The sequence below is a fragment of the Chiloscyllium plagiosum genome, unplaced genomic scaffold (genome assembly GCF_037043375.1).
Source record: "Chiloscyllium plagiosum isolate Xiang-an unplaced genomic scaffold, Cpla_swu_hap1 HiC_scaffold_10, whole genome shotgun sequence".
In the NCBI taxonomy this organism is placed as follows: Eukaryota; Metazoa; Chordata; class Chondrichthyes; order Orectolobiformes; family Hemiscylliidae; genus Chiloscyllium; species Chiloscyllium plagiosum.
In genome coordinates, this window is record NW_028270148.1 from 51,696,712 (window position 1) to 51,768,800 (window position 72,089).

The window sequence follows — 72,089 nt, forward strand, 5'->3', positions numbered from 1 at the left end:
AGAACACTAACTAATGTCACGACAGGCAGAAAGCATGATTCAAAGTCTTCAGACATAGATACAAGCTAAATGTTTCAGGGCACTCCTCTCTGCTGCACCTTTGCAATGAACTAATTACAACACTTGCTTGAGACACAGTGTGGAAATCTATCGTATGATGGAGGGATTGAGAAGTAAGCAAAGCCTTTCTCATTGACAATGCACCATACTTGCATTTTGTATTCAGACAACTGACAAGGGAAATACATGGAGATCAGATCTTATGGCTTTCATTTGCTCTGTCTTTGAGAGTTAGCACAAATGCCGATTATAAATTAAGGAGCAATACATTTCTAAACTGGTCTTACTAAAGCTGACAATAACATGCATATAAAATTGTTTCCAAAAGTGAAAAGCATAGCATGTTAATGCACTTGTCCAATGTTTATCGTGGTTTCTCTTATCAGGTAATAAGTAATGTAAAACATAGGGTTCCGGACTACAAACCAAGGGATGCAATAAAACATGGGGCAGCTGTAGTGGGGAAAGATCATTGTCTAAGATCTTTCTGCTAAAGCATAATGGGGCTTCGTTCAGCTCTCAGACCCCCTCATTGCCTCAAAATGAATGTAAATAATTTCTTGCAGGAGCAGAAAATGCTTTTGCTTTGCAACCAAAGGGAAACTCTGAAGAATGTCAAATTCCAATCCATCGTTTGTATTTTTTTTCTGAAAAGACAGTACAGAACTGTTTTAGTACTTTTTGTACGTACTTAAAGATAATTATTTATAATTAAGATAAATTTTTGCAGTAATAAAAGTAACACAAAATATGCAAATTCACTTTGAATTTTTTTCATTCCCACTGTTAATTAGGACAGGCATCATATCAGTGGAGGGAATTGGGAATTCCAATGATGTTCGGAGCAGAACAAGCCAGCTTGCAAGGAACAAAACAGCATAAGAGCAACATCCAGGTTTTCAGTGCTCTATATAGTTTTAAGCTGAATGAACACTTGAATACCCTTCCATTATGTGTGGACATGCTTCTGAACTCTGTTCATTGTCTTGCAATGATTCTTTTTTTGCTTCTCATCTCTATCTTTTTGGGATTTAGTCGATACATTGGACTTCTGAATTTGTTGAGGCCATTTTTCCATTTCCCTCCTTCCATGGCTGCTCCTTTTCACAAATCAAATGGTGCTTTGTCAAAGAATATACCATGAAAAGAGACCTGAACTTATTAAATATTTGCTTTAATGACCCAGGTACTCTTCCTCAAGAGCAGGATCATTCCTAAAACCAATCACATGGTCGATGAGAATGGAAACTGTTTTAGTAACAGATACCTGCTTTCTTGGTATCTGATTTATCTAATGGTTTCTGGACTCATTTCAAATTTTATTGGTCTTGTTCTCTAGTTTTTTCAATTAAAAGTAAAATTAGGAATTGGATTGTGATTCCCAAGCTCCTTTCTTTTGGAATCTCTATTCAGAACTGTTCCCATAGTGGTTGAAAGATATACATCAGTGGTTCTGTTTTCTTGAGACCACAAGTGCATTGAAACTGGACAGTTGTTAATTACGAGACTTTCTATTCCTGCTTTCGAAATCAACTTCTGTAAAATGTTCAGATAATTCAGACCAATCCCTAATGGTTACCAGGTATGCTTTGATCCTTTTTTGTTCACTCAGTAAGTTGGATTTAAGTTATGAATCATCACAAAGTTTTACAAGTGGCTTACAAGCATCACCAGGATAGGTACTTGGCCAATATGGATTCCAGACACACCTTTCTTTTACTTTCCTGTAACCCAATTGTCTTACATTTCTGATCCATTATCACCATATGCTGGATTTCTCAAATCTGATTAGGTGCATCATCTGGGGTGACTTTTGCCAATATAATGATTCTAACCATGAGTGGGCTAGAATCAGTTAATTATCACAGGTCTTGCAGTTCTATTTTTAACTCATCCTTGAATTGTAATAAGGCCACTTTTGATCTCTGAGCAATTTTTTTCAGTATGGTATTAAAACCTGCATTCTTGCCACAGTGTGTCCAACTAAATATAAATTACTGGCCAGCCTCAAGGAGGCTGGAATGTCGGTGACATCTCAGCAGGCTAAAGTTCAATCGTGGTGTAATTTATCCAATTAAGGATTATAGGACAGAGTTTCATGGTGCTGGACAGGATCAGCAATATTTCCTGTACAGGGCAATTTACATGCTCCTTGGACTTCCTCTTCAGTTTCAACCTTAAAACACTTCAATCTGAGTAGGATACAATTACAATTAATTTGTGTTTCTTTTCACACCCTAAAGGTGGCTGATCTGGATCATATCATCTTAGGTTTGCCTCCTAGTACTGATTAACACATGATTTCATATTGGTATCTTGTATTGCAAACAACAGGGTGATTTACAATTTTAATGGCAAGTATTCCATTTACATTTTGAAAACCTTTAAGTGAACCCTCAGTTTACTTGTGCTGCAGCAAGCTGTTGCATGCTGTTCTCTCTCTGCCACATGAGACAAGTGTCCCCACTGCCTCTTCAAAGTGTAGGGATGCATGTTTGTGTTAATTAAATACCTCCAAACTGGAATGAAGCTGGGAACACATGTAGTGAGCATTTTGTCAACCATACCTTCCAAGACACCAGTCCTAGAACAGAACCTGGAAACTCATGTCCATGAAAATCAATAGTTGCATGTGTCGTAACCAAGCTGCAGGTACACCTCATATATCTTCACTTGTATTATAGGATAAAATGTCCATAAAAGGTTGAAAAAGAAAATAGTAACAATATTAATTGATTGTACATTTCTTCTAGGTCAGTACAGATAATTCAAATCATTTCCTAAAGATGTCATACTAAAACTGGAACTCATACAATTGATCCACTCTAAATAATCCAATGTACAGAAGACAAAAAAAAGATGAACTTTTAAGAAACCAAAACTACCCTTTGCAAAGCAAATTATGCCATTAGAACCTCCATGCCAAATCAGCGGACTGATCTTACCAAGCCCAAACCATCACCAGATTTACTGAACATCACACATTAACTACACTTGAAATCTATATTGTTTGGGCTACTCTGAAGAGATGTTGCAAAAGGGCTACGGTTAGATATGGAGAGTAGCCCTGCTGTGGCAAAGAAAGGCAGACATTCAGAGTTCAAGGATCATAGAGCAAAACTGATTGCTTACTTTGTTTTTAGTTTGTGGAATGTAAACCAACATTGTGCTGTGAATATGACACACATTCCCACATACGATCTGCATTTCCCTTCCCATCCTGTGCAAAATCTTACAAACTTTATCACAGCTGAAAACAATAACTCTAGTTGCTATACAAGTGAAAATGATAAAGATTACATTTGTTCTATTTGCATTGTGCTAAATGTTTTTATCTGTTCTGACCTTTTGAGCTTACATAATGCCTTACTTTCAGCTTTATGTTGGAGTGAAACACTCCTAGATGAAAGAAGCAAAATTACTGTAAGGTGCTGGAACTCATAATGTGAGGTTTCTGGTTGTGGAAGGCTGTAATATCTCTGCAACAGTCAGAGTCACATCCAACAACACTGTGGCTGAAGTACCTATCTCTGCCTTACATTTATAGGAGTCCTGGGGGGAATGGCTGCTTACCCCAATCCCTCCAAAGGAGATTGTTTATCCAGACATTCTCCGACAACTGAACATCCTAGTTGTACGTTTCCTGATCTGCAGGATAGCTGTCAAGAGGTTGTCTCTGGAGTAGGTGAAGCCTATTTTCACTGCACTTGCTAAATAATTACCTGGTGAGAAATCCAGCAGAGAGAGCCTCCTATAACTGAGCAATAGCTCAGCTTCTGAGAGAACACTATTTGTGCTTTGGCTTTGGAGCTCCCATCTTGCAGATGATCACCAAGATGCCACTTGCTACCCAATGTTAGGAACTCATTGTTTCGGGACTGTCTTATTAATAGGGATACATTGCTGCATATTCACTATAGCTGCACTTTACTCAAAGGAGGCTCCAAATCTACACTTACTCTCAAACTAATCTCCTATTAAAGGAAGACACAACAGAAATCAATCATTGCCCAACGTATGAGCTTGAAGCCTCATCTGATCATTCACCTTTCACTGATATTAGATTGACTTTCTTTTCTTACTTGTGGGTTTCTGCTTTGCCGAGTGACACTTTTACAAACATATTAACTGTACATTCTGCTACACTTGTGCTGGAGCTTGGGCATGTGAAATGCTTGACATTATATGTTGTGAAGTGATTGAGGCCAAGGTACCAATTCTTCTGAGCTCCTCAAAGAGGAAAAAGCATTTAACAATATGTCCCGCAAAAGGTGGGTTTGTAAAGTAACTCAGATCATACAACTTCCATACAGAGAAGCAGATGGAGGGCCTGGTTCCAGGATTTGAACCTGAGGGAAGGATCTTCTGCTCTCACTCGGGGCAAACTTGGCAAGCTTGGAGGTGAGAAGGATATTTCTTAAGGCAGAGTGGTAGTGTACCTGAACCTTGCCACACGTGATTGACCTTCCCATCCTACCACCTACTGAGACTGTTAAGTGGAACACCAAGGTGAATTTGTATAGGCTGCTTGTCATCTCAGTGGCTTTGGGACAGGAGGGCCTTGATCAAAGGCCTAATCAATGGAAAGGATATAGGGAAGGGAGTGACCGCTGACAGCTATCTGTTTGCTTTTTATGCCAATACCTCAACATTCTCCACCCGTACCCTCCCTGTGATCCCATCCCATAAAACCCTTCTCTTCCACACATTACCTACCTGTGGCCTTGATTCTCCACAATCTTGGAACTCTGTGGGTGTGCAGAGACTATATCCCTCTGGGAATAGCAATACCCCTCTCATGGCTGATTAGTTGGCAGCTGTTGATGGGTGGGACTTCTGTCCCTGGATTCCAGGAGAAGGTGGCCTCATCACTGCCTGATTGTTATGTAGTTTAGAGGGTCTTCTCAAGAAGAGTCACCATGGGTCCTCACTGTTCTTGAGCGAGCTACCTAAACAAGCATTTCAACTTTATTCTCAAGTGGATGATACTGGCAAAAAGAGGATACTTGCTGAGTGATGACACTAAAACTTTAAACTCATTCAAGTCAGTGAAACTTTGAATCTCTGTCTCATTAAGACAAGTGCCATGGCCAGAAGGAAAGCACAGTAAAACTTGCAAGTGACACAAACTGGCCTGACGCATCTTGTACACCTAAAATAGATCTCAACTATATGCAGTCTGTTCATTTCCAAGTATTACTGGTTCTTTCCCTCAGGGAGTTCCTCATTCACAGTGTAATGCTTCAGTACAGCAGACCCATATGTATTCTCAATTCTTCCTTAGCCATAAGCATCCTTTGACTGTAAGGCCATGAATGAAAATAACAGCCAGTGACAAAGCAGATAAAACAGCATTGCAAGGTCCTGGCTATTTCTCTCCCTATCTTTGACAGTTCCTATAAATCCATATCATAGTTTGCCAGACACATTGGGTTTGGCCTATCAGAAGGTGTGTGTGGAATTAGTTCACCCCACTGGCAAAGTGTAATTCAACTTCCATAGAATGTTTGTTGCAAAAAGAGCACACTCTAGGTAATCTCTCTGATGATATAGTTAATGGGGCAGTTAAACTGGGTCATGCCTTGTCTGAATGTATAAGAATCTGCTTACAAATTATCTTGCAATTTCCTTTAATGGCATTAGACGTCTCCCTTATTTGCTTCCGGATCTGATGTTTCCAGGTAACTTGTACCTCAGTTGAAAAAGGTGATTCCAACACAACCTGCAAGACATCGTGAGGAAAAGTTTTCCCTGTTCACCTTTGCACACCCCTGAACCCTTCACCTTCATCCATCTGCGGCACTCCTCTGATTCCTCAGAAGGGGGACTACTACTCCAAGCCTTCTGAAAGCAAATTCCCAAATCTGCCAGCCAACCAGCAGCATCCTGGCTTCATTTCCTGTATGACTTTTCCACCTCCAATCATTAACAAGTGGATACAAAATCTGATCCTTGGTCCCAGACAGTTTCTCTCTCCCATGGTGGTGACACAGGCATACACAGAACCAGTTCTGATATACCAGTAGTATGTACAAGAGGAAAGATTCACAAACCCATAAACAACATTGTCACACTGGATAACTTCCCACACTGATTCCAATCCACTAATCAAATCTGGAGAGTACATAATGGAGGGTAACCACTGTGCAAGCTCATAATGTTCTGAAAATTACTACATTATTATATTGTTGACCTGCTTTAAATAGACAGGAATTTACTTTTTAAGATATCACAGTTCATACATCAAACCCCTTTATCATTATTACTCCCATCTGTCATATATTTCTACCCAGAAATGGAAGACAATCACAGGAGTATACCTATGGAAATTCTTTTTATTCATTCATGGAACGTGGGCTTCACTAGATGGTCAGTATTTATTGTCCACCCCGAATTGCCCAGGGGTTAATTGCCCTAAGAATCTATCATATTGCTGTGGGTTTGGAATCATATGGAGGCTAAACCAGCAAGGACACCAGTTTCCATTCCTAAAGGACACTAGTGAACCAAAACAATAGGCAATTGGTTCATGGCCATTGTAAAGCTCTTAATTCCAGACTTTTATTGAATTTAAATTCCATCATCTGCCAGGATATGATTCCAACCCTGGGTCCCCAGAACATTACCTGGATCTTTGAAGTAGTGATCCAGTAGTAATACCACTAGGCCACCATTTCCCCACTTACATAGCAAAGTTTCAGCATGTCAGAATCATGGATACCTTATGTGTATGCCATTGACTTTGGCAATACATTTCAGAGCAATTTCTTATTTTTAAATGATGCATTTTGCATGTAATATCCAAAATCTACCCTTCAGGTGGTGAGAGTGACAGGAGTCACAAATCAACGAGCAACACTGATAGTTGGAAGAAAAAAGGTCTTAATAGGAAACTAGCCTGGGGCAAATGACACTGAAGCAGCACAATTATTTAACATCCACCTTCAAAGATTTACCATTTCTCATTGCTGTGTGGTTGCTTAAAACACGCTGGTTAAAGAATAAAATCAAAGAACTGCTTCTCCTCTACTTTTTGGCAAAGTAGGAACAGGAGGTGACGAGCTAAGGAGTGATTAACTTTTGTAAGATTCATAAACATCTCTGAATTTAAGAAATAGTACAATGTTTTCTGCTGACTCTGAGCATGTTAAATGCTTCTGTAATTCTATGATTATTCTATCATTTTTCCCATCAAATATTTGGAAATAATAAGAGCAATTTGTCAACCTCATGGTACAGACGATAAAAGTTGCTTGCACTGAACATGATTTTGTGACTACTTAAATTAATGGCTCGAAAAGTGTGTTCTGTGCTTGTTCCAATTTCCAATGTGCTTCTACCAAGCAAAGCTCATCATTCATAGTACAAAATCAAGGAAAAAAAAGCCATAGCGTCGATAAATATAATTTCAATGTCACAAAGGAAAACTTTTGTCATGGGCCATAAGACAATGTACTGTGGTCTGTTAATGTGGCCAATAGGCACTGTCACTTCCATTTCTCAATTTACCTCTGCCCCTTAAAGCTGGCATGATGCTTAATGAATAGTCCATTGATTATAAAATTTAGCATGTTATTCCCTAGCTCACAGTGGTTTACCCACAGTCATCCATCCAGTCTTCCTTACTCTTCAAATGGAAGTGGCACTATCCATTACCATCAAATGAATAGCAACTGAAAGATATGGTTTTGAATTTATAGTCAAAGATCAGCAGCACCTTTGTTTATTGGAACTGCCATATGTTGCTGAAAGGAGAGGAATAAATTGGAGTCTTGCACAGCCTCATATCAACCTCATATCAACTGATGAATGCATAGCAGTCTCAACTCTGAATGATAAAATCTGTCTTCAGTGTTCATACTTGGTCATTTATGGAAACATTCTTGTCCCAAGTAGGACATACCAACAGGTTCCACATATAGACAGGTGACTACTAATTCGACAACAGCCTTAAACGTTTATGCCACATGATGGTCAGGCTTTCTCAGACATAGCAATGCTCCCACCCAGAGATGAACAACTTGGGCGGGGGGGTGGGGGGTGGTGATGGTGGTGAGTGCAGGGTGTTTGACAGGGAGGAGTTCATCACACCCGGGCAATGGACTCAATGCTACATTTTACTAGCGACTCTCAATGATGCTATTAAGGACAGTGACCCGTCACCCTAAGTGTTTCCAACTAAATCGGAGAATTTCAGGAGCACCACCACTAGCAGTAGCCATTGCTAGTCTGCACCTGGTGGAAGATGGAGCTGCAGTAGATGCCACCTCAGAGTAAACTAAGTCAGCTTCAGGAAAGCCATTGTCATGCACCAATGAGGGCATGGGATAGTGTCACTGAGGGCACAAGGCATGGTTATTGTCACTCAAGAGCCCCTTTCTCCAAAACATGAACAAAAACAAGGTTCATCCCTCCTCTTTGGATCCCACTGGCAAGCTAATAGGGCTTTCCTAATATTTATTCCACAAAGAGTCAGAGAGTCATACATCATAGAGACAGATCCTTCCATCGGAGATCCTCCCAGACTGCTGGTTAAACTGCAGCCATTATAACTATTGAGTATTTTCCATTGCACAAACTTCTGAGATCCTTTTCAATTTCCAGCACCTCTATTTGTGATTCTGAACCTGTTTAGAGCTGCATGTTAAAGTTTTTGTAATCACAAAATAAGACATTTTTGGAAGAGGAGGATTGGAAGTAACATGAAGTGAAGGTACATTTATACTTGGGGCAATCATATTGCCCAGTCTTACCCAGCCATCCACCTTAACTGATGAATGCATAGCAGTCTCAACTCTGAATGATAAAATCTGTCTTCAGTGTTCATACTTGGTCATTTATGGAAACATTCTTGTCCCAAGTAGGACATACCAACAGGTTCCACATATAGACAGGTGACTACTAATTCGACAACAGCCTTAAACGTTTATGCCACATGATTCTGTCAAATAATTACTGAATATAAGTGCCAGATAACTCAACAAGCAGTTCAGGAATGCAAAGAATAGATCGATGTCATGCTGGTCACAGCAAACTCCTTCTTTCATTTTCAATGAAAGGAGCTGACAATACCAAAGAATTTGATATGTTTTCAGTTTCCTGCAAGTATAAGATGACACACATCCTACACCCAAATCCATAGCCTTCATAAATAGAAACTTGATTCTCTCCATCAATGTAACCATACGAGCAACTATGGCTACAAATTTACATGAGGTTGACTCTTAACGCCCTCTGAAGTGCCCTAGCAGGCCACGCAAATCAACTAAGAATAAGCAATAAATGTCAGCCTTGGTAGAGACACCCACATCCCAAGAATGTAAGAATAATTACGCACTTGAACACCCACTATGCTTTGAGTAGTCACATCAACTGTAGTTTATGTCAAACTGTCACATTACTGATACACAATTGCATCACACAAGAGCCATTACCATGGAGAGGTAATGAGGGGATAAACCTGCAATCATTGGCAGAGAAGGTTGCAGTATAGGGTCTATGCAAGTGTCGATGTCTGGAAGAGCATGAGTAACACGACCCACTACAATGACATTTAAGGTCATATGTAAAGAAGAGCTTGCATAGACTTCACAGGAGACAGATATATCACTGTGATGTGGTACATAGTTTGCAATTATGCAGTAACCTAGTAAATACAGAAAAGACTCCATAAACTCTCCAAACTAATGATGGATCATGTTCTGTACTATGTCTGTGCTTGGTATCTTGCTGCAAAGGAAAGCTTTGCTAGATCTTCACCTTAAAATTGTATCAAGATTTTACATAGAAAACTGTCACCACTTCCCATTCTAGTACCAATCTAAGGCTTACTAATGTTGAGTGGTAAAGGATGACCATGTGAAAGTCTTGCAGAAGAGACACATTCTTCGGTAACAAGAAAGGTTTTTCTACAATGTATTACAAGTTACACTGGAGTAAGATATCTTCACTAACACTAGGTAAGAAATGTTGTTACCTTCTACAAGATAGTAACTAGGTCAACGTTACATGATTATAGACTACAGATTTCAACTGCAGACTGACTAGTCTCACTTAGAAACACTTGTGGACAAGGTCTCAAAAGAGCAAACACTTAAGCCATTAAACAATTGCTTAAGCAAACACATCAACTTTACCTACTCCCCTTATGCATCTGACTTTACAAATTTAATCTTGGTTTTACTAACGACATGGTCATTTGCTTGAGGATGATTGACTGAGATGTTGCTGTTTGTTATTCTGTGCCACTGGTGAGTCTTTTATTTCTTGAATGTCTTTCACCAAAGACATTTGGTGAAGTACTGTTATCCTATCGGGAAGATTCTTAACCTCCTCAGCATGTGTAAGGGAATACTATTGAGTTGGTAGGTGAAGTAACCTTCCTCATTTGACTTTGTCCTGAGATAGACTTAGCTGAAGATTTTCCACTTTGGGGCCTGTTCTTTTAGCCAATATCATCATTTTATTTTTGGTGTTGCCATTGTCTGTGGCCCTGGCTGTGTAGTATTAGCCATAACTTCTCTGAATAATAATTTCTACCAGAGTTTTCTGGAAGTCAAACTCTGAAGGTTTCCCATTGGTGAGAAAGAAGCAAACAGTTCTTTTTAGCACAGCGAAGTTGATAGATTTTTTTTATGTTGTTAATGTGAAACAATTACTTAATACCAGTGTGTCTGATCTCAATTTGTGGGTTCATCTTTCAGGGGTCAGCCAACAGACCTTTGAGGCCAGTAAAGACAACTTGTTGCTGGCATGTGTCAAGTTGGTCAATGGTATATGTTTTCTTTGATGGTTGGAATTCTTCCCCAAATTTCAAGTTTTTTGGGGCAACACATGCCTTCCCGTTCAGAAATAAAGTCTTCTGGTTCTGGATGGCATAAGCATGTTCTGCAAACTAGATTTTTATGTCTGAAAAATCACTTTAATATCATTTAATATTATGTTTTATTCACCTGCCACTGTTAGCATCAAACCAGTGGATTGTAACATTACCTTTCAATCAAGGAGGTTTATAAGATAATATAGTGATGTCCACCTCTGTATTAAACTTAAATTGAATCAGGTATCCATTGACATAGATGAGCTCTGTCATGTGTGGTTCAGATGTGTCACTTATTTCATGTGGAATTGGCTGTGGTATTTCTTCTACAGCATCATATTAGGATAGATGTTCTAATGGAAATGTATTTTTGGGAATCAGAATTATTTTCTAACGATGTTTGGTATAAGGTAATAGACTTTTTTGCAGATGTAACCGGCATTGTTGTTAAGGATTGTTTCTGGTTTTGCATTTTCCTTTAACATGTCCCTCTTTCTTGGAAAAGTGACATACTTGTGGTGGAGCTGGATGTTGCTTTCATTTGTGTGTGTTTTTCTTTACTCCACATCTTGCACGGCCACTCCTAGCATCGAACAATAGGATTACTGTTTGTTTTGATTTGTCATGTGATTAATTGGAATATTTATACCTCATGAAGTTGATAGGTTCTGTTGATCTGTTTGTGTAAACTTGTGCTTCTATTTCCCAGATTGTGCTGAGTCTTTTTCCTGAATCTCAGCTTCTAAAAAAAATCTGGATAACCTTTTCAGTGTGAGACCTTCCTTCAATTATAAAAGATGTGAATGGAATGTATCAGAAATTCTGATGATAATTGTCTGTAATTGGCTTGGTTCTGAGGCTTCATATTCACAAGACTTAGATAATGCATAAATATTACTGAAGTTTTCAACAGGTTCCCCTGGACACTAATCTTTTATTGAATCTTGCTCTTTACATAACGGAATTACCTCTCAAAGTGAAATAATTGTCAAATGATTTTCAGACATCAAAGTTACCCTGCTTCACGTTTCATCTGTTAATAACATGGCCTGTTAATGATCCCATGGCAATATTTTATTGACTTGGAAAAAGTCAGACAAGTTAAATGAGGAGTTGTTCAAAGTGTGCGTATGATTTCAGTCAGGTGAGGGAAGATGGCATGGAGGGGTCTGTTCAGGGCTCTTTTCAAAGAAGAAGCAGAGAGCTTTCAAATCTTCCTGCTGGGGAATGGGTGTGCTAGAGGGATTGTACATCCACGATTCTGAGGAGGTAGTGAGAGCCGGAAAACTGGGAATTGTGCCACCAATATAAAGTGTCAGAAGAATCACAAACATATCTGAGAAGAGACTGAGCAAGGGGCATGGCATAAAGTAGAACCAAGGTAGCTAGAAATAAATTGCTGAAGTGCTGAAGATAAGGAAACTGGTGAAGTCAATGTTAATGCCATGTGGTTGAAGGTATCCAGGGTGGAAAATGAGACATTCTCCCTCCAGTTGTCAGTGGATTTGATTTAGCAGTCGAGGAGGCACAGGACGTGCATGTCCTTGGGGGAATGTGAGGGGGAGTTGAAGTGGTTGGCCACAGGCTGGTCATGTTGTTTGGTGCGTGTGTCCCAGAGATATTCCCTGAAACGCTCTGCAAGTTGGCGTCCTGTTTCCCATATGTAGAGGAGGCCACATCAAGAGCAATGAACACAGTAGATGATGCATTTGGATGTGCAGGAAAATCTCTGCTGGATGTGGAAAGATCCTTTGGGACCTTAGATGGAGGTGAGGGGGGAGGTGTGTGCGCAGGTTTTACGCCTCTTGCCGTGGCAAGGGTATGTGGGAGGTAGGGGGAGGGGGGATGTGGGGGCGTGGAGCTAATGAGGGAGTCGCAGAGGGAATGGTCTCTGCAGAATGCAGATAGGGGTGGGGAGGGAAATTTATTCTTGGTGGTGGGGTCTCACTGTAGGTGGTGGAAATGACAGAGGATGATATTTTGTATCCGGAGATTGGTGGGGTGGCAGGTGAGGACCAGGGGGATTCTATCTTTATTGTGTCGGGGGGGTGAGGTTTGAATGCAGAAGTGTGGGAAGTGGAGGAGACACCCTGGACAGTAGTGTGTTTAATGTGAGAGGGGAAATTGTGGTCCCTGAAATAAGATGTCCTGGATGGAATTGCTCTTCCTGGGAACAGATATGGCAGAAGCAGAGAAATTAGGAGCAAGGAATCTCATAATATGGGGGAGGGGGGGTGGTGTGATGGGGGAGCGGTGGAAGGAGATGTGTTTGGAATAGATGCCCATTTTGAATCAGTCACCAGATATGGAGACAGAGAACTCCAGGAAGAGGATAGAGCTGTCAGAGATGGTCCAGGTGAATTGATGAAGTTGATGGACTGTTCAACTTCTGTATGGGAACATAATGTGATACCGATATAGTCATTGATGTTGCAGAGGAAAAGATTGGGGATGGTGCCGGTGTAAATCCTGAAGATCGACTGTTCCACTTACCTGACGAAGAGACAGGCATAGCTACCCCTTTGGTCAAAAGGAAGTGGGAGGATTCAAAGGAGAATTTGTTAAGGGTGAGGCCAGTTCCCCCGATCGAATGTGTGTTGGTGGAGGGGTACTGGTTGGGTTGGTCTGAAAGGAAGAAACAGAGGGCTTTTAGGCCTTCACTATGGTGGATGGACATTTATAGGTACTGATGTCCACGGTGAAAATGAGGTGTTGGGAACCAAGTAAACAAAAGTCATGGAGGGGATGGAGGGTGTGGGTGGTGTCCCGAACATATGTGGGGAGTTCCTGGACCAAAGAGGACAGGACTGACCAGAGATATGAGGAGATGAGTTCGGTAGGGCAGGAGCAAGTAGAGGTGATGGGTCGACCGGGGCAGTCAGGTTTGTGAATTCTGGGTAAGGTTTGTTGGGTTTGAGAACTATGAGGTTGGAGGCTGTGGGTGGGAACTCCCCTGAGGTGATGAGATTATAGATGGTCTGGGAAATGATGGTTTGGTGATGAGAGGTGGGGTTGTGGTCAAGGGGACGGTAGGAGGAGGTGTCAGCAAGTTAGCGTCTGGCTTCAGCAAGGTAGAGATCGGTCTGCCAAACTACCACTGTGTGCCCCCTTGTCCACTGGTTTAATGTTAAGATTGGGGTTGGAGTGGAGGGAGATTGGAGGGCTGTGCCTTCCGAGGGTGAGATGTTGGAGTCAGTGAGAGGGGTAGACAGGTTGAGGCAGTCAATGTCATGACAGCAGTTGGAGATAAAGAGGCTGAGAGAGGGTAAGAGGCCAGCATGAAATATCCAAGAGGATGGAGTATATTGAAGGTAAGAGAAGGGGTCATCAAAGGGTGGGTGGGAGCCGCGACTGAAAAGTAGCCACAAGGCTGAGGCGGCAGAAGAAAAGTTAAATGTCACAATGTGTATAGAATCCGTTGATATAGTTGGGGCAATCAGAGTTGGGACAGAATAGACACTGGGGTAGAGAAGTTGTAGTTGGAAGATTGCAGTAATGATCAAGGGGAGTGGAAATTCAATTTCTGGGGAGGGATAATTGGTGATGATAAAAGATGGAAAGGGAAAGGTGGTGGCCAGTAGGATGATGATGATAATGATGATGATGATGGTGGTAATGGTAATAATGATGATGATCAGGGAGGGAAGGAACAGTCGCTGACCAAGCCTTTGTCCTTTGAATATGTAGTCAGATGATCCATCAGGAAATCTAAAAGCTTACAAAGCAGAATTGTACGTACTTAAAAATTGCTTCATTCACTGACAAAGAAGGTAAGACCTGGAATGAAAAGTGCTGTAAGCGTTCAATACATTTGTATTAGAAATTAATCTAAGAATAATAGTGTGCCTTTTCATAATGTTTCTGAGTTCTGAATTATTAAATTCTCAACAAATCAAAAAGCAAAAGGCTTTAGAAAATCTAATAGTAAAAATATTAAATGAATGTAAGATGGAAAATAATGACAAATGTTTTGGCTTTAAAATGATGATGTTTCTTCCCAAAGGCTCTGTCTTTCAGATCTGGCCCCGACTACAACAAGTCTTGTTTCATCTCCTAAAACATCCCTGGAATGGTCTTATATTCCCTTCTTTTCTGTTGGGATTTATTACCAAACAAAGATAGCTTTAGTCCCTATTTCTATTTCAATTTGTGTTGGGAAATTTTGTGATTACTCTGTCAACAGATACCCACGTTCAGCTAGAGGAATAAAGAACATATGACCATAATGCCACTAAAACTGGACTACATATATGTTTCCATTCCTTATGATTATTTTGAAACTCAGGTTTAATTCATGACAAGAATGATCAGGATACACTAGCACTGCTCCTGCACTGGAAGATACAATCACAAAGAGAGATTAAAACATAAGATGAAGTGGATTCCAAAGTTACAATGTTAAGTTTATAGTCTACGCACCTATAAACACCTGTTATTTAGTACCACTTCCATCATATCATATATTCTGAATTATTAGAAAGATATTTTGTATTTTAAATGTAGAATTTCTGTGAAAAATGGATGACCCAAATGTTATTAGTGTGAATCTTTTACAACACGGTCATATTCAAATGTTTTATAATCTATATATATGGAACAAAACTGCTAATTCAGCGAAAAGTTTCAAAAACACAGTTTTAAAGAAGAATTTAGAAAACAAACTGGACTACAAACCAAACAGCATGAAGTTGAAATCTGTAATCCTTCTCAGCCTTGTTTTTTTGGCTCATCCTCAAAAGGTCTAAAGCGTGGATTGCTGGAAAATTTAGTTTATATGTCATCTCTCAAATTGGAATGTTCACTAACGGGCATTGCCATCACCGCTTTCCCAGTGTGCACTTCAATAACTGGAAGACTTTTTGACATTAACAGGAACCCAGGCACTGTTAGATAGTGTCATGAAGATCTTCTGTTGCAAGCTTTGATGTAGATTTTGGTCAAATGTATTCACAGTCGAGAGTGTGTTGCTGGGAAAGCAAGGCAGGTCAGGCAGCATCTGAGGAGCAAGAGAACCAACGTTTCGGGCAAAAGCCCTTCAGCAGGAATCACAAACCTATCATGAAGAGGCCAATCATGGAAGTGATCAGCACTACAGGCAGTCCCTGGGTTACGAGAAGTTACACTTTCAAGTCCATTTGCAAGTTGGTTTGTGCACAAGTTAGAACACACTACATGAACAATATAAAGTAGCCATTGGTAAGTATAGGAAACATTCAGATGCTGGACCTTTGACAGAATCACATTCATAAGTAAAAGCATTCATAAGTCAGACATTCGTAAATTGGGGATTTTTCGATCAGAGCTGGCACTGGAGGGGGTGCAAAGGAGGTTCACTAGCTTGATTCTGGAGTTGAGCAGTTTGGCTTATGAGGAGAGACTGAGTAGACTGAGACAATACTCTTTGGAACTTAGAAGAATTGGGAGGGAATCATATAGAAACATAAAATTATGAAGGGCATAGATATATAGAAGCAGGGAGGTTGATTCTACTGGGTGGGTGAAACTAGAACTAGGGGGCATAGCCTCAAAATAAGGGCAAGCAGATTTAGGACTGAGTTGAGATGGAAATTCATCACCCAAAGGATTGTGAATTTGGAATTTCTTGCCAAGTGAAGCAGTTGAGGCTATCTTGTTGAATATTTTTTAAGGCAAAGATAGAAAGATTTTAGAACAGTAAAGGAATGAAGGGTAAGTGGCGCTGAGTCCATGAAAAGATCGGCCATTATCTTATTGAATGGCAAAGCAGGCTCAAGGGGCCAGATGGCCTACTCCTGCTCCTAGTTCTTATGTTCTTATTCCCTGTACTAAACTTGAGAAAGCAGCATTTATAGCATGTGTTGCAAACCACTTCAAAGCATTTTTGATTCACAGGCACAACCAGTCCCATTGTGTGCTAGATAACACAAATTTTATTGTACTTCAGCCAGACAATTGAATAAAGTCGCTGGGTGGTAAAGACTTAATGGAATAATCCATGGGACTTATTATTTCACATGGGGTTCTTGATTTAAACAGAACAGAAATATTGCTGGCGAAATCATGATGCAAAAGTGAATGATGTTGAATTTCAAGTACTGTATTTTTATCGTGAAAATAAAGCAAGATTTTAAACCATTTTTCCACAATAATAATTGAATTACAATTGCGAGACAGCATGTTGTTTGAATTACAATAAAAGAAAAAATGGGTTTGTGGTATTTGTCCTGCAAAATATATGTGTGGTGTTTTGTAATTAGTTATTGGATTTATAATAGTCACTTTTCTAGTGGTTACAGTATTTATGTATAATTACTTTCATATTCATTGAAATTGCAAAGTAGCTTACTAATTAACTATTTCAAATATATAATTATGCCACATCTTTATACAAGATTTGCTTAATTATGTAGTCATGCCACTCCTTTTGTACACATCTTATTAAACACTCTTGCATTCACTCTTAGGCTTCCTTGTAATTTGCTCTTAAAATACGAGCTCAAATTAAGCAGCTTGTTTCCTGTAAACCTAACGGGAAAATATCAAAAAGTTTGTTTGAAGAAATGATTATGCTGAAATATTGTATCACACCAACTTTACATTTTTAATTAAGGAAGTAGATGATCAATTTTTAAAGGGTGTATTTAAGAAGGAACTACTTCCACTAATGGAGGAATTAGGAGGGAGAGAACATAATAAGAGTGCATCGATTTGGAGGGAAATTAGGACACGGTGTTTCACATAAAGGGTATAGAAATCGAAGATTCTCTCCTCTTGATTCTAGTAGTTCTGGAATGTTTGGAGCTTTCAAAGCAGGCTTTTGTTGGTAGTATTATTAACAGATATGAAGCTGAGAGGTGATTGAATTCGGAATGATGATCTAATCAATAGGGGGAGCAGACTCAAGGCTCCGGGTAGTGCACCATTTCTTTGTTTATAAGAAAAGCCATTCCCCAGTCTAACGCCACAGCAAAGTAACAGAGATGAGGTTGTTTTCACTTGATGTGTCCAAGTTCACATTATGTTCCATTTAGTGGTTCAGAAAACAAAAGGGTCAACGTGACCCAATGCTTTGTGTACTTCAAGTTAGTGAAGCACTCCACCTTAGGAACTGTTAAATCTGCACAAATTCAAGTTCTCAGAATGTCTGAGGGATCCAGCTTAAAGATGTTCCCAAAAGTAACAGATTATAGTATCACTCCAGAGAATATGCTCAAGTGAACCATCTGGCACAGAGTGGCCACAGCTTTCATTCCTCTCCAGCAATCAAATTTGATACGTTTTTACCCACACTCCAATAGCACTCATCACAATATTGAATTGGACCAACTCACTGAACTTCATTTAACTGCTATGTATTTCTTTTCAGATAATGACATTCTCTATTGCTCGTTTGTTCATTTTAAGCTTTTATTTAAGTTATCATTCACATTACAATTCATTTTTCCTATTACAACTTATTACATCTATTGGCCAGTTGAATCTAACAGTAAAGGAGAATTGGCTGCTTTGTTGCACATAGCAAAAAAGGAGAATATGTTTACCTAATCATCAGCATATAATTAAAAGTCTTCCTTAAGGGTTTCTAGACTGAATTTACTGAAGGACTGAAGTAAAAAATTTATATCAAATTAAAGTCAAATTCAGACCTTAAAATGGTATTGTTAATGCTGTAAAGCTCTCAGTTACAGAGAGATACAGAGATCCTGTCAATAAATAAAATGGCCCGTTAACATTAGAGTTTTCAGCTTTGTTTCACCTTTGATAAATGGTGGTCACCACTGCACCAAAAAAAATCAACTTTACTAGAATGCATTTTACCAAATTATGCACCAAATTCATTTTTAGCCCATTCATTAAATTCTGATGCTTGCAAAACTAAGATATCACTGGACTTTGTGTTTGCCCATTACTATAGACACCAGTAGAAATAAAAAATATTGTTAATGTGACAAAAGAAATTTCAGGCATTCAATAACCAAAATCACATTTTTTTTTGTTAGTGGGCTAATTAATGATAGTAACTGACAATGAGTAATATTCATTTATTCACTAACATTACTCTCTATTTAATTTTAGTTAAAGACTGCAATTATTATTTGCTCCTCTTTGGAACAGGGGCTTAAAATAATAGAAGGCAGCAAATTCTCAGCAATTTTCCGCATTAACAGCATTGTTTATGTTTGTTTCTAGCACATAGTTGCAGAAGGCTTAAAGGAAGTACAGAATGCATAGACTCTCATGGTCCGGACATTAGATATCCATGGTAACATAACTATTGCCTCAGGATCAATTACCTGGTGCTAAGTGCCAGGCAATGAATGCAAAGATGGTTACTGAGTTCTGCCATCTTTTAGCATCTGATTTGCAGGGGCGATCTTCAGCAAGCACAGCTCTGTGGCTCTCAACATAATTGCAATCTTACATTTTTATGCTTCTGGATCCTTCCAAGCTGCCATGGGGGATTTGATAGAAATTAGCTGGTCCATTGTGCTCTGATGCATCCACAAGGTCACTGAGGCTGTGCTGCAGTAAAACAAAAACCATTCACTGTGCATTTTGGCACCCATTCACTGCAGCAAAGATCCAGGTCACAAGAATTCTTTGTTGACAGCATCCCAAAGGCATAGAGCGTTATAAATTACACACATTTTTCTATTCGTCAGGCCAAACCATGTTTATGAACATATAATGTAACATTGCTGTATCAAAGTGTGTGCAGCGCAGCTGTTTTTAAGCCAAAATGGCATGCACACTGTCTGTCCACGTTTCCAGGACAGGGCACATCAGATACCATTTTGGTTCGGTCACTAGTGCTGATGGTAGCAGTGTGTAGCAGAGTAGGCAGATCAGACATCAGTCAGCATGCAAGACAGATTCATCTTCAACACTCCACCTATTAACCTCACACAGCTGAACATGTGATCAGCAGGGGGAGGACAACCCCCAAAGTTGATTTCTAATGGCTGCTGCTGAGTTACTAGAAATACCTCATTGCCATTTAAAATTACTAGAGTCCAGAGATGATGGTGGAGTAATGGTGAAGGCTCTGGTTCTGACTCAGCATGACAGGGGAAAATATGCAGAGGCAACACAGAGGAAGACCAGCTGTTTGAAGAGGGAGGAACTTAAGGGGGAGAGTGACTCTTGACAGAAACATATTCCCTTTAAGAAGCAACTCCTCTATCTTAACGCCAGCAAGGAAGCTTAAGGATGACAGCCCAGCTTCACTAAGAACGTGATACCAAGTAAGAAGTTAATCTCATTACTAGCGACTGCTGATCACAATTCCTATAGGACAATGTGCTCACTGGAAACAAACTGTAACATGCGGTATTCCCTGAAGTATTGTACTGTAACAAGACTACAAAAATACCCATTACATTTGGAGCCAGAGAGCCCCCAGCAGGTGGTGGACCAAGCGTGCCCTAATGTGTAGAAAAGGACAAGAGATAAGAGACATTGACTATGGGCCAGTTAGCATGATGGGCCCAGGAAATGAATCAATTAACAGCATAATTCTCTGATCAGTTGAATTCTAATGGCTGGGAAAGAAGGAGGATAAAAAGAAGAATTACAAATATTCAAGGCAGGAGAACCTATTGAGAGAAAGAGACTCTCCAGAAGACAGCTCGAATTTCAGACTTCGTGTGGAGTCCTCCTGTCTCAGGAGTCCTCCTGATAACCTGAGGACAGACAGTAAAATCACACACATACACACATAACAATAGTTTAGTTTATGTAGCAATGGTATTTCATGACTAAGTTGCTTCCACTGCAATAAAGAATGTGATTCTTCAAATTGTAATCTGAGCTCTGCAGTCCTGTCACATTCCGTCACTTTTAGTAAACAATTGACAGAGGAATAGGGTTCAAAAATATCTCCTGCTTAATGAATGATGAATAGGAAAGGTTTGGAGGGGTATGGGCCAGGAGCAGGCAGGTGGGACGAATTTAGTTTGGGATTATCTTCAGCATGGACTGGTTCTGTGCTGTATGACTCTATGACTGTATGAAGCATTTATATCCGCCTTCAATCCAAAGTGCCAAGTGCTCTCCATTTTGGCCTCAGCTTGATGTTCCCAGCATCATTGTTGTCAGTTGTCAATCAATTTTATTTATTCCACATGATATAAATAAACTGCAGCAAGTACTAACACTGCAAAGGCCATGAGCCCTGGTAAGATTCCAGTAATAGCAATAGAGACGTGCACCAAGCTAGCCTTGCACCTAGTTAACCTATTCTCATGCAGCTACAACACCAGCATCTACCCAACACTGTGGAAAATTGGAGTTCAAAAGTGTGGCACTGGGATAGCACAGCAGTTCAAGCAGCATCCGAGGAGCAGGGGAATCAATGTTTTGGGCATAAGTTCCTTATCTAACCACAGACAAAAAAGCTGAATTCCAGATTTAAGATAAAAGCCCTTGATATAAAGGCAGCATTTGGCCCAGTGTGGCATCAAAGAGCTCAAGCAAAACTGGAACAGTGGGAATCAGGGAAATCTTTTCATTGTTTGGACTCATACCTGACACAGAGAAAAACGGTTATAGCTGTTGGATGTCAATCATCTCAGACCTGCATTTCTGCAGGAGTTCCTCAGGGTCATGTCCTGCCTGTAACCATCTTCAGCTGCTATGCTTGCCTTCATCATAAAGTCAGATGTGGGCATGTTTGCTGATGTTTGCACAATGTCCAGCACCACTCTCAGTGCTTCAGGTCCTTCTTCATTTATCACATCTTGCTCTGGTGCCAGTATCTGGTCAGGCTGCAGCTGCTGGCTATCTGAAAGGTGAAGAACGCAGGAGGGAGGTTGCAATGAAGTGTTGCTGAGAGGGACAGAAGGAGAAGCATCCTTAACCCATCTGCAATTTTTAAATCAGAAGCATTTGGAAAATGCAAGAAATTGGGATATGAGAAGTAGGGTTAGGGAGCAACATGTCATCATCTTCAATGATCTTAGTCCCATTACAAGCTATGGCCACTCCAATGCCAGAGAGCACCATCTGTCCCTGAAGATGAGGACATGCAGTCGATGCTGCTATCTACAGTGGGCGGCACGGTGGCACAGTGGTTAGCACTGCTGCCTCACAGCGCCAGAGACCCGGGTTCACTTCCCGCCTCCGGCGACTGACTGTGTGGAGTTTGCACGTTCTCCCCGTGTCTGCGTGGGTTTCCTCCGGGTGCTCCGGTTTCCTCCCACAGTCCAAAGATGTGCAGGTCAGGTGAATTGGCCATGCTAAATTGCCCGTAGTGTTAGGTAAGGGGTAAATGTAGGGGTATGGGTGGGTTGCGCTTCGGAGGGTTGGTGTGGACTTATTGGGCCGAAGGGCCGGTTTTCACACTGTAATGTAATGTAATCTAATCTAATCTAAGTTGTGTACCACCTTGTCCTGCAGGAGAGACGAAAGTATGTCAGTGGGTGTGGTGCAATGTGCTTATGTGTACTGTTGTTGTTGTGATTGAATAGCTGACAGTGAGTTATGCAAGCTATGAGATATGAGGCTTGCAGTGGTGTTAATTGTTTGAGAGTAAGACAAAGCTATGCACGTGTCACAATTAATAGTGATAATTGGTTGGTTCTCTGCATTGAACCTTGGCTGAGGTTGATGGTGCAGTTGGTGAAATAAGGCAGAATCATGCAATGTTCTTGACTAGTCCTGTGAAATCATTGCATTTCTTCTGACACTGCACCCCGGTTCTTGTTGCTTCACTGCTATCATTGTCTGTGACCGCTTTCCTACTAGCTGGCCTGGAAGCCACCTAGTCGATGTGGATAGAAGGCACCTCCTGTATCAAAGCCTTCAGCCCAGTTTCAAAGTACATTTTCTGCCATAATGTTCATTCCTGTGACTTCTCAAGATCATTCTAACTTCTGGAATGGCTTTTCCTCCAGTAAAATGCATCACGTCCAAGAGAAGTTCTGCGTTACTTTACGGAACATCAGTTGAACTCATTTTGGTCTTCATAATTCTGTGCATCTATTCAGCCCCAGAGCCACTTACCGGAGTGCTTAGTGCATTCTGCAAAAATTAAAATAAACAAGTAGCACAGAAATTTAAGTGATACAGGCATCAGAAGCAATAGACATGGATTAATCACAAATTGCAATCTCCATACCCACTTTCAATCTTCAATGAAGTTTGTCTCCAACACATGGCACTAACTGGAGAATTTTCCACATTGAGTGTGTCTCTCATCTGTCCATTTCCTAAATTCAATAACATATAGATATTTAGGACAGAGCTAACTAGCTGATTGGGAACAGTGTGATTGCAGGTATCCTTTTTCTATTTCAGTTGATAACTCTGGTTACTCTCTAATTTGATTCAGTCTCTGAACAGTGGTTTTGCTGACAAAGCTGAAAATGTGTTGCTGGAAAAGCGCAGCAGGTCAAGCAGCATCCAAGGAGCAGGAGAATCGACGTTTCGGACATGAGCCCTTCTTCAGGAATGAGGAAAGTGTGCCAAGCAGGCTAAGATAAAAGGTAGGGAGGAGGGACTTGGGGGAGGGGCGTTGGAAATGTGATAGGTGGAAGGAGGTTAAGGTGAGGGTGATAAGGTGAGGGTGATAGGCCGGAGTGGGGATGGGGGCGGAGAGGTCAGGAAGAAGATTGCAGGTTAGGAAGGCGGTGCTGAGTTCGAGGGTTGGGACTGAGACAAGGTGGGGGAAGGGGAAATGAGGACACTGGAGAAATCTGAGTTCATCCCTTGTGGTTGGAGGGTTCCTAGGCGGAAGATGAGGCGCTCTTCCTCCAGCCGTCGTGTTGTTATGGTCTGGCGATGGAGGAGTCCAAGGACCTGCATGTCCTTGGTAGAGTGGGAGGGGGAGGTGAAGTGTTGAGCCACGGGGCGGTTGGATTGGTTGGTCCAGGTGTCCCAGAGGAGTTCTCTGAAGTGTTCCGCAAGTAGGCAGCCTGTCTCCCCAATATAGAGGAGGCCACATCGAGTGCAGCGGATGCAGTAAATGATATGTGTGGAGGTGCAGGTGAATTTGTGGTGGATATGGAAGGATCCCTTGGGGCCTTGGAGGGAAGTAATGGGGGAGGTGTGGACGCAAGTTTTGCATTTCTTGCGGTTGCAGGGGAAGGTGCCGGGAGTGGAGGTTGGGTTGGTGGGGGGTGTGGACCTGACGAGGGAGTCACGGAGGGAGTGGTCTTTTCGGAACGCTGATAGGGGAGGGGAGGGAAATATACCCCTGGTGGTGGGGTCCGTTTAGAGGTGGCGGAAATGACGACGGATGATACGATGTATATGGAGGTTGTTGGGGTGGTAGGTGAGGAACAGTGGGGTTCTGTCCTGGTGGCGACTGGAGGGGCGGGGCTCAAGGACGGAGGAGCAGGAAGTGGAGGAGATGCGGTGGAGAGCATCGTCGATCACGTCTGGGGGGAAATAGCGGTCTTTGAAGAAGGAGGCCATCTGGGTTGTTCGGTATTGGAACTGATCCTCCTGGGATCAGATGTGGCGAAGGCGGAGGAATTGGGAATATGGGATGGCCTTTTTACAGGGGGCAAGGTGGGAGAAGGTGTAATCTAGGTAGCTGTGGGAGTCGGTCGGTTTATAGTAAATGTCCGTGTTGATTCGGTCGCCCGAGATAGAAATGGAGAGGTCTAGGAAGGGGAGGGAGGAGTCTGAGATGGTCCAAGTAAATTTGAGGTCGGGGTGGAAGGTTTTGGTAAAGTGGATGAACTGTTCAACCTCCTTGTGGGAGCATGAGGCAGCGCCGATACAGCGGCAGGAAGCGGAGGAAAAGGTGGGGGGTGGTGCCAGTGTAGCTGCGGAAAATGGACTGTTCCACATATCCTACGAAGAGGCAGGCATAGCTGGGGCCCATGCGGGTGCCCATGGCTACTCCTTTGGTTTGGAGCAAGTGGGAGGATTGGAAAAAGAAGTTGTTCAGAGTGAGGACCAGTTCAGTCAGTCGAAGGAGGGTGTCAGTGGAAGGGTACTGGTTGGTACGGCAGGAAAGGAAGAAGCGGAGGGCTTTGAGTCCTTCATGATGGGAGATGGAGGTGTACAGGGACTGGATGTCCATGGTGAAGACAAGGCATTGGGGACCGGGGAAGTGAAAATCATGGAGGAGGTGGAGGGCGTGGGTGGTGTCTTGAACGTAGGTGGGGAGTTCTTGGACCCGAACGTAGGTGGGGAGTTCTTGGACAAAGTCAGCATTTATTGTCCACCCTTAGGTGCCCTAAAAAAGGTTGAGATGGATTTTCTTCTTAAAATCCTGTCGTCTATGTAACAAAAGATGAATGTGATGAATTCTGAGAGGTCAGAATTACTCTTCTTGGCAAAACATATTGAGGAAACTATTTGTGCTACTTAACATTTGCTGAGACTAAGATTGAGCTTGGATCTCACTTCTTCTCAAATAGAACATGACTCAGGACATCAATCAGCACTTCCTTGGTGGGTTGGGGTGATGGTGGAGTACATTGTGCCCAGTGACATAAAGGCTGCCAGTTGGTACTGGCCAGACTTCATAATGATGATAACTGGTGTGTGTCCTGATGACAACAGATCCAGCCCTCCAATCACTTCAAGTGGCACTCTGCTACCTAATTGTGGATATACAGGTGAAGAAAACAAACTCAACATGAAGCTATGGTCTCCATAGCAAAGAGGCATTGCACTTGAAGAGCCTATCATTTGCACTTCAATGCTCTCCACCTCATTCATAAATTCTAGCCTTGGAGAATTGAGATTAGAAAAGCACTGGAGTAATTTACTCAACCACAACATACAATTTTACATTGACATCTATCTAAATTGGTGGTGCAGTGGGCAGTGAAGAAAGTTACCTCAGAGCACAATGGGACCTTGATCAGATGTGCCAATGGGCCAAGGATTGGCAGATGGAGCTTAATTTAGATAAATGTGAGGTGTTACATTTTGATAAGGCATATCCAGGCAGGACTTTTATTCTTAATGGTAAGATCCTGGGGAGTGTTGCAAACAAAGATACCTCGGGGTGTAGGTGCATAGTTCCTTGAAAACAGAGTCGTAGGAAAATACGTGGTGAAGAAAGCATTTGGCACACTTGCCTTCATTGATCAAAACATTGAATATAGGAATTAGAATGTCATGTTGCGGATGCATTCAATTCTAGACTCCCTGGTGGGCGGCACGGTGGCACAGTGGTTAGCACTGCTGCCTCACAGCACCGGAGACCCGGGTTCAATTCCCGCCTCTGGACTGTGTGGAGTTTGCACATTCTCCCCGTGTCTGCGTGGGTTTCCTCCGGGTGCTCCGGTTTCCTCCCACAGTCCAAAGATGTGCAGGTCAGGTGAATTGGCCATGCTTAATTGCCTGTAGAGTTAGGTAAGGGGTAAATGTACGGGTATGGGTGGGTTACGCTTCGGCGGGTCGGTGTGGACTTGTTGGGCCGAAGGGCCTGTTTCTACACTGTAAGTAATCTAATCTAATCTAATGTATAGGAAAAATGTTGTGAAACTTGAAAGGGTTCAGAAAAGTTTTACAAGGATGTTGCCAGGATTTGAGGGTTTGCACTATAGGGAGAGGCTGAATAGGCTAGGGCTGTTTTCCTTGGAGTGTCGGAGGCTGAGGGTTGACTTTGTAAAGGTTTATAAAATCATGAGAGGCAAGAATAGGATGAATAGCCAAGGCATTTTTCCAGGGTAGGGGAGCCCAAAACTAGAGGTTTAAGGTGAGAGGGGAAAGATCTAAAAGGGACCTGCTGCCAACTTTTTCATGTACAGGGTGGTGCTTGTATAGAACCAGGCTTCCTGAGGAGAAGAGGTTAGATTCCCTACAGTGTGGAAACAGGCCCTTTGGCCCAATAAGTCCACACCGACCCTCCGAAGAGTAACCCATTCAAACCCATCCAAACCCATTTCCCTCTGACAAAAGCACCTAACACTATGGGCAATTTAGAATGGCAAATTCACCTGACCTGCACATCTTTCGACTGTGGGAGGAAACTCACACAAACACGGGGAGAACACGCAAACTCCACACAGACAGTCACCCAAGGCTGGAATCGAACCTGGATCCCTAGTGCTGTGAGGCAGCAGTGCTAACCACTGAGCCACCGTTAAAGGTGAGTATAATTATAACATTTAAAAGGCAGGGTTAGAGGAAAATGGACCAAATGCTGGATATCTGGTCGGTGTGGTAGTGTTGGACCGAAGGGTCTGTTTCCATGCTGTATTACCCTATCACTCTATGATTCTACAGCCATACACACACACCTCACTTCAACAGGGTTTGGTACAATGATGCACAACACAAACTAGAAACAGCATTCTTATTTACATCACCAACCACATCACTCTCATTCAGCATTTACCAGTCCATTAAAGAGTTCTAACCACATCTGCACTACATAACAGTAAACACACATCTCAAGCTTTTTCATCTGTTAATTACCTGAGGATTGTGGTGATATGGTGTTGGGAATGACATTTCCCTCCTTGGAAGTAATCCGATTTACTGCCTGAAACTCCCTTTTTTCTCCAAGACTTTTGAGTGAGTTTCCTCCTCTCAAATCCATGTCCATCTTTTCCTCATTTGAATCCTTCCAATCAATTATCCATCCTGAGATTGAAAAGAGATTAAGCAAAGTCACAATGACAGTTCCATTCACACAGCCTTTCCTCTTGGACTAGCCCTTTTCTCGATGAGGTTTAACACAGCATTCCTCTGAAACAACGGTCCTAAACCTCCTTTGTCTAGGTTAATGAGGTTGGCCTCATTTGATTCCACTTTCACCTATATAATCATTGCCACATCATCTATAGCAATGGCTTTCCAAATCCACATCCATGTTGCCACCTCTGAAGCCTCCCAAAGCTATATTTTTGTTCCCACCTCTTCTTCATCTACAGGCTGTTCTTCGGCAAGACCCTTTTTTATTAGATTTCTTAGTGGTCACCGTTACTTCACAGTGTTGTTTCAACAACAATAACTCTACTTAAGTTCCACACAAAGACTATTTTTTAATCATTGAAAGTTTTATTACAAATATTGATTTAGTATTCCAGTTGTAATAAATTTACATGTGGATATCCAACCTAGTTTCAACTATTCCCTCTGAGAAGGATCTCTAATATCAGAAAACAGCAGAAGTGATTGAGTGACCACACCCGTTCTTCAGCCCCTCGGTGAGGCTGCATTGCAGCTGACCCTCAAGAATATCTGCACTTAAATAGAACCTGGTTCTCATTTTAAAATGCAATACACCATTAGTCTGTGTTTATAAAATAATAAAATTCAAATACATAGATTACACATTTACCTTAGACAGCATTTTAGATATTTATCAAGCTTTTAATGTTTCAGCCTTCATCTTTTTCACATTTTGCCTTTTTACTGGCTTTAGTTATCATACTATGTTTATCCCTGAGGCTTGGTGGGGTTTGGGTGCTTTAGTTCTCTGCATTCTGTTTCCAAACTGTTTGTTGTTCATAGAGACATGATCAGTGTTTTCCTTTCTTGCACATTTGCTCCACCACAATAATTGCTAAAAGATGATAATGCTGTGATATACTGACTTTTGAAATTATCTTAAAACCTTCTATCATTATCTGTAATATAACCTGTCTCCAAGTGTGTTGCTGGAAAAGCACAGCAGGTCAGGCAGCATCCGAGGAGCAGGAAAATCGAAGTTTTGGCCGAAGCCCTTCATCAGGAATCCCGAAACCTCAATTTTTCTGCTCGTCGGATGCTGCCTGACCTGCCATGCTTTTCCAGCACCACACTCTTGACTCTGATGTCCAGCATCTGCAGACCTCACTTTCTCCAACTGTACCTCAGTCCACCTTCTACCGAAAACGCCATCCATGATGCCTTTGTCACCTCTGAACTCAACCATTCTAACAGTTTCCTGAAATTTCTCATCCTCCATCCATTGCAAGCCTCCCTTCATTCAAAATACTGCTGCCAATGCCCTATCATTCAGTCACCTTTCCTTGCTCACCCATAAATTCCCCATCAATGATCAAGTCTGTTTATAATCAAGCCATCCTTAACTCTGTTTACATACAAAGGATTAAATTGGATTTAAGGCTCAGTCACAAGTCCTGTGGTCCTACCAGTCAGTATCACTGTTCCTCTCAAGTCCCTTCTCACCATTTTTCATCCCAATTAACCTTTGTAGTCCTCTATTTCCCTTCTGCCTATTTGTTCATTCAATTTCTTCTTGAAACATCACAAATTGTTGTATAACGGTGCAAGAGTCTGAAGGGGTTAACATTATGGAGTTTATCAAACAATGATCAATATGATGATTTCAAATGAAGTCAGAGAGGGGAAGGGACTTTTTTGGATCTCAAAGGAGTAAGACCTAACATTTCCTATTATTGTAATTTATAGAATTAAATTTGCCCTCACGTCTCTGATTTCACAAATCCAGGTAGTCTGGAAGTTTTGTAATTCTGCCAGAACATGTCCTGTTTGGGCTTGGAAGATTGGTAGACCTCTGGGTTGAAGACTGTTGGCTTTGATCCTATTCCTAATGGTGTGAAACATGGGAATTATTTAGGTTATGACATTCTTCCATGGGGTGGTCCCAGTCAAGCAGTGGTAGACAATTGAATCACAGTGGGATGCAGTTACTTCATACAACTCCTTCAGCTATGCAGACCATACATGGTAATTGGTCTGGAGCTCTTTGAATGATCATACACTTTCCATTAAGGTCCTGTATCCATACTTGTTGCCTTGGCTCAAATGTGACAACTCTCTGGTTTGGTGACAACTACTATAGTGTGCGGCCTGCTGCCTACAGTAAAACTGCTCCTTTTCATGTACATTTTTATAGCCCTGTGAATATAGCTGGGAGTCAACTTCTTTGAAGAAAGTGAGGACTGCAGACACTGGAGATCAGAGTTGAAAAGTTTGCTGCTGGAAAAGCACAGCAGGTCAGACAGCATCTGAGGCGCCGAGAATCAACGTTTCAGGCATAAGCCCTTCATCAAGAATGTGGGAGGTAGAGGGGGAAGGGGGCTGAGAGATAAATAGGAGGGGGGATGCGGCTGGGGGGAAGATAGTTGGGTAGGCGATAGGTAGATGCAGGTGATGAGTGGTGGTGATAGGTCAGAGAGGATGGTGGAGCAGATAGGTGGGAAGGGGAAGGAATATGGACAAGTGGGACAGTTCAAGAGGGAGGTGCCAGGTTGGACGGTTGGATCTGGGATGAGGTAGAGGGAAGGGAGATGAGGAAACTGATGAAATCGACATTGATGCAGTGTGGTTGGAAGGTCCCAAGGTGGAAGATGAGGCATTTTTCCTCCAGGTGTTGAGGGGCTAGAATTTCTTTTTTAAGATTACTTACAGTGGGGAAACAGGCCCTTCGGCCCAACAAGTCCACATCGCCCCGCCGACGCGCAACCCACCCATACCCCTACATTTACCCCTTACCTAACACTACGGGCATTTTAGCATGGCCAATTCACCTGGCCTGCACATCTTTGGACTGTGGGAGGAAACCAGAGCACCTGGAGGAAACCCACGCAGACACGGGGAGAATATGCAAACTCCACACAGAGAGTCGCCTGAGGTGGGAATTGAACCCGGGTCTCTGGCGCTGTGAGGCAGCAGTGCTAACCACTGTACCACCATGCCGCCCACAGTGGAGGAGGCCCAGGACTTGCATGTCCTTGGCAAAGTGGGAGGGGGAGTTAAAGTGGTCACCCACAGGGCAGTGGCGTTGTTTGTTGTGTGTCTCATAGAGATGCTCTCTGAAGTATTCAGCGGGTTGGCCTCTTCTCTCCCCAAAGTAGAGGAAAGGACATTGAGAGCAATGGACACAGTAGATGAGGTGTTTGGATATGCAGGAAAATCTCTGCTGGGTGTGGAAGGATCCTTTGGGCCTTGGGATGGAGATGAGGGTGAAGTTGTGGATGCAGGTTTTACACCTCTTGCGGTGGCATGGGAAGTTGCTGAGAGTGGAGAGTGGGTTGGTGGGGGACATGGACCTAATGAGGGAGTCGTGGAGGGAATAGTCCCTGCGGAACACAGAGAGGGGTGGGGAGGGAAATATGTCTTTGGTGGTGGAGTCTCAGTGTACATGGCGGAAATGGCAGAGGACTTACCCTAGGAGTCGTGCCTCCATTTTTTTTACAGTGCGGCGAAGAGAGAGGGCAGGGAAAAGCAAGGGCTGCTGGGAAGGTATTTTGCCTTCCTGGTGCCAGGATCCAGGATGTCGCCGATCAGGTTTACAAGATTCTGAAGAGGGAGGGTGAGCAGCTGGAAGTCGTGGTACATATTAGCACCAATGATATAGCCAGGAAAGGGTTTGAGGATCTGAAAAGTGACTACAGAGAGCTAGGTTGGAAGCTGAAGAGCAGGATGAATACAGTAGTGATCTCAGGTTTGTTACCGGTGCGACGAGATAATGAGGTGAGGAACAGGCAGCGAATGCAGCTTAACATGTGGCTGAGAGGCTGGCGCAGGAGGGAGGGCTTCAGATACTAGGACCATTGAGATGCCTTCTGGGGAAGGTGGAACCTGTACATGAAGGACAGGTTTCACCCAAACTGGAGGGGCACAAATGTCCTGGGTAGGAGATTTGCTCGTGTGGTTCGGGAGGGTTTAAACTAGTTTGGCATGGGGTGGGAACCAGAGGTACATATCTGAGAGGGGGGGGCAGTTGTACGTGGGGCAGTGACAGGATGTAGTGAATCTATCAGGAGATTTTCTTATGTGATGAAACAAAGGGATCGGTTAAAATGTGTCTGCTTTAATGGGAGGAGTGTCAGAAAAAGGAGTGATGAACTTGGAGCATGGATCAGTACTTGGACTATGATGTTGTGGCCATAATAGAGATATGGGTTTCGCAGGAGCAGGAATGGTTGCTAGATATTCCAGGGGTTAGAACATTTAAAAAGAACAGGGAGGGGGGAAAAAGAGGAGGGAGTGTAGCACTGCTAATCAGAGAGTGTGTCACAGCTACAGAAATGAAGGTTGTCGAGGAAGGTGCCACCCAACGCGATCAGATTGTTAAGGCTTTCACTAACAGGGGGATCGGGTTTAAGAGCCACGAGGTTTTGCTGCAGCTCTACAAAACCCTGGTGAGACCACACTTGGAACATTGTTTCCAGCTCTGGTCGCCCTACTATAGGAAAGATGCGGACGCTTTGGAGAGGGTGCAAAGAAGGTTTACCAGGATGCTGCCTGGACTGGAGTGCTTGTCTTATAAAGAGAGGTTGACTAAGCTCGGACTTTTCTCTCTGGAGAGAAGGAGGAAGAGAGGTGACCTGATTGAGGAGTACAAGTTAGTGAGAGGAATGGATAGGGTCAATAGCCAGAGACTTTTCCCCAGGGCAGGATTGACTGGCACAAGGAGTCATAGTTTTAAGCTATTAGGGGAAAAGTATAGAGGAGACGTCGGAAGTAGGTTCTTTACGCAGAGTTGCGAATGCATGGAAAGCATTGCAAGCAGTGGTGGTGGAAGCAGAGTCATTAGGGACATTTAAGCGACTGCTAGACATACACATGGACAGCAGTGACTTGACGGGTGCGCAGGTTAGGTTATTTTATTTTAGATTAGGATTAATCCTCGGCACAACATTGTGAGCCGAAGGACCTATTCTATGCTGTACCTTTCTATGTTCATTGATTCGCTGTATCTGGAGATTGGAGGCATGGATGGGGTGGCTGGGGGGGGGAGGGGGGGTGGTTGGCATTGGTGGTGGGGGAAGTGAGGTTCTATCTTTGTTGCGGTTGGGGGGGGTAGAATTCAAAGGGGGAGGTGCGGGAAGTGAAGGAAATGCACTGGAGGTCAACTTCTTTGGTAAGATAGAAAACTAAGTCTTCAGTTTTTAAACAATCAGCACTTCAGCAAATCAGTGATAAGCCACACTGGAGAGGAGTGGACCAATAGTTTAGCAATGTTGTGCAGAAGTCAGCTTTTTTCTTCAAAAGCGATTTGATTGTCTACACTTCACTAAAAAAAAACAACGAACTGCAGATGATGGAGATCTGAAACAAACATAAGCAGAAATTGCTGGATAAACTTAGCAAGTATGGCAGCATCTCTGGAGAGAAAACAGAGTTAATGTTTGGAGTCTGGTGGCCCTTCTTCAGAAATGGTCTTCTCCATTTGATTTTGGGTTCCTCGACCATTCCTTGTGTTTCCTTCAGGCATTGTCTCAACGGTTTTGTTGTAGAGACCAAGTGAAGCAAACTATTTTGCCTATGATTCTGAAAAATCTTTGCAGGCCAGGAACTGATTTCTGAGTTGGAAACCTGGAGTGATTTTTCTTTTGTGTGTCTGCCATTAATCCATCACTGTTGAAGGTCTATTCCAAGAAGTGAAGGGATTCCTTGGAAGATTCCCACTTCAGCCCTTAATTATTTGGAACTGGATGCACCCTATCATCAAGGGCTTCCATCATTTTGGTGGTGGTTAAGGGAAGATTCGATCAAAGTTTCCAAATTATTAACAGGAAGAGACACAGTAGATAAAGGAAAACCATTTCCACTGGTTGGGGATTCTATAACTAAGGGGGTATAGTCTGAGAAGTAGGGCCAGACGTTCAGGACAGATGTGAAGAAACACTTTCACACACAGAGGGTGGAAGTTGTTTGAAACTTTCTTCCACAAATGGCTTTGAATGCAAGATCAGTTGTTAATTTTAAACCTGAGATAGATTTTTTTTCAAGCAAAAGTATTGAGGGATATGGGCCAAAGGCAGGTACATGGAGCTAGGCCACAGATCATTCACAAGCTAACTGAGTGGTGAAACAGACTCAAATGGCTGAATGGCCTACCTTTATTACATGTAACAATATGTTGTCCATAGAACAAATGGCAGTCTGATGAAGCAAAAATCTCAAAAATACAGTCACAAATCTTGTGAACGACAATGATTTTCTGATCAGTGACAGCTGCTGGAACCCACTGTTTGCACTGAGCTTCCTGAGAACTCTATATTTGGAAAAGTTGGCTGAACTCTTATCTACATGGAAATAAAGGAGACATCGCTCACCAACACCCCATTGAGCTGTATGAGGTCAACACAAATTCAGAAGGAATCTTGCGGTTTGGGTACAGTAGCCACGTCCAAGCACCATTTGATCAGTTTTGTAACCGAGCAAGTAACACTTATTTGGTCATTTCCTCAAGGTGCTTCTGAACTTCCTTCATTAAATGATATAAAATCTTCCTGGGTGTGTAATGGCATAATGATTTAGCACCTTTTTTTTTACGTACAATGCAGTATTCAGTATTGAGTTTCTTTAATCCTGTAAACAGTTGAAGACAACCGTGTTCGAACAAGCTCTCAACCTTTAACTGGTCAAACCATTTGACCCGCCAAAAGAAAGTTGAGGGTAATTTATGTATTCTTGCTCAAAAGTGAGAATTCTTGATTGCAAAGTATGTATACATTCTCTACTACCTGACTGTTACAGTATTCCTTCGAGCATACCTTTTATCTTAAGTAGTATACTTCCTGAAGCAGATGGTTGGATTGTTATAGATGGCAGATAGTACTGCTTTATCCATGGAGCAACATCTGAATATCATGACATTTGCCTCTTGATTAAGCTTAAATCAAGAGAGAAATCCATTACATAAACATCTGCTTGCCGAAAAGCTACATTTGAATCACCATTTCCACTAAGAATGCCTTGGGCTTTTCTTCATGATCTTAATTGGCTGATTATTTGTCTGCACTGTAGGTCTGTTATCTCCCCCAACTCTACAACTTCCCCATAACTCTCTGTTCTTCTGACACTGGACTTTTGTGCATCTCCTCTCCACTCACCCCACTATTTAGAAACTGGTCTACACTTTAGATTAGTTCCATCTTCAACCCATCTTCGCTGATTCTGCACCTAAGTGACGTGCTTTGGATTACTTTTATATTGTAGCATTATATAGATGTCAGTTGTTGATGTTGAACATGATTTTCTTGTCTCTCGATTCTGTTAGTTTGATATCATCCACACATTTGAAGACTAGTTCTTGCTCAACCTCCAAGTCTCTGAAATAAAGTGCAGTGGTCTGCTCTTGGATTATTGATGCAGCCCATGCTGATTCAACTTCCTTACAACTTTTGGTATTCAAGTTTCATTTAATGCCCTGTCCCAGCTCTCCCTTTGATAAAGTTTACTGATTTTAACTACTGAATTTTATAGACTAATTTTCATTAATAAACTGAATAAAGATAAAAATGAAAGAGTAGTTTTTGTCAATTTCTACATTTCTACAAATGTGCAAGATGGACAAATAATTAACATATTAAGTGCATCTATTAGTTATATTGGTCATCTTATTAAAGGCTGACATAACATTAAAAAAAAAATGAACACAGGGAGTAATATTTGGCCATGAGTAGCATCTATTTCATGCAAACATTGCACAGCAAATAAGAACAGCAAGAAATAAGATTGGTTATTAATCAGATACCATATCTTGAGATTGAGGGTTTCATGATTATGGATGAGAATGTTGATGTAGCGTGGATATTTTTAACTTTTAAATCAAAGATTTGCTTTTTAAAAGAGGGGTACTATCGACTGAAGAAGACTGTGAAGGTAAATTCAATCACTGTCTGGCAAATTCCTGTATGGGACCCACAGATATCACACATCAGAGAAACTTCAAACTGAGGACAGTATGGTGGCTCAGTGGTTAGCACTGCTGTCTCACAGCGCCAGAAACCTATGTTCGATTCCACCCTAAAGTAACTGTCTGTGTGAAGTTTCCACATCCTCCCTGTGTCCACCCTGGTTTCCTCTGGGTGCTCCAGTTTCTTCCCACAGTCCAAAGATGTGCAGGTTAGAAGGATTGGCCATGGGAAATGTAGAGTTACAAAGATGGGGTGTGTCTGGTTGGGATGTTCTTAGGAGGATTGATGTGGACAGCTTCCACACTGTAAGGATTCTATGAAAGAGAGAGTGCAACAGGAAGAGATAGTGAGAAAGCAGGGTATCTTCGCTGCTCAGTAGAAAACTGCCTCTTGCAGACAACTCCTTTTAAAATGTAAATTCCTTTGGGCTGAGAGAAAGGCATTCACAAGGGGGAGGGATTCTTTTTAAATTAGGTAAAAACAATGACTGCAGATGCTGGAAACCAGATTCTGGATTAGTGGTGCTGGAAGAGCACAGCAGTTCAAGCAGCATCCAAGGAGCTTCGAAATCGTGTTGTATCCAACCAAGGGGGTGGGAGAATAAAGAAAGGAAGCCAGTTCATCCCACCACGTCTGGGAGCTTAACAATGCGATGACCCTCACCCAGGGTCAGAATATAACTGTAGAAATAACATAATATTCTTATTTTGTAGAAGCATAACAAGCAAAAATTATTCGTCACATTTGGTGATAATTATATAATCGGTACTGAAATAAATGAAGTTCCATAATTTGATTTAGGGACAACATACCAACATAAAACACATTCAGAAGCAGAAACAAATGTTTTCAATCACAATATATTTTTCGCAATGGGAGTGATGATGGGAATTTACAAAAGAGAAAGTGTGTTTATGGGGGGGCTGAAGCTGTTCTAATTCTTCCTGAACTAGAACAGCACTCACATTGAAGGCCTTGGAGATGTTTGCAATACACTTCCCAGCAGGTGCCTGAATGAAAGATGTTAAAAGACCAATAAAGGGGCAAATTATGTGAAAAAATATTTTTCTTTCTATACACTTTGAGTCACAGGTCTCCTCTCAAAACTGCTCTGTCAAGCTTAACTGAGAAAATTTGTAGGATCTGAAATTTATGACTGTACTGATTGTATTGAAATTCCACAATCACTTTGTATGTTTAAGTATAAGTGATATTGAATGCACTGTAATTGTATACTCATTGTGAATGTGAAAACAATTGGAGTGTAATGCAATGACAGTTTAACTTCTTTGTGTAGACGCTGCAATAATGTGAGGTTTCACTGACCAGAACAGGGTCACTGGGCTCGAAACGGTAACTCTGTTTGTTGTGTATGAATACTGAAATGGGTTGAGATCCAATGCTTATCTGCAGCGTGTTTACAATGAACATTCTCAGGGCAGAACATTATAAGCCACGTGGAGGCAGCTATGGAGAGAGAAGGACAGAACACGCTTGGAAGTTGTGTATTAATTATCTGCTTGACAGATTCCCACCTCAATCTCTTTTGGTTGAGGCAGGGTCAGACCGTTATCAATGATCTGACTGCGGGCAGTAAGTAACCAATTAAGAACACCTAACTTGATATTTACAAAATTGAGCTGACTGAGAAGAAATCTTGTGAACTCTGTCTCAGGGCCTTGACACCTCAGCTGAGTTGAGTGAATGTTGGGAAGACGTTACCTACTGGAAGAAACATCAAAGAGCAGAGAGGAGATGCAAGATGCAGAGACTTCGCTATGGAGAGCAATTGGTCCAATGAAGCTGATTTCACAGGTACCTGTGGAATGATAGTGTAAATAGTCTTGAACCAGGTCAACCAGGCTGAGAAAACACAGGCTGAAGGGCACACGTGGTCATGGTACCCATTTATTGGGTGGTCAGTTGGACCCACTGAAAAGATGCAGCATCATTACAGCCTACTTCAGGAATCAGAGAAAACCAGTTGCCTGACGGGCAGAAGAACTCACACCCTTTATAGGATAGTTTTATTTTTGTCAAGGATTAGCTTTCTTCACAATCTTGGAGCAGCACTGTCACAGAAGGATGTGCAGAGGCATATGGGTACTTCTAGATCATACCCCAAGTGGTGGAAGAGTATCTATCCAGGCCTATTGCACTGAAGATCACAGTCACCCCAAACTTCTAAGCTTCTGGATCTTCCAGGCATTTGTAGAATCTCACCACTGGTCGCACATACCTGCAGAATGGAGAAGTTGGATGCCTTGTTTGTGAGGATATCTGACTACATTCTATTCCTATAGATCTACTAAAAGGCCTAGATAGCTTGAGCTTTTCCCTCAAAGGCAGGATTCCCGCACATGACAGGGCTGATAGACTGTATCTTTTTTTCTTATTTGGTCATCGCATTTGGGCATTGCTGGCAAGACCAACATTTATTTTCCATCCCTAATTGTCCCAGCCACTGAGTGGGTCTGGAGTCATGTGTAAGCCAGGCCAAGGACAGCAGAAATACCCTTCCTGAAAGAGTATACATGAACCTGATTTTTTAAAAAAAAATACAACAATCGACTGTAGCAACACGCTTAATTAGGCTAACTTTTAATTCCAGATTTTATTGAAATCAAATTTCACTATCTGCCATGGTGAGATCTGAACCCGTGAATCAAAACATTAGCCTGGAGATCTGAATACAAGGCCAGTGACATTACCATTACACAATTGCCTCCCCATGTGGCCACGAAGATTATATCTAAGCAAGCAATTCACGAATGGTTACATGCTCAGCTCATTTAAGATCATGCAAACAGTTGAGGCAATGGTGTGCAAGGTTCCCTGCAGTTCTTCTAGGGTACACTTACACTTAGCTGCTTTCTAGGACTGGGATAGTCCATAGTTTCAGGAGCAGGGACAGAAATTCTGGGCCCTGATGCTATTCTTGGCCCTGCCTTCAAACCAAGTGCAGTGCCCCAGAGAACTCCAGCCCTTGTTATTAGGTCTCTAGTAATTCCCTGTCCTAGGCCCTGCCTGGTTTTACTCTCATGCGTCCATGCTATAACTGCAACAAATCTGCCAAAGCTCCTATGTATTGCAGCCATATCATTGAGTCCACTTCACTGTATCATTTCATTGGGTTGGCTTATACATCCATGAGATGGACTACTCTTTCAATGGAAGTACTCATATTCTAACAACCGAGGAATGCCACTCAAAAGCCAATAATCCCCTTTAGACATTCATTTAATGCCATTCTTCCACATGTTTTACCTATCCTAGTGCTCCTACACAATGCTACCCCAGGAGGGGCAGCAAGGCTAGAGGGAGATTACTGATAATCAGTTGAAGAAGTTGTAAGTGGTTATAGAGGATGGTCTCAAGTAACTGGATCTACAAATTGGCTGTGGACTGCAGCAAGCCAGCATGAGAGACAGCTGCTGGTCTGGCTTAGATGTAGCAGGCAGAAGTGGAAGAAAAGGAGCCCTCAGAAAAGGGACACATCCATTCAGAATGCTCAGGATGGGCTTCTTAATGAAGGGTTTATTTTCCTGCTCCTCGGATGCTGTCTGACCTGCTGTGCTTTTCCAGCAACACACTCGCAACTCTGATCTCCAGCATCTGCAATCCTCCGTTTCTTCTCCTCCATGCTGTAAACTGTGTGTGGGTTGGGCACTAGTGTCACCAGCCATGCACAGTGGTCAGTGAGTAATCCTTGTCAGCCATTCACCAGCCTTTGGTTTGCTCTGGTGGCCCAATTTCAGCTGGTGCAGTGGATTATGGCTGAATGAAGACATTAGGACACCAGGCACAAATCCACCTGATGGTCTGTCTGTGGTCACAAAATCACTATGGCAGGTGTGGAAGGACAAATACTGTCTTCATGAGAAATGGCATAAGTTTTCTGAGCCATGGAGTTACTGCCAGTCCCACAGGACAGGCTCTCAGCACTTCTGGTAATCTGGCAGAGGATGGATTTCGGAAGACAGATTGCTGGACAGTTGAGATAGCTTGCAAGTCCTTCACACACTGTAATCCACAGCCGTGGTCATGAAGTAAGGGTTCTTTTCATGAAAGCAATCTAAGCTCACAATTTAACACTTAGACTCTTATTGTCTTCTGCTTGTTTGCAAATGAACCTGAGACATTGGTCATCTGATACTGCATCCTGTTTGCGTTCATTATTGTGCTAAAGGAGTCAGCCACCACTTCCACACTGGAAAGGATTGGTTTAAATCTGTGCACAAAGCATGTGCCAAGTTGGTGCTGGACTCTTTCATGCTCCTTGACAATAATCAAAGCTTTAATGGATGGTTTCACTATGCATGTTCATTCACTGTGAACCACGATCAATCAAGATGTTCATGAGTTGTCTCCAACAGAACTTGTGTCTGTGTTCCTCCTCCTGCAAGCTAATATCTATGTTATCCATGAAGTAAGAACAGCAGTGAGTGCAAAGTACCTGTTATGGTGATTGGGACTGTCGTGGTTGGATATATGTGTAAAGGTGTTGAGGCTAACAGTACAAGACTGCACTGCAGCAATAGGATTATCAGGTATGCATCCTGATAGACAGATATGATGGTAGGTAACTGTTGGGAATGTGATGAATTAAGGACTATCTGAGACCAATGGTGCAGTTGGTAGGATATAACTTTTGAGAATACATTCAGACATTTGCTTCAGCCGAAGTACACCTCTCCTTTAAAAGACAGAAGCTATCTTTGACTGATACTAGCCTACTACTAGATAATTTGAAGAATAATATTAGTATTATAGAATGTTGCAGCACAAAATATGGCCATTCATCCAAAGAAATCTTTATCTGTGTCCTTAACAGATTATTAGCTTGCTACCCTCACTAAGAAGAAGAGACTCAAAACATTAACTGTTTGTCTCTCTATAGATCCTGCCAGAACGCTGAGTTTCTCCAACACTTTCTTTTTTACTTCACATCTCAAGTGTCCACGGTATTTTGCTTCTAATCTAACCTCACCATTACATTTACTCTACAAATTAATTTATTTTCTGAGAAATTACCTAATGCTATTTTAAGGAACATGTGGACTCTACTTCAGCAATAATTTTAAATCGACAACTTTATGTTCATCTTTTTAGAATTTAAAATTGCTTCAAAAGCTTAATTCTAACTAACTACCTGTTTTATGATCATGTTCTAAATAGACTGGGGCTAACTAATAGTTATATAGTGTTAATATTACCATTATTACGCACTTCCTAGTCGGAGTAAATTTATTTTTCTACGTACCAGCATGATAGTTTTAAAATTTTAATACCCAATATTTTTAAAATATTACCAATCCTGGGAAACTGGAATTCCTTTGATGCCAGCTGTTGACAGTTTAAAAGTGAATATGTCAATATTGACCTTGGAAGTGTGTGCCTGTGGACATGAATAAGAATGGTACTGGGCTCAGCTGTGAAGACCTGCACAGTTAAATAGCCTGCCAACATACTGTCGAAGCTCATTCAGGAAGAATGGTCACTTGGCTGAGGTAACACTGGATCATTAAAATGCACCTACCATGTGTCACTGGAAAGGGTCAATAAAAGATACATCCAGAGAAAAGGATTTAACAGTAAACTGAAAATCAAATGCCCCTCAAAAAAAAGTATTTTTAGTTCATCTCAAACATAATTCAGTCGGTGGTGTAAAGAAAACAAGGAGCGGTCTCAACAGAAAGAGGAGGAAATAACCCACCATCGACAGCTATGTGAAGCCAGTGTTTTGACTGGAAATTGGGGAGGTGGATGTTGCATATTCAGAAGGATGTATCCAAATGAAAGGAATTTATTTCTATGAAAATAAGAACCAAAGATGACTTTCATATTATCCCAGACATTTTAAGGTTTCCTGGAGGGACGCAGGTTCCTATTCCCAAATCCTGGTGCTCATCCTTGCAGCATTTTTCCATATCACTGGAGAAATTTACCATATTCAGGACCAAAACCAACAAGTTTAATTAATGTATGGAGTGTTCAGTTAGCTCAATGGAGAGACAGTTTATGTGTAGCTCAGTATAACGTTAACAGCATGGTGTTTGAACCCTGTTCTGGCTTAGGTAGACTCGGGGACTGCCTCCACACTTCACCCTGTAGTATACTGATGACATAAATCACGACAACTCTCAAATAACGGAGGATGTTACTGGAGAAAAAGTGCAAGCGAATGAAACATGCTTTGAGTTGGTTTATCAATTGTGTTTCATCTACTTCGATTTTCTGGCTGGCTGCGCCATTAATTAGTAAACCTTTCTTTGAATTCATTCATTCATGCCATGTGGGCATCACAGGCTTGGCCAGCATTTACTGCCCATCTATAATTGCACTAGAGATGCTGTTTGTGAGCTGCTTTCTTGCTCCACTGCAAGTAGTAAGTAGACCCACCATACTATTAATGTGGATTTCAACCCAGCAACAGTGAAGGAACGGTATGTATTTCCAAGTTAGATTGCAGGGGCACTTGCAGATGATGGTGTTCCCATGTATCTACTGCCCCAGTCCAGCCAAATGGTTGTTGTCATGGGTTTGGAAGGTGCTGTTAAGGAACTGAGATGACTCCAACAACCACAACCATCTGACTCTAACCAATGGAGAGTTATCCTCCTGATTCCCATTGACTGTAGTTTTGCTCAGGATCCTTGATGCCAAGCTAAGTAAAAGGCAGCATTGATATCAAGGGCAGTCACTCTATTGCTTACATTGGTTACTTACCAGATCAAGTAAGATTATGGACATCTTATCAAAACCACCCAGACCATCTGCTGGCTTGAATGCAACTATGTGTTTTTGCAATTTGTTCAATCTTAATGTTATAACACAAAGCAGTGTTAATAGCCTTAGGAGTACTAACAGCTTTGCTACTGCTGAATAGATCCAATGGTAAAATATCGTGTGAGTTCATCAAAAACAAATGCTTATACAAAATCAAAAGTTTGAGGATGCTGGAAATCTTAAATAAAAATAGTAAATGCTGGAAATAGAAGCTCTGACTACCAACTGAACTGACCATGAACTGAAAGCCAGTTCTCCCACACCAATCTTCAGGCCACACATTTAATAGTTTGCCTTTATTTACTCTCTACCAGTTTTGATAGGGCTCAGATGGTAAACCTGACATCATTACCTTGCGGTTCTACTTTTTAGTTCAGCGCCTAACTGTTCAAAGTCTTTCATCAGCATCTCCTTTTCAGTCGTATCAATGGCATTGGCACCAACGAGGTCAACAACGACTGAATCCCACCCTTCTCATTCCAAATTCCTCTCCAAACCCCAAGAAGGTGGCCTTCAATCTGATTTCAAGCAGGCAACCCTACCTTTGGGATTCCCGTTCATGACTGCAGAGAACAGTATCTATCCTCTCATTATATTGTCCCTTACCACTACTACATTCCTAGTTCCTTGAATGGATCCCTGTACCTTGATGCTATGGTCCCTTCACTCATCCTCCCTGTAGTCCCCTCTCATCACACAGCTTGCAAGAACCTTGTACCTGTTAAATAATTGCGAGACAGAGACTCCTCAGGAACTGCCTTTGGCTCACCAAACCTGCCTCAGCTACGATCATACCTTTCTATCATTGACCTTTCCATAGAGCATTTCACAACCACCAATAGCCCAACATGCTTTATAGCCAATGATGTGCTGAAATGTAGGAAATGCAGTTGCCAATTTGTGTACAGCAAGATCCCACAAACAGAAATGTGTGGTGACCATTTAACTGGTTTTTGAACTGTTGATTAAAGAATAAATATTGATCAGAACACCAAGAAGGACTTCCTTGCTTGTTTTGGTAAAAGTGCCATTAGATTTTCTTTTACATTCATCTGAAAAGGCAAAACCTCTGTTTAATATCTCACCTGAAAAATGACACTTCTGACACATAACAATCACTCAGAACTGAACAGCAACATCAGCATGGATTATTGTGCTGGAGTGTGACTTGAAGCCACAAACCTCTGAACTGAATTGAATCACACAAAAACAAAAAAAAAGTCAAAGGTACCCTGCTGAGTAGCCTACGTTAAGACAAAATTTTGTAAATAAATCTACGTTGCAATCAGGAAATTTTACACTCAATTTTAGCACTCCCTAAGCATATGTTTTGAATAAACAACAAAGTTCAAACTTGCTACACAAAAATTATGTTTATTATGGTGCATGACACTGATGTAATTTCGCCAACTTGCTTTGTAAGTCTATTTCAGTTAGGCACTGGATAGTTTGTACTTGAAAAGGTCAAAATATAAATAGCAATGGGTTTGATAGGTTATGGAAACAGATTAGTTTCTATTAAAGAATATGGGATTCTTGCTGTGTCCATGAAACATTCAACAGCCGAGGCAAACTAATGGTGGTTTATTCTGGAACAAACTTCACTGGGTGCGCACAGCAATAAAGAGAGCAGACAGTGGAGTTCATTTGTTATTGTATCATTGCACTGATCGGGCAGACCTTTAATAATCAATTCATGATAATCAAGTAATTATTGCGGATAAAGAGCAGGGCAGATGACAAAGTCTTATGGCACCTTGTCCTGGGGTCATGCAAGTATTCTTTTGATTCCTCATCGTCAGGCCTTCCTATCATAACTGGTGTAGCCAGAACAGAGGGATTGGTCCCACACGTCAACCTCAACAAGAGACGAATGAAAGCTTTTCTTCTTTCACCCACTTTGTGCTCACTGTTGGTCTGATCTGCTATCTACCTACTTTGCTGTCCGACTGATAAAGGAATTACTTTCAAAGAACATTCTAGGCAGTTATCTCCATTAAATAAATGCCAGCCTTTGGGAAATTTTCAAGTTTTTATGATTTAATTGAACAATATCCCTACAATACGAGATCTGGACAATACCCAGGCTTGGGCTTGCAAGTAGCAAGTACCATGCGTGCCACATAAATGCTAGGCAATTACCATCTCCACAAGAGACAATCTAATCACCATCCTACTCATTCAATGGTGTTAGCAGCACTTCACCCCTCAGTATCACATCCTGGGGACTACCATTGACCAGAAATTCAACTGGACTAGCCATATACGTAGAGTAGCTTCAGAAGCAGGACAGAGGCTAGGCATATTGCAGCGAGTAACTCAACTCCTGACTTCACAAAGTCTGGCAACCATATACAAGGCACAAATCAGGAGTGTAATGGAATACTCCCCACATGCCTGGGTGGGGGCAACTTTAACAACACTCAAGAATTTGACACCATCCAGAACAAAGTAGCTCTCTTCATTGGCATCACATCCACAAGCATCCATTCCCTCCACCACCAATGCTCAGTGGCAGCAATATGTATCATCTACAAGATGCACTTCAGAAAGGCTCCTCAAACAGCACCTACCAAACCCACAACAACTTCCATCTAGAAGGACAAGGGCAGCAGATTCATGGGAACACTACCATCTGCAAGTTCCCTTCCAAACCATTCACCATCCTGATTTGGAAATAGATCGTTGTTCCTTCACTGTCGCTGGGCCAAAATCCTGGAATTCCCTCCCTAAGGCCATTGTGGGTGTACCTACAGCATGTGGACTGCAGCAGTTCAAGAAGGCAGCTCCCCACCACCTTCCTGAGAAGAATTAGGGGCAGGCAATAAATGCTGGCCAACGTATGAGTGAAGAAAAGAAAAATAACTTTTCTTTTTCTTGTCCCATGGGACAAATGTTTGGTTCTTTCTAATTGAAATGCCAGGAGTTGCACAAGGCAATCATTCTGCAACAGTTAATGCTGAAGATTGCATTAAACTCCACCAAATCTGATGTGATGAAGTGAGGACTTGAGTGACAAATGGACATAGAGACCAACCATCTAAATATCTTCATAGTCTTTATGACAGTGGTCCAGATCTCCTAATGGAAAAGCAGTCACTGCAGCAGTGTAGACTGGAGTTGCAACTTGGGACCATGTAGAAGTCTAGACACAGATAACTCCATGGGAATTCCCTTGAAAGTTAAAACTTCTGATGGATAACTACATGGAACATGGAAGTCTCTGTATAAGTCCACAACTCTAAGCTGAAGTCAGAGACCTCAGAGAGTTCCAACTCACTTAAGGAAGGGAGAACTGCCAGAGGTCATGGTCCATGTCATGGGTAAAAAGAGGAATGGGGTTTTACAAGCAGGATATTGGGAGCTAGGAAATAAATTAAACTGCCAGATCACAAAAGTAGCAAGTTCAAGATTTCTCCCAATGCCACATGTTAGCCAGATCAGGAATGGGAGAATACTTCAAATGAATGTGTGACTGGCTGAATGGTGTCGAATAAATCTAGAATCTTGAGACATTGGCATCAATTCAGGGGAAGATGAGACCTCTACAAGCTGGAGGGGTTGTGCCCTAGCAGGACCAGGACAGGGTTGCTTGTGAGAAGAGTGATGGAGGGATTAAATAATAGTAGCAGAGAGATGGGAACTTGAGCAGGGAGATAAGAGTGAGAGGCACAAAGACAGAAATGAAGATAGAAAAGTAGAAGGCAAAAGTTGAAGGCAAGAGAAACAAGAGCTAGCAGCAAATAAGGTAGGAGTACAAAAATGTGCACAAAAGTCAAAAAGCCAAGTCTAAAGGAATGATATATGGATATACCAAGCATTCACAATAAGGTAGATGATTTAACAATGTAAATTGTTGTGCATAGGCATGATATGATTGCATTTACAGACACATGGTTGCAGGGTGACCAAGACTGGGAAGTGAATATATAAGGTTATTCACCTTTAGGAGAGACAGATAAAACTGAGAAGGAGATAGATGTTAATGAAATTCATGAAATAATACGAAAATACATTGACTCAGAAAATCAAGATGTGGAATTAGTCTGGATTGATTTAAGCAGCAACATGGGGGTATAAAACATTTATGTGATTTCCAAACAGTCATGGTGAGGTAAGAGATGGAATTAAACAGGAAATAATAGGTGCACTCAATAAGGGTGCAGTAAGCAGTTGGGAAGACAAATGCTATGTTGGCCTTCAGTCCAAGGAATGAGGAGCAAGGAAGTCTTACTGTAACTGTGCAGGACCTTGATGAGATACTACAGTATAGTGAGAAGTTCTGGTCTCCTTACCTGAGAAAAGATATACTTGCCAGAAAGCCAATGAAAGTTCACCAAAACCAATTCTTGGGATGCAAGTCTTTCACATGAGGAGAGATTGCTCACTGGTCCCATATTCATTGGAATTTAAAAGAACTAGAGTGGATCTCATTGAAACATATAAGATACTGACAAGGCTAAACAGATGGAATACAGGGGTGGTGTTTCCCTGGCAGGAGGGTGTCCATAGCAGGGTCATGGTCTCAGGATATGCACAATGCCACTTTGGACTAGGATGAGTAGAGATTTCTTCAGACAGCATGGTGAACCTGTGGAATTCTCTACTGCAGAAGGCTTTGGAGGCCAAGGCTCTGAATATATTAAAGAAAGAAAGATATTTCTAAAAGCTAAAAGTGGTAAGGGGTATCGGGAGCACACCGTTATGATAAGGATCAGTCGTGTTCATGTTAAATGGTGTAGCAGGCTAAATGACTTGTTCCTGCTCCAATGTTCTATATGTCTATGTTAATAGCTCCCCAGGAAAAGTTAGAGGAATGAAAACCAACTCTAACTCTTGGCAAATATTAAATTGACACCCAACCATCTTATCACTAACCACACCCTGACCTCTCACTGACACTTAACCACCTCTCTTTAGATCTAATTTGACCCCCAACTCCAGCCAGGCTGGACCCCTGACTCCCATCTGTACTGACTTGACCTCCAACTCTACCTGGATCTAATACCCAAATGCTGAATTTGGCCCGACTTGATTCACCTGAACACTGCCTATCAAACCCTACTCCCTGACCAGACCACCCCCATCCCCCGATGCCTGACTTTAACCCCCTCAGACTAAAACCCCTACCATTTCCAATCCAACACATCCCCACCCCCAACGTCAGTCTCTTCCTGGACCAATTTCTCCCCAATCCCAATGTGATCTGTCTCCACACCCACTCCCGCCAAATTCCAGACTTCACTCTGGTCAGAATCCCCGACCAAAATCACCCGACACCCAGCATACTCAACCTACCTTAAACACTCGACCAATATTGGCAATGGGATTTCTTTTATTCCCACTTTCTCTGGACCATTGGGCATCCTCTGCTCCTAACAATAACCCAAGGCAGTTCTAACAGTAGAATATACTTTATATTGTTCATTAAAGCAAAGTAGGCATCAAATATTACTGTAAAAATCTTACAAGAAAAAGGCTTAGATCACAAGTGAAGCCTTTTATGTTGACTCATCCAAAGATTAGACTGGAACAAGTGATCAATCTGCTCCATCTCAACTTCTAGTTGTTGACCAAACAGTCTCCCTCTGCTAGTTATATTTTGCTGTGAGGTAAGGCCTTTCTTATATTCCTTCCATACAAAGACGTTGTGCACTTACACTCTAATCCAGCCTCCAGCAAATGATCAGCTTTGACAACTGGTAAACATTATAACCATGCCAGTTTCCCATGTTGGCTTGATCAATTAACTCATCAAGACTTGCATGCGTCTCCCTAGAAGGATGCTTATCACTTGCTTTGAATGAATTTTGATGTAAAAAAACTTCATCTTGTTCTCACATGTTTATGTCATTGAATCACCGTATGGTATTTACACAGCACAATCAGAAGACAAGCACAAATTCAGCTGATAAATAGTCCGCATTATCACATCTCAATCACTGTGTCTGTTTTATACAAAACTGCAGCTTTTCCAAAGTTACTATGACCATTCCATTCATTACTGCTGAGTTGTACCACTCAATGTCAACACAAAGATTACTTCAGCAAAACACCGAAACACTTTAAAACCCATGACTTTTTAATCATTAGGTCAGCAATAGATTTCATTGTTTTCTCCTTCTCATTTCATTCAACTTAATTTAACCTCATTTTATCTAGCCCAGCAAATTTTAGGGTAATATCTATAGAGACTTATTTGGAAGAGTGACCTAAAAGATATCATTAGCAAGAAGGCATTTGGCTTAGTAGAATCCCTACAGTGTGGAAACAGGCCATTCAGCCCATCATTTTCACATTTACCCTCAAAAAGGCATCCCACCATGCTCCACCCCCACCCAATTCTGTAATTCTGTAATCCCAATTCTGGGATTAGCATTTCCCATGGCTAATCCATCTAACCTACACAACCCTGGACACTATGGGGGATTTAGCCTGACCAATACAGCTAACCTATAAATCTTTGGACTGTGGGAGGAAACCCATGTAGACACCGGGAAGAGCATGCAAACTCCACAGAGACAGTTGTCCTAGGTGGAATTGAACTCAGGTCCCTGGCGCTGTGAGGCAGCAGTGTTAACCACTGAGCCACCATGCTACAATGTTTACACTGTGGAGTTTATGGCATGCAAAAAAAAAATTAGTTTTCAGCTTCGTGCCAGCTGAAGAAAACATTTTCAGTTAAGGAGAATAGCTTTACACAAATGGTAGAGCAGGTAAGTTTGTGAAGTTTTCAAGCTGTTAGATTTTTTTAAAAATTGAGGCTATCAGAATTGGGATAAATTTGTAAAATTCTTCTAGCAGTTCTAGAAAGAAAAATGAAAAGAGTCAGTTAAGTAAGAAATTAAAGAGTTAAGATAGGAGTGATTTTCTCTGGGATTCAGAATCTGAATAGAATTTTGGCTGCAAACAAAAAGGTTGAAGCTATATTTTTGCTTTTTATCTTAAGACCTTTTGAAAATGACTATATTAGTTGATAAATTTGTTTTTTTTTTCTCCTGTGTTCTTGTGTTAAAGAACATTGGCAGCCTCATGTGAATATATTCACTGACTAATCAACATGCTAACCAACTGCAGATAAATCAAACTCCTGATCCATCGAGCCAGATTTCACTCTGGGATCTGACTCATTCAATGAGATCATCAGCTGGGATCATGCAAACAAATTGACGTCAGATGCTGAAACAACACAACTCCAAGAGAAACAATCAGTTTGTTTGCTTTCCAATTGGCACTAACTTCAGAGATCATGCTCAGCAAGAAGCAATTATCAGTAACATGACTGAAAAAGAGCCGTTTTAAATTCAGAAACAACCGCAGGGGTGAGTGCAATCATCTTAAACAACAAGTTGAAGAAAAGATGCTATATATTTAGTACAGAGTAACCAGCAGATTGAGAATAAAGATGTACTCACAGGGATTGAAGAAGATTGCCAACAACACCCTGAAGCCATCACTGAGGTGGCACAGTAAGTGTTGCAGTTTCAAGACCCAATCAAGGCAAAATTGCCTTTTTCAGAGAACCAGGATACTGGCAAGAAGAAATTGTTTGTCTCAGAGAGTCAAAATATTGCAAGAAAGAAAATATCTGTTTCAATAGAGTCACCACCTTCTGTGACAAACACTCATGAAAATAAATCTTCCCCAGATGATGCTATGGGAAAAGAAGTCTTCCATAAAGGAAATTAAGGAGATTACGGGTCTTCCAGAGGAGCTAATGGCCCAGTTGGTAATGGTCCAATTGTCTGGAAGGATAATGCTGAGTACTGCATTAAGCTTCACCAAATCACATAATGTCATATGGACTTGGACAGGATAAAACAGAGCAGCCCTAGATTTCAAAGGAGGCAAAACAACTATCTAGGTCTCTCATAGATTTTATTGCAATGTCTATCATACCAATGTAACTTGTATTTGATTGCTATCATGCAATAAAATACATTTTGTTTAAGACAAGAGTCTCTTCCCATTAGACCACCTTGTAATGCTCCTCCACTGCACCCTGATAGAGGATCTGTAGAACCCACCCTAAGAGGAGGATGGTTACAGCAAATCAACCCTATCATGACCAAGACTGCAGCTAGTCCATACAAAATGGTGCTAATGGTGGTCATCTGAAGGTTTAGCTCAGCTGCACCTTTGCAAGACTATTCACCTTCTTCAAGCTTGAATTTATATTAGAAATCATAGGAGTTGAGAACAAATCTGTGGATTGAATTTTACATATCAGCCAAAAACTTTTTCTTAAAACAGGAAAGAAGTTAAGACACAAAGTGAAAGACAATGAGTATTCTGTCAAAATGAGGAGATGGATAGTTTTGATATTGATCTCATTATTTATGTCTATTTTAAGTGATGAAGTGGGAATGGGGAGGGGTGCTCATTGTTGATAAAGTTAATAGGAGACAATAGATAAAGACCTGTCGCATGGTTAGAAATATCTGCTGATGACTAATTTTGATTTTTTTCTAAATTAAATATAAGAATAATCACCAGAAAAGATCAAAGGATAAAATTGGAATGATAAAGGCTGTCATAAAATCAATGATTTCTTTGAGGATGTAATTGGTACAGAGATCTAACTTTTCTAAACTTCAGTTTTGCAATGATGAAAGCCTTTTTTTGAAACAACTTCTGTTTCAAGTTCTATTTTCAGGCCTTTCAATCTTATTGCTTCTGCCCTGGTCCTATTCCACAACAGGTCATCACTTCCCAAGCCACTGGCTTTCGTTGAAAAATCATAGAATCATATCCTTGAAATAGCAGTTTAAAAGACATAGAAAATCCAGTAACTCCTTGTAGAATTTGATTCATTCAGTCAACTTATTTGTAAATGCTGTTTTCAAAGCACTGATAAAAAATAATCCCCAGGATCTAACTTTATAAAAATGGAATCTAATTTAACTAGTTATTATAAAAATATCCCCGGTCAATTCCCAATACACATCTTTATTAATCTATCATTTTAAGCTAAGTATTGCATTATTATTTGTGAATATTTAAATGTTAAAATTAACTACTATAATGTAATTATATTATAATAACAGTGACTATTTGTTGAATTGAACTGCAAACAATAGAAGTTATCCTATGATGTACTTAATTCTAATGCAGAGGTGTTAAACCTCTGTCTTAAAATGAAGTAAATTTTGTGCACAGAAATAAATATATTATTTATTCCAAGAAAAGCATGCTAGCATGTGGGAAAACTAAATGATCTCTCTTAATTTCACGGTGCTTTGTACTCATTCCAACTGATGCAAAAATCAAAGTATTTGTATTTTCTGTACTGTCAACCCTGATGGAAAGCCATCAAAAGCACAATTAAAATTTTAGATCATAAAATGTTGCAGGAAAGCGGTGATAGGGGTCCCTGTGTGGAAGTAACAAAAGCAAACATCAAACACAAGAATAAATGAACAGAACAGTTGACAAGGAGAAGAATGGGCGTTATATAAAGCCATCTGTTTTGGAGAACACCCAAAACTTGCGCTGTAGAAGCATACTTCAACTATCCCAACGTCCTCCATTCCACGACTGACCAAATGCACATATGCAAAATCAGCTTTGTATCAAATGGCTTCGGCCACTGTTTTTTTGTAATTATGTAATTTATTCCTTTCTTCCTCCTCCTTACTAATGAATCCAAGCCGCAAACAAGCCCCAGTTGCTTCTATTCAAGGCATATGATTGCATCTGCCAGTAATTGCGCCAAATGATGAAGAGGGAATGGGGAGGGGAGCACATTGTTGTGGGGTAATAGGTGAAGACCTGTCTCTGTTGACCTGTAATACATTAGTGTCAGGGAACATTTGGCAGCCTTCAGATGATTAGCAGAGAAGATGAATCTACCAGAAGAGGTAGAAATCTGCCTCATCTGAATGGCCCTGGCTGCATAAATTTGCATATTAAAAAGCTGTCTTTTGTCTGAAGCCTAGCTGTTGCCCTAATTATTATGACACATTATGTCTTCATCATAGAAGATTCAATCCTGGCTTGTTGAAAAATTTATATAAGAAAGCAGTTTATTGCTTTTGTTCAGAACAGCATTTTATTACTGCAAGATTTGTCAACATTTCTTTGATAGAATACAAATTTGAATCTTTTAGCACCACTTCACAGTTCTTTGAATTTTTTAAAAGATTTCTGCCATTAATTGAACAGGTACGTCCAGTGCAATGGGATGCGCACAAATAGACTTGTGTTACATGATCATCAAACATTTTGTTTACTTCTTTTCACAAATTGATACCAAGGGCAACATTTATTAATACACTGTTCTACCATGAGTCTTAAAAGTGGTATATCGAATTTAATTACAGAAACAATGTTCTAACAAGTGCACAGAGCTTGAAATGATACCATTAATTGAAAGTATGATAAGTGTTTTTGAAAGTGCAATTTGCAATCAACGCTATGTATAAATTATCCATAATTCTCACCATGATAAATATACCTGAGTGATAAACATTATTAATTTTCTGAGTAACAGGCTTGTATGCAGCAATGGGATTAAAGGTTCGATGAAGGGACACTGTTGAGAGGCCCACAGCCCTTGTGTGTAAGAAGTGTATTGTAATTTAGCAATAATGTAGAAGTGGGTGAATCGCATGTTTGATTAGAAACAAGACGTAACAGTAACCTGACCTCTCAACATTACCTCCAACAATGATTGTATTTCTTCAACGTGTCAGTCAAATTCCCCTTGTTGATTCTTTCTGCTGCAGTTTGACCACCTTCACCAAGAAAGGGAAGAATATACACTATACAAACACTGCCGATGTTTTCACCAGTAGCAATCTTGTTTTGTGCCAGATAAGAAGCAGCCTTTGTCAGTGCTTGTTCCATGAGACAAAGCCACTAGTCTCCCCTACCACAGCCAAGCATAAGGGAAAGCTAACAGAATCACAAGCTAGGCAAATGTTGTTCCCTTTTATATTAAAAGATTACTTACCTAGTTGCCAAAAAATGATTCTTCCTTTCTCCGAGCCCAGTGAAAAAGAAGAAGTGATTTAATTAATACCTTAATAGGAATTAAAATAAAACAGGAAATTGAGGCTTACAGCAAATGGCAGTTAGGAAGAAGTTTCAGTTAATAATGAAGAAGATTATGAAAATTGCAGGACAGAACTGAAAAAGTTAATACAGAAGACAAAGAAAGATGGCGAGAGAAAAATAGCAGGCGATATTAAATTGAATCATAAAGTCTTTTATAAAAACATGTAAGATATCTGTGATTTGCTAGGGAAAACATTGGGCCTATTAAGAATCTAAGGGAAGTCCTCATAACAAGGGGCAAGACAACAATATTAAATTATTACTTTGCACCTGCCTTCACAAATAAAGTGGATCATGTGAAGTTAACTGTAAAAGAGGAGAGAGATGTTTGGATTATTTAGGTTTATAAATGGAGAGATGGAGTATAAAACAAAGAGATCATGGTGGAATTTTGTAAGCTACTGGTTAGGCATCTGCTGACATGTTGTAGGCAATTCTGGGTGCTGCACCAGCAAAGATGTAAATATATTAGAAAAGATACAGAGCACGCTTACCAGGATATTACCAGCATTGAGGAGAGGTTGTCAAGTTAAGGTTGTACTCTGTGGAACAGAAGAAGTTAAGGTGACCAGTTAGAGGCTTTCATCATGAGAAGTAGATTCGTAACTATAAGTCATAGACTCAAAATCATTGGAAAAAGATCTAGAAGGGGGATGAAAAGAATCTTTTTCACTCAGAGTTGTTTGTATCTGAAATACTTTCCCTGAAAAATTGTGGAAGTTAATTTTATGAATAATTTTAAAATAAAATTGGTAAGGTACTTGAGGAAGAGGAACTTGTAATGTTGTAGACAAAGCGTGGAGATGTATTACTAAACATCTGATGTACTCAAAGACCCAGTATAACCACAAATGGCTAAATGGGTTCCTTTTCTGCTCTATGTTTCAATGACACTGACTATGACCTGGTAAGAAACAACTTCTCAGTGATCCTGCTGCTCAAATTAAGATCAGTATGAATAATGAATAAATCAATTGTTTCGAAACAAAAACAGCAACCACAGATGTTGCCAGACCTGCTGAGTTTCTCCAACAATTTCTGTTTTTGTTTCAGATTTCCAGCATCTGCAGTTCTTTGTTTTAATCAATTGTTTCAACGCTGTAAGCTGGAAAAATAACTCAGCTTCTGAATTTAGCCTGGAATCGTGAATCACCAATCTTGGACAGAATTAATATTTTCTGAAGGTATATTAGATTTAAATTTCTGGAAGAACAAACCGTTTAGAAACTAAAATCACTACGAGACAGTTCTCATCATTTTACTTGACTACGTAAAACCAGATAGTCCTTGAAATGATCTTGTGGGATACCAGCACACAGGCATAACACATGACATGGAAATCCCTTCTCTGCTGTTTACAGATGCCCTAGTCACTTTCAGAAGCATGAGCTCTAAATTTATTACCCATCAAAGCTAGGCACGACTCCAGCGACTCCAGTAAATTTATCAGAATAAATTAGGCAGGTAGTGGATATCCATCAAACTACTGCATTTACAACTCACCTGTCAAGGCCTTAGAAATGTGGCTAATGCGAAGGGAACACTGGAATAGGGGATAGGGAGTGAGGCCATCGAGAAGAAAGTGAATGCCCTGTTTCTTTGAAATCTACACAAATAATAATAACACAAAAAACGTTTGCTGCAATAATTTAATTTGTATTTTTAGAGCAGCTCACTTGTTACATTAAGCTTGTGCAAACTCGCAGTGCCTGACTTCAGTGATTGTGACCATGAGTATCTTGTAAGCTGATTTAGAGTCATAGAGATGTACAGCATGGAAACAGACCCTTTGGTCCAACCCGTCCATGCCGACCAGATGTCCCAACCCAAACTAGTCCCACCTGCCAGCACCCGGCCCATATCCCTCCAAACACTTCCTATACATATACCCATCCAAATGCCTCTTAAATGTTGCAATTGTACCACCCTCCAACACATCCTCTGGCAGCTCATTCCATACACATTCCACCCTCTGCATGAAAAAGTTGCCTCTTAGGTCTCTTTTATATCTTTCCCCTCTCACCCTAAACCTATGCACTATAGTTCTGGACTCCCCCACCCCAGGGAAAAGGCTTTGTCTATTTATCCTATCCATGCCCCTCATAATTTTGTAAACCTCTATAAGGTCACCCCTCAGCCTCTGACGCTCCAGGGAAAACAGCCCCAGCCTGTTCAACCTCTCCCTGTAGCTAAGATCCTCCAACACTGGCAACATCCTTGTAAATCTTTTCTGAACCCTTTCAAGTTTCACAACATCTTTTCGATTGGAAAGAGACCAGAATTGCACGCAATATTCCAACAGTGGCCTAACCAATGTCCCGTACAGCCGCAACATGACCTCCCAACTCTTGTACTCAATACTCTGACCAATAAAGGAAAGCATACCAAACGCCTGCTTCACTATCCTATCGACCTGCAACTCCACTTTCAAGGAACTATGAACCTGCACTCCAAGGTCTTTTTGTTCAGCAACACTCCCTAGGACCTTACCATTAAGTGTATAAGTCCTGCTAAGATTTGCTTTCCCATAATGCAGCACCTCGCATTTATCTGAATTAAACTCCATCTGCCACTTCTCAGCCCATTGGCCCATCTAGTCCAGATCCTGTTGTAATCTGAGGTAACCCTCTTCGCTGTCCACTACACCTCCAATTTTGGTGTCATCTGCAAACTTACTAACTGTATCTCTTATGCTTGCATCCAAATCATTTATGTAAATGACAAAATGTAGAGGTCCCAGCACCAATCCTTGTGGCACTCCACTGGTCACAACCCTCTGAAAAACAACCCTCCACCACCACCCTCTGTCTTCTACCTTTGAGCCAGTTCTATTTCCAAATGGCTAGTTCTCCTTGTATTCTGTGAGATCTAACCTTGCTAATTAGTCTCCCATGGGGAACCTTGTCGAACGCCTTACTGAAGTCCATATAGATCACATCTACTGCTCTGCCCTCATCAATCTTCTTTGTTACTTCTTCAAAAAACTCAATCAAGTTTGTGAGACATGATTTTCCACACACAAAGCCAAGTTGACTATCCCGAATCAGTCCTTGCCTTTCCAAATACATGTACATCCTGTCCCTCAGGATTCCCTCCAACAACTTGCTCACCACCGAGGTCAGGCTCACCGGTCTATCGTTCCCTGGCTTGTCTTTACTGCCCTTCTTTAACAGTGGCACCACGTTTGCCAACCTCCAGTCTTCCGGCACCTCACCTGTGACTATCGATGATACAAATATCTCAGCAAGAGGCCCAGCAAAGACTTCTCTAGCTTACCACAGAGTTCTCGGGTACACCTGATCAGGTCCTGGGGATTTATCCACCTTTAACCGTTTCAAGACAGCTAGCACTTCCTCCTCTGTAATCTGGACATTTTGCAAGATGTCACCATCTATTTCCCTACCGTCTATATCTTCCATATCCTTTTCCACAGTAAATACTGTTGTAAAATATTCATTTAGTATCTCCTCCATTTTCTGTGGCTCCACACAAAGGCTGCCTTGCTGATCTTTGAGGGGCCCTATTCTCTCCCTAGTTACCCTTTTGTCCTTAATATATTTGTAAAAACCCTTTGGATTCTCCTTAATTCTATTTGCCAAAGCTATCTCATGTCCCCGTTTTACCCTCCTGATTTCCCTCTTAAGTATACTCCTAATTTCTTTATACTCTTCTAAGGATTCACTCGATCTATCCTGTCTACTCCTGACATATGCTTCCTTCTTTTTCTTAAACAAACCCTCAATTTCTTTAGTTATCCAGCATTCCCTATACCTACCAGCCTTCCCTTTCACCCAGACTGGAATATACTTTCTCTGGATTCTTGTTATCTCATTTCTGAAGGTTTCCCATTTTCCAGCCGTCCCTTTACCTGTGAACATCTGCCTCCTATCAGCTTTCGAAAGTTTTAGCCTAATACTGTCAAAATTGGCCTTTCTCCAATTTAGAACTTCAACTTTTAGATCTGGTCTATCCTTTTCCATCACTATTTTAAAACGAATAGAATTATGGTCGCTGGCCCCAAAGTGCTCCCCCACTGACACCTCAGTCACCTGCCCTGCCTTATTTCCCAAGAGTAGGTCAAGTTTTGCACCTTCTCTAGTAGGTACATCCACATACTGAATCGGAAAATTGTCTTGTACACACTTAAGAAATTCCTCTCCATCTAAACCTTTAACACTATGGCAGTTCCAGTCGATGTTTGGAAAGTTAAAATCACCTACCATAACTACCCTATTATTCTTACAGAAAGCTGAGATCTCCTTACAAGTTTCTTTCTCAATGTATTGGTTAAATAGTGTGGATATTATGCAAAATCTTTACCTCAACAACCGCTCTGGTCATTGCTATTTTTGCAGCATTGCAATGTGGCTTTGGGTTCCTTTCCCATTAGCTTCCAAAAGTGTTGTCTTTAGGACTTTCTTCCTCCATCACCTGAACCAAGACCTCCGAGTCCCTCACTGGGGAACTGGAAAGCCCTTCCTAAAATTCTTGGGTAACTTCAGATCTTTTCAAGGTTTCCTGCTGATTGAAACCTTGTTGCTGGTTAACTTTAAATAATGACATTTCTGCCCAAACAGGCGAGCAGCCAAGAAACAGCAATGATATTCTGGCTGCACATTTAACACGTGAAAATGAAGTCACACTACACATTTGATGTGGCTGTTGCACCTACATGGATAAATATATGCAACATGTCTGTTCTCAAACAGGGTTGAACTTCTCGAATAAGATATCTAATAGTATTAGAAAATGAGTAAGACATGCGTTTAAGGTGTTTTCTGCTAAAGTTGTGGAAAGAATAATTTCTTACGCAAGATCCACAACCTAAAAACTGGTGTGCAGGAGACACAGGTACCCACTTCTGAATGGATAGGCCCAGGCACTGAATATTGAGTCTCATGTCTTAATATCAATGATCCAGGGAGCTGTGGGCTTTTAGTTGGCTATGCTAAAGAACTAGTAGAGAAGGGGCTGTTAAATGGGGCCAGGAGAGGGGGAATTTGGAAATGTTTGGAGTTTGGGCATTACAGGGAAAACAGGACAGTTGAGAACCATGGTAATCAAATAGCATAGCAACTACAAGTGGAATCTAGAATAGGTGATTATTATCAGGATGTTGGGTTGATTCCATTCAGGCAGATAAACAGCGACAAGCAGTTTGCAGTTTCAATGTCTGATCAAGAAGAACACATTCTGTGAAATATTTTTAACAAGTTTACTTTTCTGTTGCAGCTTGAAGTGGCCTGTTAGGAAGCACTTGTTATGCTACCTGTAGAGCTGGCGTTTTGCTCTGGTTGCTGTTAGGCACGCCAACAGTGTAAGCATAGCCTAAAACAAGCATTGTGCCCTTATTTGCATATGCAAACTGCCAAGTGTCTGTTTTGGACACAGCCTTGTACTTTTCCTTGGTTATACCCACATGCTTGGGTGTGGCACACTTCTAAAACCTAAGTAATTTTAGTTGTATTAAATACCTCATTCAAATGGTGATTATCCAATGCACACAGTTTTGTAGATACCTGAACCCACTGGCTGGAATCATCACCGCCTTTTTCCAGTGCATGATGCAATTCTGACCCAAATCGGAAGGATGTACCTTAGCTCATTGGGAACTATTCAAAGCCACTGAAGTCCAAAGACCAAGCCATTCACTAGTGATAATTCGGATGTTTGCTTAAGCATGCATCAGCAAAGTGAAACAAAAGGTAATTTATCTCCCATTGAAAATTGGTGTCCAAACATTCACTTAAAGGCAAAAGAACAAAAAACAGATTAAGTTCAGACACTGTATATCACATCAAAAAGTGGTTAACGGTGAATATATGTATTCCTAGTCTGGGTTTCATAGTACTTCACTGCCTGTACCTTGCCTGTCCACTTTACTCTTAAACTTCTCCTGATGCTGTGAAACCTGACAATTAATGTTAGGCTGTAAGACATAGAAATAGATGTCGGTGTATAAGGCCCATCAAATCTACTCTAACATTCAATGAGATTGTGGCTATTCCAATAATCCTCAACTCCACTTTCCTACCTTATCACTGTAAAGCTTGATTCCTTAAATGATTAGAAATCTATCTCAGCCTTGAAAATATATTTAACAACCCAGCCTCGACTGACCTACGCAGTAAAAAACTCCAGAGATTTACTACCCTCAGAGAAGAAGAAAAAAATCCCTCTTGTCTCTATATTAAATGGGTAACTTCTTATGATTTTATGCCCTTTCATTCTAGTCTCTCCCACAAGGGGAAACAATCTCTAAGCATCTACCTGTCAAGTACATGAAGAATCTTACATGTTTCAATAAAGCCTCCTTTGGGTCTTCCAAACTCCAATGCCCAACCTACTGAACATCCTCTCCTAAGAAAATCCCTCCATACCCTGGATCAACTAAGTGAACATTTTCTGGACTACCTCCAATGTCAGTATATCTTTACTTAGATAAGGGAAAAAACTGTTACTAAACTAAAACAGATGTGGTCTGACTAGTGCCTTGTATATTTTAGTAAGGCTTTGCTATTTTTACTCTCCATTCTCTTTGAAATAAAAGCCAACATTCCATTTACCTTCCCAGTTATCTGCTAAACTTGGATGCTAACGTTTTTGGGATTTATGCACTAGGAAATCCAAATCCTTTTATGCTGATGCTTTCTGCAGTCTTTCCCAATTTAAATATCAATCAGTGCTTCTTTTCTTCTTGCCAAAGGACAAAGTTTCACCCTTTCCACATTATATTCCATCTGCCAAGTTCTTGCCCATCCTCTTAACTTGTTTACATTCTTCACCACTTGTATTTCCATATATTTTTGTGTTGTACACAAACTTGGCAATTGTATATTCACTTTCCTCATCCAAGACAGTAAAATATGCTGTAAATACTTGTGGCCCCAGCACTGATCCTTGTGGCACTCCACTCATTATTTAGTGTATCTCCTATCCGTGCTAAGATACTATCCCCAACACCATCGGCTCTTCTCTTATTAAGTAGCCTAATGTGTGGTGCCTCATCAAATGGTAGTGGTTGCCAGCATTGTTTTCTGTATTGTGATATCATGAACCTCCTGTCCTTTAACTTTTCAATAGTATCTCCAATTAATCACCCAAGGGTTAAACAGCATTGATGGAAACATTCTTGGAAAGAGAGGTGAAGAACAGTCATTTATTTTTAACATGTGTCAGCTAAACAAAAAAGATATAAGATGCAAAGTCAAAATAGAATTGATTATCATTCTTGGCTTCTTATAATGGAGCAGATGCAGATATTCTTAGTGTCATTATTCACTTCTGTGTTAAAACTTTCTCAAATATTTGTATTGGATAACATTGGACTTCTTCTTGGTCCTTGTCATTTGACACAGCTCATCAAAGCAATCAGCAGTGCCCAATGTGACTCTAAAGTACATCAAGCATTCTCCAGTCTTGAGTATGATCCCAGAGAAACGTGTCAGCCGGTTCAGAGATAAAAGTCTTCACTTCACACTTCCATCTTTGACTCCTTTGGTGCAAGGCCATAATATAGATATTGCAAGGAAGATTTAGAGAAAACAGATAGTTTACCTTCGCTGTTGGTAAGTTTATTCAACTTTTCCCTGCATGGCATAGGGCATCTTGAGATGCAAGAGGGCAGCAGTCATTACCATGATGATCTCACTGCACAACCAACACAGGAGATTCTTGCTGGTCTGTAATCCCTGAAATGTATAATGACAAACATGGCAACAATGATTTGGCATTGCAAAAATAGGAAAAAAAACAAACTGTAGTTGACAATTAAAGAACAATTGACAACTGCGCTCTAATTTGTTGAGCTGAAGGTATAATATCATTGGTTAAGAATTAATAGACTGGGGGAAGAGTTGATATTAAATAATGACCCATATGTTGTTTCCCCTTGAGATATCATCAGCGGAGAATTAGTAATTGTTGTTGAGCCAATCTACCATTGTTTTGTTACAAGTTTCTAATATAACATTATTGCTTTATGATCTATTTAGTTATGACTGGGTCACATCATCATTTACTCACACAAGTGGATATACTAATTATCTTCGCCGAAAGAAGCAAATTATTATTATTGTTAAAATGACCTGATTTTGTTGATTAACCTTCATCGCAATAAATCATTTGATGTTTCAAGTGTATAATAACGATTGTGAATTTCTTATTTCTGGCATAAACTGATGTACTTAATTCTTGAAACTTATGTTTTCACGGTATAAAGCAGTGGATTAGCCTTCCGGCTGTTTTGTTTGCCAAAGGTACCTCACGTTTCTCTTTTTCAGACAAGAAGCCACACTCATGGCAATTGTCATCATTACACGAGGTAAGAGGATCAAACATTAAGTCTACAGATAGCTTACTAAAATCAACATTTATTAGAAAGTGGATAATAGAACTGATAACAATCATATCAACTGAGTGGAACAGAAAGCTAATGACTAGAGCCCTCAGTTTTCTTCTTGTGTTAATGACTTTGTTGCTCTTGAGAAATGAACTCTAAAAACCATCCGGCTCTAATAAGCCTTTCTGGCTGTATTGTTGTTCTAATAACATGGTAGACATCTCTTAATGGGAACACCCCATGGTGAGCAAAATGTTCCTTTTAACTCTTAATACTTATTAGAAAATTACTATTAAAAGAATTTGTTGTTGTCCAGGCCAGCATCAATATAACCTGTGAATACCTTAGGAGCTAATGCTATTAACCAATTTCTAACAACAGGGTTTGTATTAACTAACCCAATGACCCCAATATAACTAAGCACATTGAATGATGACCACAGAAGATTAGGCAATCATAACTCTAACAAGCTATGAACGATCCTTCATGACATAGCTGAAAATCAGACTTTGTTGCTCTTGCACATATCACCATGAACAAAATGCTCATTAACAGATTGCTTAGCTTCTCAGCCTAAAAAGTATAGTTTAAGAATATCTAGTTTCAACTGTTTCCTTAAACAAGAAATATTAACTGAAGCTCCAGAAAACATGCTGATGTCTAAATCTATGTTCCCATCAATTGTGTTGTCCTCAGCTGGACATAATGCAACATGTTTAAATTTAGAGAGTAAATATTGGTAGAAATAATTCTCACGTGGTACTCCAGTAGACTGTTTGAAGACTATTTGAGCTCAGATGTCAGTGCCGGATTCACTTTTGTTTGAGATGTATGTATATCAAAGATATTTACCTCTCAGGCATTGAACACACGATATTGCAATAGGTTTGACCAATGGTAAGGAGAACTGCAAAATACGTCAGGAGAGCATGAATGGGATTATGAGATGGGCAACAAGAAGGTGACTGACAGAAATTGAAGCTGGTAAAAGTGAAGTTATGCATTTTCAGATCTGAGAGTTCAAATACATTTCTTACAAGTTGGAGTGCAGTAGAAAATGACAAAGAAGTTAAATGCTTTGCAATTTAATAAATAGGAACAAAGATAAGTGAATTTCCATGTAAGTTTGCCTAATTTTGCACACAAGAGCCACAAAGAGATTGGAGAAACAATGATTTATTCAGTAAAATAGTTAATTGTAAAGTCACCATCAAACCCTGTCAATAATATTATTACCACAAAATGCATCAATTTTATAAACATAAATGAACTATTCACTCTTGAGGATTCATTTATCACCTGTCTCAAAAATGATTTTACATAGCCTAGTATCTATTTTTGATGTTAACCCAATTCTAGTATAGTGTTGACTTTCACTGCCTAACTGTGGAGATTGATATTATAAAACAAAGGACTGTGAATGCATGCGATTTGAAACAAAAACAGAAATATTTGGTAAAACCCAGCAAGTCTGGCAGCATCTGTGGGAAGAAAACAGAGTTAATGCTTTGAGTTTGAGTCTGATGAAAAATCACTAGACTCAAAACTTTAACTCCACTTTCTCCCTGCAGATGCTGTTAGACCTGCTGAGTTTCTCCAGCAAGTTCTGTTTTTACTGGAGATTGATGGTCGATGAGTGATGAGGTTGTGGTGCATTGAGCTGCATTGGTAATATGGTGGGTAAGAAATGTGCTTTGAAAATATATGCACTAACCTTTTTAGGATAAAGGGGTATTTCAAACAGTGCAGCACACTTATCAGAAACTGTGCCCCATCTGAAGAAGTGATGCAATTGTTATGGACCAGACCAGACACCCTCAAAATATTTTAAGATGGTAGCCTAGACCCTAACTACTTCTTATTTTAAAGGCAAAATAATTCCACATGCAATTTGACTGGTCAAACTACTCAGTGATAAGCAAAACATAATTTATGCAAACACTATGGTTAAAATACAACAAAAGAAAGAAGAACTTAAAATAACAACTCTATTTGAAAACTTAACAGAATGAAAGATACAGTAACTATTACTAATTGACTGTTCTGATATAGTAACATCCCATAAACACACCCCTTGGCAAAAGACAAATTCAGAAATCAGATTTTCTCACATACAAAGTCCGCCGAAGGAAGAAAAACCCCAGCTTCTGGCTGTAATGACAGACAGGAAGAAATAGCTTATACTTTTTCAAGATTTCAGCAGTTTCTGTTGAATTTAAAAGATTTAAAAAAAAACAAGTAATCCTGGTCTGTGAGAATTGGCCACACCCATCCAGGCTGCTTCTATTATTCCAACTTAAAAAAAAAAACCAAGGTCTCACAAGCAGTTTACATTACCACATGGTACCTCCTATTCAATCTCTCTCTCTTAAAAGAAACCAGAATAGAACACACCTCTTAAAGCCACAGCATTATCACAAATGTCACATGATCCTGCTCTCTCTTGTACAACCACAAGACAAGATGTAACCCACAGTAACGTGCTCCAATAAAGTTAGTGTTTTCCTTAGGCAGGCTCTGTAAATATTCTGCATTAGCTGAATAAAACCAAGGGTATGACATGGTGGCAACAAGTGAAAGGGCAAATATAGGAAAGCCTCTGCCAAACCTGGAAAGGTTCAAACAAGTTGCAAGCTTCAACCAAGCAGGTGTATGGCTGAATTGCACTGGAGACTTCCCAAATATCATAGGCCACATCAGGCCTTGCTGCAAAGTTGAGCAGTGAGCAGGTCAGTACAGTGTTATATGCAAGCAGCTATGCAGACAATGTCCTAGTCAGGCAAGGTATTGATAAGGAAAAAAACCATGTATGAGGAGGCAATTAAAGTATTTGCAACCTACTTTAATCTAACAAAGAATATCACTACTAAATTTACCACCCATTACATCTAATGCAACCCAATGTCAAAGGGAAATTTTGGCACATTTATAAATAATCTGCTTAAGCTTGCAGAGGACTGGGAATATGGCAGATTGAAAGATGAACTAATCAGAGATAGAATAGTTATCAGACAGTCTGATGAAACCACTTACAGTTGAGAAATGATCGACCCTGAGAAACAAGCTGAGGTCAGAAAGCATAGTTAACTGACAGTACAGTATTTTAAATTTGAAAACAGAAACAATCATGAAGAAGTAGTGGACACAGGAAGAGCACCCACCAATAGGCTCAACTAACTGTTATAGTTGCAGAAGCAAAAAGCATCAGATGAAAATTGCCCTATCAGAAAGGCAGAGCAGAATTTATGCAGAAAGAAGAGCTACTGCCAGGCTCATGTCACAGCAAGAAGCCTGTACAGAATACAACGTTCCTTAAAATGCTGAATCATCGTGAAAAGAAAGTTCTCTTCAGCCGCTATGTAAAAATCTATACGGGTGGGGAATTGCAGAACGCAAGGTCATAGGACAGTAAAGATCTGAAAAATGTGTTGCTGGAAAAGCGCAGCAGGTCAGGCAGCATCCAAGGAGCAGGAGAATTGACGTTTTGGGCATAATCCCTTCTTCAGAAATGGAGGTTTCTCCATAGGACAGTAAATGCAACTCTCCAATAGCAAAAGATAAAATTCACAGAGACATTGGATGGAATATTACAGGGCTGTGAGTGACATGGCTTATGGTAAGGAAGTGTGGTAGAATTGGGTCACAACTGCCACAAGGCCCAACTGTGTGGTTAGCACTGCTGCCTCACAGCGCCAGAGACCTGGGTTCAATTCCCGACTCAGGCGACTGTCTGTGTGGAGTTTGCACGTTCTCCCAGTGTCTGCGTGGGTTTCCTCCGGGTGCTCCGGTTTCCTCCCACAGTCCAAAGATGTGCAGGTCAGGTGAATTGGCCATGCTAAATTGCCCGTAGTGTTAGGTAAAGGGGTAAATGTAGGGGAATGGGTGGGTTGCGCTTCGGCGGGTCGGTGTGGACTTGTTGGGCCGAAGGGCCTGTTTCCACACTGTAAGTAATCTAATCTAATCTAATCAACATCAGGCTCATCTCAAATTTTAACCTTTCAATAAAGCACCTTGATCCCATGTGAACATTTCCATCTTTGGCCTGCGACAATGTTCCAACAAAGACCAACATAAGCTGGACGAACAATACCTCATTTTCCACTTAAGCAATTTACAGTCTTTACAACTCAGCATTGAGTTCCAAAACCTCAGAGTATATAACCTCTGTACTCCACTTCCTTACATTCCCCCACCATCCTCCTGCTGTGTCTTGTTTGCATCTTGTTGGATCTCAACAGGGCAGACCCATTTTCTGTTTTTCCTGGTACTTATTTTACATATCTATTTCTCTTATACTACCATAATCACTACCATTGTTTTTTTGCTCTGGGCACCCTCATAGTCAGTTTCACTTGCTCCTCCTCTTCCTCTCCTTCAGCATAAATACCACATTTTCCAGCTCTTTTCAGTTCCACAAAAGTGTCAAAACATTAACTCTCTTTCTCTCTCCACAGATGCTGTCAGCTCCACCAAGGTTCTCCAATACTTCCTGTTTTTATTACAGCAGATGCTTTCTCCCATGATCCTGTGCTAAGGATGGAACAAGATGATGTAGCCCTTGCTGATGAGGTAGAAAACTTTACAAAGACAACAGCCAAAGTTCTATCAGCAATAATGTAGGACTAAATTAAATCAAAGGTGCAAAGAAACTTACTTAAGAATAAATTATAAGTTAGAGAGCATTGCATCAAGAATCTCCAGTATTCATGCCACAAAAACTCATTCTCAGACGGCACCATCAAGAGAAAGGACACCTCAGTGTAGCTGATGATTTTTAAACATATCATGAGGGAGGGACTTGAGGTATGGCCGCTGCATTGATTGTATCAAAGACACTTGGGCACCACAAGCATAATATTCTGTTTTGTATCCAGATCTTTCAAACGCATTGAGAAGAAATTATATCAAGCTGTATTACTTGTACAATTCATCATCAGGAGACAACAGAACCACTGACATCATGCTCCTTTCCAACAGAACCATGGAAATTTCTTATGTGGATATATTAAGCACAGAGGTAAGATGTTCTTGATCATAACAGACTGTTACTCCAGATCGATAAATGTCAAGCAACTGCAGTGTCACAATTCTGAAGCAGTGGTGACACTCCCGATGGAGATATTTACAACACATGGAATCCCAGAACTGATAATCTCAGTCAATAGACCACCACAGAATATCTTCAAGCTTTTACAATTTTGTAAATAGTTGTCCATATTATCAGCTCACTGAGATATTCTCAAGCTAAGAGTGAATCTAAAAGAGAAGAGCTTACAGTAAAAACATTGCTGAAGAACAACAGATGCTGGTTTATCTGAAGGTCTAACCTTCACCCTATCACAGATTGAGAAGGAGAGTCCTCCTTGGTAACCTCAGCCATGTGCGAATTGAAACCATGCTGTTGGCATCACTGTACATCGCAAACCAACCTTCCTGTCAACTGAGCTGGCTCCCATTTCCTGAGTAAGATGTGAAGGAGGAGAAAGTGAGGACTGCAGATGCTGGAGATCAGAGCTGAAAATGTGTTGCTGGAAAAGCGCAGCAGGTCAGGCAGCATTCAAGGAGCAGGAGAATCAACGTTTCGGGCATGAGCCCTTCTTCAGGAATCTGTTCCTGCTCCTTGGATGCTGGCTGACGTGCTGCGCTTTTCCAGCAACACATTTTCAGCTAAGGTGTGAAAGACTCCAGAACCAACTGTGCATGTTTAATGCCCTGTGCCAGAACATCAGGGCAACAGACTTTGGAACATTCTATGCTTTGTCCTTTAACCTTCAAGAATAATCCATTTGCCAGTTTTTTTTCATAAAGCCAATCTTTGCACAGAAATCAATATCTTTTTTCCCTGAAGAGAGTCTGTTTGTGTACTTGATTCAAGGATAATTTGAGGGATAATCATTTATACATACTGACAATGGTGAGCAGAAGGGCCTGTTCCTGTAATGTACTGTTCTAGAAGAATGATGAGTGGTAAATTGCCCATCTGAGCTCTCATTCAACTCCACATCATGAGAACTCTCAATGGAAATAAGTCTGAGAACTCTACTACCTACTTTCACAGTGATGTAATGTCATGTGGTCCTTCTGTCTTGTACAACCTTGCAGTAAGACATAGTAAGATGTATTCCAAAGTTACTGTGTTCCTTACCTCAAAAGACTCTATAAATCTCCTGTATTAGACTAACAGTAGCAAAACTGGTAAAACTTTGGTCACCTCTATGAAAACACTGAAGGTTTGAGTGAACTGTTGACTGCTCCTTATGGCTAGACTCTAGGAATTGACATCTCTGGCCTTATGCTCCCATGTCTTAGGGTAATCCTTGAGGATTTCCCAGTTCCCTCTGAAAACATGGTCTGTTAAGCCCCATTACTAAAGTCTCCAACACTGCACCCTCAAATCTTTCTTTATTGATGCTCCATTTAATTTGCTTCTACTTGCAGTCAATTGTTTCACAGGTTGTCGGCAGCAACTCCCTCTAATAAGCACAGCTTGAAGTGCACAGGCTATCTGTAATGGTTTAAGCTGGATGGCATATGTGTCAGTCAATGACATTACCAAGGCCCCAGTTGAGCATTCCGTCAGCCAGAAACATAGGTTGCCTCTTGATTGAATCTTATAACCAATTAAATGAAAATGAAACTGGAAATTTGTTTGCTTCAGTGGAAACAGGCATGGGCTGCTCATCAATTGCTACCTCTGCCCAAAAGGTATTGAATTTTAGTCAACTGTCCTTTTTTCACAATCACACCTTCTCCACAATAGATGGCAAGCCAACTAGCCTGTAGTTTCATGTTTTCTACCTTCCTTGAATACAGGAATAGATTTGATTCTTTCCAGTTCAATGGAATCATTCCTGGATCAAAAGAATTTTGAAATATTAACACTACTGCATTGACTAGATCATTAGTCACATTTTTAATAACCATAGGATGAAGTCCATCTGGCCACAGAGACTTGTCAGCCTGCAGTTACTTTCTTCATGGTTACAAGATTCACTAAATTCACTAAAGTCCTCTGTTCCTGTCACTTCCTGGCTCATAGCTTTGCCTGGAATATTTTCTTATATACTTTATAGTAAAAACAGAAGCAATATACTTGTTAATTTCATCCATCATTTCCCTATTACTTAATATTAACTTCCCACTCTCACTCTCCAGAGGATCAAAACTTACTTTATTCCACTTTACCTTTTTTTAAAATATCTCGAGATACTCTTTCCATTTTTACATCCCTAGCTGTATTTTAGACCTCACACTGTCAGCAACAGAATTATAGGTAACTGCCAACAACCCATTAAATAGCCAATCTTCCAAATCTGAGTAGATAGTGTGCTGGGAGAATGGGGAAACCCTCACACCACCTGAATTTGGTCAGTTGGAGATTTAGGGAGAGAAGCATTGTGGTAAGGGTAAATGTAAAAATTTGTAAATATTTATAATGGAAAGAAACTTGGGGGGAGATGTATGTGGTGTGTGAGGGTCTGAAAGGTTAATGCTTTAAGCACCTCCAACATGAGGGTGTATACAGACTTAGCAGGACAGCAGTTTAGGATTTCAAGGGAACAGGGTGACCATCTCTGTCCTACACATAGCAACTGTAATAATGTCTATCATATTAAGGTAACTTGAACGCAGTTGCCATGCAACAACTACATCTCTGTGAGAAAAGAGCTGCTTCTTGTTAAACTACCAAATGTCTGCTCACTGCTACACTAGAACAGGCAGGCTTGGTAGATCCCTGCCAGGAAAGAATCTATTAATATCAAATTTATCAGATAGCTCATGCAACATATTGACCAGTGGCAAGGATTCATCTTGTAACAATAACTACCTCTGTAAAAGGAACATTATACTCCATTATTACAGCAGTGATCACTGGATCTGTTACCAGCTCCCTGAACAACCTGCGTGGTATGAACTCCAGCTGATAGCTTCTCCCCCCTCCTCCTTCATCTTTCCAGAAGCTTGTCTTTCTCTGTATTGCCCCTGTTCATTTTCTCAAACATGTTAGAGGCCAAGAGAAATGATAAAATCATTGAAGAGCGAAGTCCCTCACTGTGTAGCGCAACATGCCTGCAGATTTCAATAACTTCAAACAATTCTGAAAACCACCGAACATTTCCACAATCATAGCAAGAGCATGTAGTGAAAAAACAATCAGTAACCAACGTGAAGGTAGTTGATAATCTATTGCAATAGCATTGGTGATGGGAGTCTTTCCTGCTGCTGAATATATGTTCAGCTGTGCCAGCATAATAGAGGGTTGTAACTGGGAAATGGTAATGCTGGCATCAAGTCAATGTTACACCCTGATATCTGTCTACTCTGCCTGCTCCCTTTGCATTAACACCTCACCAAAATGGAGTCTGGGACGTAAAATACTAGAAAAGGCCACAAGCACTGCAGGCACCATCTTTGAGGCAAAATGGCATCCATAGAGTTAAAGAAATGGCTGCTATGTTCCAAAATCTTTTAGCCCGTTACATTATTTTTTAAAAAAACTTAGCTTTCTAGAGTTGAAGCATGTTTAGTAAGAAGAAACTCTTTTTTAAAAAATGGGCAGTTTTAAAAATGCTTAAATAAACACAAAAAAGTGAAAAACTCAGCACTTCTGGCAGCATCTGTGGAAAGAGAAACTGAGTTAAAATTTCAAATCCAGGACCTCTCTTTGGAACTGCCAGGTTATTTTTTTCCCCAATTCAAATTAAAGGTCACTGGCCTGAAGGAACTCTGTTTCTCACCACAGATGCTGCTGACATGTTGAGTGCAATGGGCAGTTTATTTTTGTTCCAGATCCATAGTATTTTGCTCTTGCTAATGTCGAGTCTGGCCTGGAAAATTGATCGTTTAAAATGAAAGAAGTACTTTCCTAAGGCTTTCTCTTCTAAATTATTCACAAGATCCACGTGTAGGTCATTGTTTTTACCCTGTGATCACTGTTATGTATCACACAATAAACTGATTAACAAAAGATGTCACATCCAGTGATATTGTAAATGTAGCAATGAAGTGTAAAATGCAACAAGCTGAAGATGTTTGTCTGGTTAAAGTTTCATGATATGTTCCAAGATGATATTTAAAGGATTCTAGAGAACGAAAGTGATGATCATTTCAAAATATTGTCTAATCATTATTAGTAAAATAAAGGATACTACATAATTAGCCATGCCGGATTATTGAACTTCATTAATGTCAGTCAACTTTAGACACTGCTGGCCCTGACTGTAATAGGGTTAAATAATTGATTAATAATCAATTATGCCTGTTGCTGTTCACAGTTTTAGCAGTTCATTAAATACCTGGCAACCATTTAGAGGACAGACTTGAAAATTTGTTTCATTAATAATGAAATCCTCCCTTGAGAGTAAACTGGAACTATTTACATTTTACAGTAAGTAAATCTCTCAGAGGTGTCCTATGTTCTCTCATGAAAGAGGAAAACTAAATAAATAAAAACAATGCCTTTCATTTGTTTCTGTGGCTCATAATGAATGACTATTTGCATATTTTAAATGTTCTCAGACTCAACTTTGAATATTAAGATATCTTGATGCATGCCTTTCATATAATATATTTAAAAAGACTATTGTGAAATATAAAAGTCAAAACTGAGAAAAATTACATGACTTAAAAAACAGAATTGCAATGTGAGTAGTCACTGAGCCTGAAAAAGACTTAAACATTGGATAAATGTATTATTACTATAATTACCTCTTATATAAAGACTGTCATATTAAAACTATTGAAAATACAAGAGAAAAGAAGTAATTATGACTAATGGATGTGAAGTGTGTCAAAATTGGGAGTTATTAACCTGTCAGTACATACTCTAAACTGCTAAAGTGTCAGGTTGAGTTATAGAAAGGCAAATTATTCCAAAAACTCAAAGCTGTTCTGGAAAAAAGGGACCCACTTCTAGGGAAATTGGTGTCGTTCTGTGTCAGATTAAGAAACTTGGTGCCAAAATGAACTGGACACTCCAAGCTTTCGTTTTATTCATTATCATCATCGTATCTGTCTTTCCACTCTTCAGGTTTTTGTTTACAAAAGGGCACAAATGGCTATAATGTAGCAAAAGCTTCATGATGGATGGTGTAATAGCTGTTAATGGCTAAATGGTGTCCATTACTACTACTAATAAATGAGCACTTATAGACAATCATGACTAAGGTACCTAAGAAACTCACATTACTGCCAGTTACTTCCTTTAAATGCGGTACAACTGTATGAAAAGCAATTTCAGAAAATCTATTTTTTTTACAGTTAAAGATAAGCAACACGTCACATTGAAAAGTATAATCAATGTTTTATCTTGGGGTTAGGAAAATCGACATTTTGTGGAAAATCAAGCTTTTGTATTGCATTTCAGACCTTGATAGTGTCAGGAAAATGTCAAATCTTTGATGATAATTCTCAAAACTTTGAATTGAGATAACAATACTCATCCAAAGTCTACTTTTACTGTGTGACTAGTTTGACCTCCAAGAATGCATTGATAGAAATGTAGTTG

General features: G+C 40.6%; 1 long non-coding RNA gene across 1 annotated transcript; it reads right to left on the bottom strand.

The window, feature by feature from the left end:
* Positions 1-22,664: 22,664 nt before the first annotated feature.
* Positions 22,665-52,928, bottom strand: LOC122553221 (uncharacterized). Its single transcript, XR_015758293.1, has 3 exons — positions 52,844-52,928; positions 27,245-27,412; positions 22,665-22,879 (listed from the first exon to the last, which is right to left on the bottom strand). It is a non-coding gene; the product is annotated as an uncharacterized LOC122553221 (long non-coding RNA).
* Between the last annotated feature and the right edge of the window lie 19,161 nt (positions 52,929-72,089).